Source organism: Primulina eburnea, chromosome 2, assembly GCF_022965805.1.
Source record: "Primulina eburnea isolate SZY01 chromosome 2, ASM2296580v1, whole genome shotgun sequence".
NCBI classification, from domain to species: Eukaryota; Viridiplantae; Streptophyta; class Magnoliopsida; order Lamiales; family Gesneriaceae; genus Primulina; species Primulina eburnea.
The window spans coordinates 17,648,813-17,720,901 of NC_133102.1; positions in this window are offsets into that span (position 1 = coordinate 17,648,813).

Consider the following 72,089-nt stretch of genomic DNA (forward strand, 5'->3'; position numbering starts at 1 on the left):
AATACCTACCTGGTATTCGGCTCTGACTATCAATACCAAAAGCTGTAAACAATTCTGATAACACACGATAACCAAACCCATATAAAATGCAAATTCGTATAGCTGTTAAATTGATCTGATCAACAAAATACAGGTCTGAAAATTCGGATCACTGTTCGGGACTACTGTATTTTCCACAAACAACTCTGATACAATTGGAACTGCATAGTATCACACACTGAATAATACTTACAATAACATCAACTCAAACTCAGAATAGAAATGTCCTATGCTGATCTAGTGAGTTTAAGAAACTCATAACATAAGAATTTCGGGCTGGCTGACCAATCTTCATACTGTCCAGATCCACTGCTATATCTCATCTGCAAATAGAATATACTCCCAAACAATATAAGATGTCTCCAATACTGATTTAGAATCATAACACTACTCAGCAGATGTAAAGCAACACAAGAAAAAAATAATCAGAATCAGATAATCTGTCCAAATCAGGTAAGAAAAATTCTGACATATCTGACATTCTGCTAATTCTGACATTCCTGATACCGCATAGTCTGAATATAAACCTGTATCAATAACTGCATTCAGATCCATACCTGACCCATTGCTGTATACAATAATCACAGTTCTCGGAATATTTAACCCAATCTTCAAATATTCAATATACACAATCAGATACTGTGGATATATCCCGGAATCATAGATATAACAAGCATAATTCTTCAAAATACCCCTGAACACATAATCTGTCAATTTAGAAACCAACTAAAATGTCTTCCAGAGAAATACACAATCAACTGGATTCCTTAGCCCATACTTTAATCTGTCACTTCTTCCTGTTCATTCTGATATAAAACACATCTGACATCCTATCTAGGCCAACACCAGTCAACTATTAGATTACTAGCCCATGTGTTACTGCTAGACTCGATTTCAGTGGATCTACTGAATACATAAGGATACTATCTATTCCTTTCTGTACTAATCGAGTCAAGAACAGTACAATGATCTAAGGAATTCTAGATCTAGAATCCTCATTTATCAACTATTTCCAGAACACATGCTACAATATTTCTGTACTTGTTTAGCAGTACATATCCATACTAAGATCGAAATCATATAACACCAGTACATCATATCTAGCCCAATCCCGGTTTCATTCTACTGTAGTATATAACATGTCACAGAAATCTCTGATATCAACATATTCTTCCAAACAGTAAGGAAATCAATACTACAGCACAAACAGACCCCATAAATATAGCATATCATCATGCTACTCAATCACAGATACTCATGGCGAATGCATTAGTATATATCAATACATCTGCAGTATAATCATAAAGAATAGTACCTGTGGTAGTTTCTGGGTTTGTTTCTCACGCATTGCCACCCGATGGTCCTGCTCCCTGGAATCTTTGTGAACCCTTCCGAGGACATACTCTAGCAAAATGCCCATGTTGTCCGCAGAGATTGCATCTACCAGTCACTCCCTGGCATTGTTCGGTGGGGTGTCTCCCTCCACACCTAGCGCAATAAACTCCAGTATAACTCAGACTGGAACCACTGGAACTGGAGGAACCACTGCCTAACTTCTTGAACTGTTTCTTCCGAGCTTTCAGCAAATCTTGCTTTCCACTCGTACTGCCACGTTCGAATGTCGAAGGGGATTGTGGTGTCTGGGGTTGCTTCACACACAACCTCGTTAATTGTCGAATCAAACTCTCTTCTGCTCTTTTTGCTTTACTCAAGACATCAGCAAAGTGATACGGTCGCTGTAAATTCATGAATGCAACTATCTCCGAATTCAATCCTCTAATGAATTGATTCACCACAGCTTCATCATCCCTAGCCATATGAGGGGCAAAACGTAACAGAGTAGAAAATTTAGCAGCATAATCATCAATATTCAATTGACCTTGACTTAAATTCTCAAATTCTGCTTTCTTGTCTTCTCGGTATGAGGCGGAGAAAAATCTTTGATAGAATTCAGTCTTGAAGACTTCCCACGTGATCACAGTACCACGTAGTGCTAATACTCTTTTGATTGTAATCCACCAACTTCTGGCAGCCTCTTGTAATTGGTGAAATACCAATTTAACTCTTTGGTCATCTGTACAATCCAGTAGATCAAACAATATCTCTATGTCCTCAACCCAGTGCTGACACGTTTCAGCCGTCTCTGTACCATTCAGAATCGGCGGCTCAAATAACTGAAATTCTGCCAACTTAGTTTCCATCGGAGTCGCTGACACATCTATTTGCGGTTCTGGTATGTATGGTGGATCATACGAAGTACTGCCTGTTTCCACAATCCTTCTGGGAGGTACATCTGATTACCACACACATTAGTAACCCAATAATACAAATCTGTGCCAATCTTTTCTGATCATGATCATCTTACTGCTGATCATGAATCCGATCCGATTCATATTCAAGAATACATAATCCCAATTCAAATCATATAATCAGGTAAGCATGTATCTTAAAGCAATGACACATAGTCTAATGCTAGCACACAATGTCAATCAACATGAAAAACAATCTCATGCTAGCACAGACATGCAAGGAAAGAAAATTCATCTACCCCGCTCATTCTCTTCTATCTTAATCTGAGTCAGTCTAAAAGATCTATCAGTTCTTACTATCTCAATCTAAAAGATCTATCTCTAAAGGAACTATCGCTAAAGGAACTATCGCTAAAGGAACTATCGGCTCTGATACCACCTGTTGTGGGGACCCGGACGCTAATCATTTTCTTAATCATCGTTGGGATTTAATTATCAATTAAGATAAACCAGGGTCTAAAAATTCTTTTTTTTTAAATATAAACGCGGAAGGTAATGGCATCTAATAATATACATATCTGTATAAAATACATTTCAGTATTAACATACAATAATCTAATCTAAGGTTCAACTACTAAATTCAAGTAATAAAACCCAATCTACTGTAAGTCCGGAATCACCACGCTAACTCGTCTTCTCTCATCGTCATCTCGACCCTGATCCAGCCCCACCTGTTGTCATGCACACATACAAAACAAGACAACAGCCGGATAACTCTGGTGAGAATAACTCCCAGTATAAAACATGGTAAACATGTATATACATAAAATAATTCATGAAACATGCTGTTACGAATAAAATCGAAACATTAGATTTCATAAGCTATGAAATCTAATCACACAACAAGCATGCACTTCAAATCAACCAACCATGCATATAACCAATCTAAATCATAAAAACATGCTAGCACAATTGGAAGCAATAATGATGGGTCCTATGATCTAGGAACACATCCATATAAGCATGCAGTCCTAATCAAATCACGTCTAGACTTGACTCGACTAGAACTCTAGGGATCCCGGTGTGAATAAGACGTCACTACCTACCCTCCAATCAGGGTAATGAACGTCTCATTCCTAGACTTCGGTCTGAGCTGTATCAACGGCGGCAAAAAGAGTAATACCTACTCCTATGCTGAGATACACCGAAACGTCTAGATATTTGACAATGCCTGTCAAAGACTTTCCTATCTTAACTGCAATGAATAACAATCTGTAAACAAAGCATAATCATATTCATAACTGAATATCACAATTATCTTACCTGCTTGAATACAGATAACAATATAAACAATAATCTAGTATGTGATTTTATTGGGAAACTCAAATTAATCTAATTTGAGTTATGCGTCCCGAATATCACATGAATTATACCTTTGTCTTCCTGATCTGATGAAGACGACGTCTCGAAGTCGAATCTGTTCATCCCTGATCTGAAACGACAATAACAAATACACTGTATCAATATGTAGTTCAAATCACAATCTGTTCTGAACAATACCCAATTCAGTATATAATCTGATCCATATCTGAACAAACCACAATCTGATTCATATCAACAAGATCATAATATAACATAAATCAATACTGAATCTGACCAATCTGCGCCAACTGATGTTTAGACGGCATATCATATCATGTCGATAACCCGAAAATCTCAACATCACAAATAACCTATCAGAACTTGGAGTCAATACCATAATATCATTCTTCTAATTCCAGCGTATGAATGTCTAACAACTGCATCTTCAGAAATGCTGAAATATATAATACAGACATACGGTATTATTTCCTCTATCTGACTTCACATAACTACTGAATAACCTATCCAGACCCATAAGAATAATCCTCTATTCATTCTTAAATCAAGAATACTACCATTTAGTTTGAAGTCTCAGTCAATATCTTCTAAAATTCATAACAATTGTATAACCAACTTATTCTTAAATCTGTCTTCGATTATACAATATCTACGGTAGTATAAACACCATATCTGAATCATATTCAATTCTGACAATATCATAAATTCAAATCTTGTCTAAACGTAACAAAACTTACGTCCAGTTGTAGCCTGCGTTGCTAGGAACACAGTACCGAAGTCGGATTCAAAATCAGACGGGCGGATCGTTCGCAAATTGAATTCTAAACCACGAATTCTCCGAATTCTCTATTCTTCCCTTTTCTCATTTTTGGATTAACGTTTAAGATGATATGCATGTATATATATATATATACACTCGTAACATGCATCGAGCCAAGTGGCTCACCTTTCAAGTTGCACGTCGCTCGCTAGGGCGGTCAAAACCTACCGCTAGGGCGAAGCACTCTCGGCCCTCACAATTCTGCATGCGCGCTCGGGCGGACAAAAAGTGCCGCCCGGGCGAAGGACTCTAGGCTTTCTCCCATTAAACCCTCTCGCTCGGGCGGTCATAAACTCCCGCCCGGGCGAATGACATTCGGCCCAAATCTTGTGTCCCTCATAATTTTTTTCAATTTGATCTCGAACTGGCCCGGCTATAATTACATCAAGTTATAATCAACAAATCATCTCAGATTACGTTAATTAAATTCTCGGGCATTACATTTCTCCCCCTCTTAGATCTGAGTTCGTCCTCGAACTCACCAATCATCAAACCAAATCTGTCAGAAGAAATATATGACAGAGTTTAACATCCAAACTCATTTCACTAGCCGAATCAATCCCATATTACTGGCTATATAACACCTGTATACGCCAATTGCAATTTATAACAAAGCAATACCACCTGTAGTTGCTATTCCATCTTCGGCTCCCAATACCAATCGTCATCATCCGACATTGGTTTCTTACATCTATTCATTCTAATCTAGCTGGATAATTATGGTCATACCGTAAGTCATACCCTGACAACCATTCATAACAGCTAGTACTAACATCTAGTACTAAAGTTCTACCCATATCCGCCAATATCTGGTTACTACACGCTGACTACCTGTCAATCTGTAACAACTCTGCGAGGGAGAACTCATGATATTTCCGTCACAAGTACCGCTCCATCCAAATCACAATCTGATATCATCTAATGCAGCATTCTAGCAAATCTGACAATTCCTTTGACATTGATCTATGTCATCTGGTTCTGTTTGTACGTAATCTGGTACAAACTGATAGATATAGATTGAATATTCTGTCAATCATAATCATATCATATCATAAGCTGTAGAATTGACGGTACTTTTATCCCGAAAGCCATACTCACATTTTCTTATTCAGAAATATACTAAATCGGTAATCATCTTCTGATTCATATCTTTCTGGCTTCTTTTGTTCTCAATTCAAACATATCAGTACCATTTCTACCAATCTTACAACATAATTTGCTGTCCCAACTGATCTCATCTATCTATGCCACATTATCTGTTCGAATATCTTACATTCTGAAATAGCTGAATGAAACCTGAATCCACCCCAGTGCAGTTCTGACACTACCTGTGACTTCAGATTCGAACTAATGCTGTACAAGATCAGTTAATAACATAAAAGAACGAAGAAATACCTACCTGGTATTCGGCTCTGACTATCAATACCAAAAGCTGTAAACAATTCTGATAACACACGATAACCAAACCCATATAAAATGCAAATTCGTATAGCTGTTAAATTGATCTGATCAACAAAATACAGGTCTGAAAATTCGGATCACTGTTCGGGACTACTGTATTTTCCACAAACAACTCTGATACAATTGGAACTGCATAGTATCACACACTGAATAATACTTACAATAACATCAACTCAAACTCAGAATAGAAATGTCCTATGCTGATCTAGTGAGTTTAAGAAACTCATAACATAAGAATTTCGGGCTGGCTGACCAATCTTCATACTGTCCAGATCCACTGCTATATCTCATCTGCAAATAGAATATACTCCCAAACAATATAAGATGTCTCCAATACTGATTTAGAATCATAACACTACTCAGCAGATGTAAAGCAACACAAGAAAAAAATAATCAGAATCAGATAATCTGTCCAAATCAGGTAAGAAAAATTCTGACATATCTGACATTCTGCTAATTCTGACATTCCTGATACCGCATAGTCTGAATATAAACCTGTATCAATAACTGCATTCGGATCCATACCTGACCCATTGCTGTATACAATAATCACAGTTCTCGGAATATTTAACCCAATCTTCAAATATTCAATATACACAATCAGATACTGTGGATATATCCCGGAATCATAGATATAACAAGCATAATTCTTCAAAATACCCCTGAACACATAATCTGTCAATTTAGAAACCAACTAAAATGTCTTCCAGAGAAATACACAATCAACTGGATTCCTTAGCCCATACTTTAATCTGTCACTTCTTCCTGTTCATTCTGATATAAAACACATCTGACATCCTATCTATCGCACCCTCTATTCAATTACGATATTAAGATCCGTGTGTTTTTCCCGATCTTTTGATTCGAGTATGGTGTGATATTCACCTCTAAACTAGCAAGAGTTTAGCAACAAATAAACACGAGAATAACAATCGAAAATTAGAACGAACCTTCGAAGAACGATGCCTACGACAATCCGCACAAGAACGATCGACAAACGCCACAAAATTAAAAACTTTGATAAGTTTGATTTTGATTTTAACAAAGCTTGGCTTTGAAAAGTTGAGAGAAAATTCTCAAAGTTGATAAAACTCAAAATATTATGTGTATTGTGTTCAAAATTCGTCCAAGATATAGTCTAGATATCAAAGATACCAAAAATCTAGTTCCCTAGCAAAGTAAAACTCTAAAGAAGGAAACAAAATCGCGCAGAAAACACTGGACACGGACCCCGTGCAGACCTCCGTGTCCGGGTCCGTGTACATACTGTAAAACTCTTCAGTCGGGATCAAAGGACACGGACCTCGTGATCACCTCCGTGTACGGGTCCGTGTAGGCACTGTATTCGCCAACTTCAAAGGGCACGGACCCCGTGCCTGGGTCCGTCTCCAGGTCCGTGGAGCCACTGTAAAAACTCATCCCAGCTTGTAAAGGACACGGACCCCGTGTGCAGCTCCGTGTACTGGTCCGTCCAGACTCGGTCAGCAACACCAATGTTTGAATGACTTTCCGTTGGCCTCTAAACGTAACTCCCATGCATCACGACCTCTTCAGGCTTACTCATGACTCCTTGTAGCGCCTCCTTGAATCTCTTTAGTCGACCCCTCGTGATTGGTCCCTCCGGCAACTGCAAAGGATCCTATGCTTTCCTTGGGACGTCCACGTTCGCATCATCCTCCCCTTCTTGAAAAGGATTTGTCCTCAAATCTTGCTCGTCACCTACATCAAACAACGACAAGTCACTAACATTAAAAATAGAGCTAACATTATACTCACCCGGCAAGTCGAGTTTGTAGGCATTGTCATTGATCCTCTCAAGAACTTGGAACGGTCCATCGCCCCTAGGTAATAGCTTTGAGCGTCGCTTCTCCGGAAACCTCTCCTTCCTCAAGTGTAGCCACATCCAATCACCCTTCTCGAAACCACCTTCTTTTTCCCCTTGTTAGCTTGCTTGGCATATTGCTCATTCTTCTTCTCAATGTTGGCTTTGGCCTTTTCATGCAACCCCCTAACAAATTCAGCCTTCTTTTTGCCATCCATGTTTAACCTTTCACTCACAGGTAAAGACATCAAATCCAACGGAGTCAAAGGATTAAAACCGTATAAAATTTCGAATGGTGAATAGTTAGTAGTAGAATGCACACCACGATTATAAGCAAACTCAACAAATGGCAAGCAATTCTCCCAATTCTTTAAGTTCTTCTTGAGAATAGCACGTAATAAGGTTCCTAACGTCCTATTAACTACCTCAGTTTGACCATCGGTTTGAGGATGACAGGTCGTAGAAAACAGTAATTTAGTGCCAAGTTTAGCCCACAGTGTTTTCCAAAAGTAACTTAGTAATTTAACATCACGGTCTGACACAATGGTCCTAGGCATGCCATGTTAGAGTAGGTGCACGTCGAGCCAAGTGTTGGCCGAGTGTTCACAATGAAACTCTATGTATAAGCAGTCTTTATTTTAATAATATTTGAAATTATTATTTTGGCAAATCTTTATCTGTATACCCATGCTAGCTGCATAGATAAAGCCCTTGAATATACAAATAGTAGAAAGAATATGGGATGCTCATATGATGAGTATCATGAAACTCATATTTGTAATACTGTATATTCTAAACAGTTCCTAGTCGATTCAGCCGCCACTAAGAAGGATATAGGCCGCTCGAGTTAGAGACTAGTATCTGCGATGTGAGTACCATGTTTCATTGGTAGGGGACATTGTGATGTCCGAACATGCAGATAGGTGCTCCTTGTAGAGTGCACTGAACAACCCTCCATAAAAGGACTTTCCAAGTGGTTCTCACTTATCGAGTGGAAAAGTCCTGGTTTATGGTTGTACAGAATTAGTCCTTATGACCCGGGACAACATTGAGACTCTATGTGCTAGAATTACACTTTGACTTGTTTACCGACTCTCATGGGGTCATCAGGTGGCAAGGTTGGGTGTTCTGTCGAAACACATAGGAGTCGATGCATTGTAGTCGGGTATTCACCGCTTACCTTCGGGTATGGATATCCTATGTGTTATCATGTGTATGTAGATCGAAATCTCTGGCCAGAGTATGGTTGTAATTATGAAATGTGTTTCATAGATTACACCATCGATGCAACTACGACATGACACATAGTATCGATTCTTGGACAACTCTCGATATACCAATGGTTGTCGAATCGATCGGGATATATGAGTTGAAGGGACCGTACTGTACGCTAACCATAATTGAATGGTTCTTGCAGGCACTATCATGTGATACCTAGGGAATCACGTAAGTGATGCTGCTAGGCGTTTAACGTGATTGGTTGGGTACTATCAGACTTGAGTTCTGACGTTCTTGCTATCAAGGAGTTGATAAGTAAGAATGGAGCAATTGGGGTATGCTCGAATAAGGACATGTTTAGTCCGAATCACATAGAGATGTGAACCCACGGCTAGTTGTATCAATGAACCATTGAGGGCCACACAAGTACTAGCTTTGTAAATCCCGATGAGAAGTAAAATAGTTCAATGTGTTGAACGGCTTATAAAGGAGTTTATAAGCGTAAAGGAAAATTAGAAGTATGACTTCTATAAAGGAGAAAATAGTTCAATGTGTTGAACAACTTATAAATGAGTTTATAAGTGTAAAGAAAAATAGAAGTATGACTTCTATGAGAGAAATGTAAATTTTGATTTATGGAAGTGTTCCTAAATTAAAATTTGGCCAAGTGAATAATGTAATTGAAAATTGTGATTTTCATAGACATTATTATGGACTAAATAAATTAATTCAAGTGTTGAATTAATTAAACACTAGTGGGCCTAGTAGAGCCCAAATAATTAAATTAATTCAAGTGTTGGATTAATTAAATAATATTGAGTCTTGTAGAGCTCAATTAAAATAATTATTTAACTAGTGGGACTTGGGTAAATTCAAGTAATGTTTAATTAGTCTCAAATATGTTTGAGATAATTAAATTTAGTCCAAAGTTTTTAATTTGATTAAAAACTATATTATATACATGCATGGGAGGTGAAGAGGTGGAGATTACTTTTGAATAAAAAATTGCATGGCATGCAACTTTTTTACTTTTGCTTTTTGCAACACCAAGACAAGAAAAATTAATTCATTCTCCCTCTTCTCTACATGGAGTTGGCCGAAACCTCACCATATTTTTCTCTCCAATTTTTCCTTCCTTTTTGTGTTCTTGAATTGTTTAAGAACACACACACTTCTCTTTGAAAAATCCTCACATTTTTCTAGTGCAAATTGTGAGGGGATCTACCTAGTTGGTGGTGGGCTTAATTTGAAGGAAAGTTTGAAGGATTTGGAGGAGGAGCTTGTAGATCTTCATGCCTTGAAGAGCTTTGTTGTTTGACAACAAAGTTGGAGCCAAACATCAACTTTAAAAGTTGATAGGTATATATTTCTAACATCCTATGTATGGTGTTTTTGTTTTTGTAAATAGTGCACAAGTCCTAGGGGTGGCCGAATTTTTGTCTTAAAAATTTGATTTTTGTGCTTCCGTTGCGCTTCCGGCCACCGTAACCGGTCCGCTTTCAAGTGGAATCCGAGCTAAGGTTACGGATTTTGTGTAATATTTATGTTATATTATGTTGAGATCGATTTCTAACCGTTTGAGATTTTTTGGTGCAATAAAATGTGAAGGCCGAAATTTTAGCAAAACAAAAAAAAAAAAAATGTTTTCCGGGCAGCCGAGGGGCTGCCCGAAAGGGGCTGCCGGAAAATTTCGGGCAGCCGAGGGGCAGCCCAAGGGGCTGCCCGAAATGTGCAGTTTTTAATAAAAAAAAAAATTTTTTTGGTTGCCGGAATCCGGCGACGGAGCTCCGGCGACGGCGATGACGGCTAGGGTTTCCAAAAGATGTTTTGGTTAATCTTAGTGTCATGGGCCTTGAGATGTTGGGCCATTGGATGGACAACATTATTTGTGAAATTTAAATGGGCCAAAGTAATTTTGGTGAAAATGGTTTTTTTGGGCCCTTAAGTTTAAATTTACAAATGTTGCACATATTTTCTCATAAAATAAATAATTGAAGTGGGACTTTAATTATTTATAGTAAATTGTGATTTACAAGAAATTCGATTATAAATAAATTAATTTGAAAGTAGACAAAGGTGTTTGTATACTTTGTTAATTTAATTTATAATTGTGGCGGTTAGTGATTGGATCAAGATATATAATATTGGATCAATTAATTATAGTGATAATTAATTGATGGTGTATGATATGTGATATTATGCATGAAGGATGATCAAAAGCCCAAGCCCAATTTGCTAGGTGTATGCTAGGATATTTGTGTTGTATGATTGTAATAATTATCAATTTAAAGTGGGCTTGGTTTATGGCCCGTTCCCACCACCCATGAGATGTATCCCTATGTGCCATGGATATTTAATTGTAAATATTAGAATAGGTGAAGATCAAGATTGGAAGATGGTGGCCTTGGTGATTATGAAGATCGAAGACATGTAATATTGGATGCTAATGTAATAATTTAGTTGCATTGCATCCCGTGCATTTACCCTAGGATTGGACCTAGGCCCGTGTTTGGCTCACACGGGCCATTAGTGTTGGGGCAATTGATCATCCTTGTACTGTTTTCTATTTATAATATATGCATGATATGTTATAAATAATGAGTATGTGCGTTATTATTATTATAATAACAAAGTTGCATGAATCCGGCAAACATACGATCAAACATGGCGAGCTTTTAAAATAAAATTAATGATGAGACCTTTCAAAATTAAAAACCCTCATTTTGAATAAGATTCAAAATAAATATCAAGCCCGAAAAGGGGAATTATAAATTTGTTTATAATTTCTTGTCTTCCATCGACAATGGGTGCATGATGAACGCTACCCGTACTCGGGGCTCGGCTCATATTATTGGGGGGGCCCTGAGTGCCGGAAAGCTGTGACATCCATTGACATAGTGATGTGAACTACGTGGAACTCCCATGATTTCGGCTCATATTATTGAGGGAACTCATGGCGACCGTCCATTAAGGTTCAACATCGATGGGTAAGGCTTGACACATAAAGATGAACGACGTCTATAATGGGTCCTAATCAAACGTGAGACAAAAGTTTACGTAGAGGGTTGCATTGTGATGCAATTGGAAACTACCTTTTAGGAATTGTGATTGGCTGTATAATCGGGATCATAATTCGCTAATTGGACCTTACGTACCTACTGAGGAAAGGAGTTTCCCGTTTTCACTAGAGGGTAGTGAAAGATGTCAAAACAGTGGGAGCAAATATTTATGAAGTATAAGTCCAAACTTCATATCTTACTAAATATTTAAAATAGTCATCAACATTTATCTGTTTTTACTTTTCAGTACAAATCGACAATGTCTTCAATGCGCAATTCGATATCCGTAATACTCGACAAACACATATTAACTGGACCTAATTACCTCACTTGGCTAAGAAATTTGAAAATAGTCTTGAATTCGGAAAGGGTAACATATACACTGACTCAGTCGCCCCCTGTTGAGGCTCCGACTGACTGCACTCCTGAGGAATTGCAGGCTTACGAGGAATGGTGTGACCATGACTTGATAGCTAGGTGTTATATGCTGACTTCTATGAACGATGAGCTACAGAGGCGTTTTGAGGGTGCAAAGAGTGCTGCTGACATTCATTTGCATCTCAAAGAGCTCTTTGGTGAGCAAACACGACCTCTAAGGCATGCTACCGTCAAGGAGCTGATCACTTTGCGCATGCGAGATGGGGCCTCGGTCCATGAGCATGGCCTAAAGGTGATCGGGCTCGTGGACAAGCTCGTTGGCATGGATTTGATCTTGCCTTCGGAGTTGACCACGGACGTGTTGCTGTTATCGCTGCCTAGCTCATTTGATCCTTTTGTGGTGAACTTCAACATGAACAAGATGGAACCGACCCTTGAGGAGTTGGTAAACATGCTTGTTACGTTTGAATCCACCATCAAGAAAGAGAAGTTGGTTCTTTATGTGGGTTCTTCATCTGGTACGAAGATTGATCCACATGGGAAGGGAAAGAAGAGTTCTTTCCAAAGTCCCAAGAAGAACGTGCCCTTGTTGAGGCAATCTCCGAATCCCGTTGTGGCAGCCAGACCAGTTAAGGCTGACAAGACTGGTGATGTTTGTCATCACTGCAAGAAGCCTGGACATTGGAAGCGAAATTGCAAGGAATATCTGGCCCAGAAAAGTTCTGGAAATGGTATGTTCTACATTGAAGTAAACATTTTAATTAACTCTACTTCTTGGGTATTGGATACCAAATATTGATCACATCTCTGTAATGTGTTACAGGTGATGGGAAGAAGTAGGAAGCTTAAGGAAGGTGTGACCTTCTTGAGGATGGGCAATGGAGCAAGAGTTGCTACCAAGGCTATTAAGGATGTTTACTTATTATTGAACAATAGTTTAAGTTAATTTTGTGAGATGTTTTGTTTGTACCTAATTTTGTAAAAAACATTGTTTCCATTTCTATGGTGATAAAAATGGATATTCTTGTTTATTTTGCAAAGGTGTTTGCAACATTTACATGAATGAAACTGTTGAACTTGAAAACGATCTCTATAACTTAAAACTAAAAGATATTCCATTAAATGTCCATTCAAAGGCAGACACCATATGAGATATGGATGGATAAGCCTCCCAAATATTCTTATCTTAGAATATGGGGAGCCCTGCTTATGTGAAGCAGGTAGTGGGAGATAAATTGGATTGTTGATCCATTTTATGTGGAATATCCAAGGAATTAAGTTGGATATTATTTCTATCATCCCCAAGAAACAAAGGTGTTTGTTTCTAGGAATGCAACCTTTTTGGAAAGGGATTTTCTATTGGATAGAAAAGGCAGATGATAGAACTCGAAGAGGTTCGAGAGAAATCCACAATTATAGAACCCACACCCGATGAGCCAAGAGAGGAGATACAAGCTCCTAGCAGATACGAGAGAGTCTCGAGACCACCTATGAGGTATGGTCAGCTTCTTGAAGAAAGCCATGATGAGCCTTACCATGGATGTGATCCAAGGACCTTCAAGGAAGCGTTATCTGATGCCGATTCATCCAAGTGGCTTGAAGCAATGGAATCTGAGTTGAATTCCATGCATTCGAACAAAGTGTTGGATCTTGTGGATCCACCTGAGGGAACTGTTCCCACAGGGACTTGGGGCGGATGGGAAGGTATTGACCTTCAAGGCGCGATTGGTGGCAAAAGGATACACTCAAAGACAAGGAGTTGACTTTGAAGAAACCTTTTCCCAGTCGCAATGTTCAAGTCCATAAGGATTTTGCTAGCCATAGCTGCATGGTATGACTATGAGATATGGCAGATGGATGTTAAGACAAGTCTTTCTTAATATGGATTTTAAGAAAGTGTTTTACATGTCTCAACCTGAAGGGTTTACATCTGTCGGAAGTGAGCATATGGTATGCAAACTTCAGAGATCTATTTATGGTCTAAAGAAGGCATCTAGGAGTTGGAACCTCAGATTCGATAGTACGATCAAAGAGTTTGATTTACTAAGAATCATGAGGGACCCTGTGTGTATAAGAAGGTCAGTGGGAGTGTTGTGACATTCCCGATATTTTATGTTGATGACATTCTACTCATTGGGAATGATGTAGGAATGTTGCAATCAACTAAGATATGATTAGCGAGTGAGTTCTCGATGCAGGACTTGGGTGAAGCATCTTTTGTATTGGGATACAGATCTATTGAGATAGATCGAAAAGATGGCTTGGTCTCACCTAGTCCACATACATTGATACCATCGTTAAGCGGTTCTCGATGGATGAGTCCATGAGAGGACGTCTACCAGTGTGTCATGGCGTGTCCCTATCCAAGTCTGTCTCCCAAGACAGATGCAGAGATAGTGGCGATGACACGCATTCCGTATGCTTCGGCAAATGGTAGCATCATGTATGGGATGATATCTACACGTCCTGACGTGGCGTTTTCACTATGTGTAGTGAAGAGATATCAATCGAACCCCGGTCTTCCACACCATAAAGCTGTGAAAGACATCCTCAAGTTGTTGAGAAGGACCAATAAGTTGTTCTTGGTCTATGGGGATAGAGAACTGAAATTGGAAGGCTATACCGACTCTAGCTTCCAAAGCGATATCGATAAATCGAAGTCAACCTCTAGGTTTGTATTCATGCTCAATGGTGCTGCTGTCTCTTGGAAGAGTTCCAAGCATGACAATATTGCGGATTCCAGCACAGAGGCCGAATACATTGCTGCATCAGATGCAGCAAGAGAGGCTGTTTGGATAAGGAATTTCGTCTTAGAGTTGGACGTCATTCCTAATGAAGTTGCTCCTGTCCCGGTGTTGTGTGACAACACGGGAGCTTTAGCTCAAGCAAAGGAGACAAGGTCTCATCAGAAATCCAAACTCGTATTGAGAAAGTACCACATCCTCGGAGAGATTGTGGAAAGAAGAGTAGTGTCTATTGACAAAGTCGGCTCCGCAGATTATGTTGTTGATCCACTAGCTAAGCCTTTACCTGGACTATTGTTCGACAAGCATCGCGAATCAATGGGTTTTATGCATACAGGTAGTTGGCTCTAGTGCAAGTGGGAGATTGTTAGAGTAGGTGCACGTCGAGCCAAGTGTTGGCCGAGTGTTCACAATGAAACTCTATGTATAAGCAGTCTTTATTTTAATAATATTTGAAATTATTATTTTGGCAAATCTTTATCTGTATACCCATGCTAGCTGCATAGATAAAGCCCTTGAATATACAAATAGTAGAAAGAATATGGGATGCTCATATGATGAGTATCATGAAACTCATATTTGTAATACTGTATATTCTAAACAGTTCCTAGTCGATTCAGCCGCCACTAAGAAGGATATAGGCCGCTCGAGTTAGAGACTAGTATCTGCGATGTGAGTACCATGTTTCATTGGTAGGGGACATTGTGATGTCCGAACATGCAGATAGGTGCTCCTTGTAGAGTGCACTGAACAACCCTCCATAAAAGGACTTTCCAAGTGGTTCTCACTTATCGAGTGGAAAAGTCCTGGTTTATGGTTGTACAGAATTAGTCCTTATGACCCGGGACAACATTGAGACTCTATGTGCTAGAATTACACTTTGACTTGTTTACCGACTCTCATGGGGTCATCAGGTGGCAAGGTTGGGTGTTCTGTCGAAACACATAGGAGTCGATGCATTGTAGTCGGGGATTCACCGCTTACCTTCGGGTATGGATATCCTATGTGTTATCATGTGTATGTAGATCGAAATCTCTGGCCAGAGTATGGTTGTAATTATGAAATGTGTTTCATAGATTACACCATCGATGCAACTACGACATGACACATAGTATCGATTCTTGGACAACTCTCGATATACCAATGGTTGTCGAATCGATCGGGATATATGAGTTGAAGGGACCGTACTGTACGCTAACCATAATTGAATGGTTCTTGCAGGCACTATCATGTGATACCTAGGGAATCACGTAAGCGATGCTGCTAGGCGTTTAACGTGATTGGTTGGGTACTATCAGACTTGAGTTCTGACGTTCTTGCTATCAAGGAGTTGATAAGTAAGAATGGAGCAATTGGGGTATGCTCGAATAAGGACATGTTTAGTCCGAATCACATAGAGATGTGAACCCACGGCTAGTTGTATCAATGAACCATTGAGGGCCACACAAGTACTAGCTTTGTAAATCCCGATGAGAAGTAAAATAGTTCAATGTGTTGAACGGCTTATAAAGGAGTTTATAAGCGTAAAGGAAAATTAGAAGTATGACTTCTATAAAGGAGAAAATAGTTCAATGTGTTGAACAACTTATAAATGAGTTTATAAGTGTAAAGAAAAATAGAAGTATGACTTCTATGAGAGAAATGTAAATTTTGATTTATGGAAGTGTTCCTAAATTAAAATTTGGCCAAGTGAATAATGTAATTGAAAATTGTGATTTTCATAGACATTATTATGGACTAAATAAATTAATTCAAGTGTTGAATTAATTAAACACTAGTGGGCCTAGTAGAGCCCAAATAATTAAATTAATTCAAGTGTTGGATTAATTAAATAATATTGAGTCTTGTAGAGCTCAATTAAAATAATTATTTAACTAGTGGGACTTGGGTAAATTCAAGTAATGTTTAATTAGTCTCAAATATGTTTGAGATAATTAAATTTAGTCCAAAGTTTTTAATTTGATTAAAAACTATATTATATACATGCATGGGAGGTGAAGAGGTGGAGATTACTTTTGAATAAAAAATTGCATGGCATGCAACTTTTTTACTTTTGCTTTTTGCAACACCAAGACAAGAAAAATTAATTCATTCTCCCTCTTCTCTACATGGAGTTGGCCGAAACCTCACCATATTTTTCTCTCCAATTTTTCCTTCCTTTTTGTGTTCTTGAATTGTTTAAGAACACACACACTTCTCTTTGAAAAATCCTCACATTTTTCTAGTGCAAATTGTGAGGGGATCTACCTAGTTGGTGGTGGGCTTAATTTGAAGGAAAGTTTGAAGGATTTGGAGGAGGAGCTTGTAGATCTTCATGCCTTGAAGAGCTTTGTTGTTTGACAACAAAGTTGGAGCCAAACATCAACTTTAAAAGTTGATAGGTATATATTTCTAACATCCTATGTATGGTGTTTTTGTTTTTGTAAATAGTGCACAAGTCCTAGGGGTGGCCGAATTTTTGTCTTAAAAATTTGATTTTTGTGCTTCCGTTGCGCTTCCGGCCACCGTAACCGGTCCGCTTTCATGCCATGCAGCCTAACGACTTCTCTAAGGAATAGGTCCGCAATGTTAGATGCATCATCCGTCTTGTGACAAGCAATAAAGTGTGCCATTTTAGAAAACCTATCTACAACCACAAATATAGAGTCCCTCCCCTTCTTTGTCCTAGGTAACCCCAAAACAAAGTCCATAGAGATATCAACCCAAGGTTCACTAGGGACGGGAAGTGGTGTATATAATCCATGTGTTAGTGTCCTAGACTTAGCTTGTCTACAAGTTATGCACTTCTCACAAATATGCTCAACATCACGCTTCATGTGTGGCCAATAAAAATGTTCATGTAATGCACTTAAAGTCTTAGCCACCCCAAAGTGTCCCATTAGGCCACCCCCATGTGCTTCCCTAACAAGTAATTCACGAATTGATGACTTGGGAATGCACAATCTATCCTCTCTAAACAAGAAACCTTTATGCAAGTAAAATTTATCATGTGGACCATGCATACAAGTTTCAAACACTTCCTTAAAATCATCATCTAGCACATACAACTCTCTAACAAGTTCAAACCCCAATATTTTAGATTCTAAAGTAGAGAAAAGTACATACCTCTGGGATAGTGCGTCGGCCACTACATTTTCCTTACCTTGCTTATACTTGATCATGTAGGGGAATGTCTCTATGAAGGCCACCCACTTAGCATGCCTCTTGTTCAGCTTTTGTTGCCCCTTAAGGTGCTTAAAAGACTCAGGATCCGTGTGAATCACAAACTCTTTAGGCCTCAAGCAGTGCTGCCACGTCTCTAGGGTCCTCACAAGTGCGTAGAACTCCTTATCATACGTGGGATAGTTCAATGCCGCTCCATTGAGCTTCTCACTAAAGTATGCCACCGGCCGCCCTCCTTGCATCAACACTCCACCAATACCTACACCTGATGCATCACATTCAATTTCAAAAGTATTAGCAAAATCAGGTAAGACAAGTAAAGGAGCATTAATCAACTTTTGCTTAATGATATTAAAGGACTTCTCTTGCTCCTCGCCCCAATAGAATGGAACGTTCTTCTTGATCACCGCCGTCATCGGTGCCGCCAATGTGCTAAAATCTTTGACAAACCTCCTATAGAAGCTTGCAAGACCATGAAAGCTTCGAACTTGACCAACATTAGTAGGCGTTGGCCAATCTCGAATGGCACTTACCTTGTCTTCATCAACTTGTATACCCTGTGAGCTTACCACAAAACCAAGGAAGACAAGTTTGCTAGTACAAAAATCACATTTCTTCAAGTTAGCATACAAATTTTCAGCCCTTAATGTGATTAGTACAAGTTTCAAGTGTTGAACATGCTCTTCAAGATTCTTGCTATACACTAGGATATCATCAAAGTAAACCACAACAAATTTACCTATATGTGCACGCAAGACATGATTCATTAACCTCATAAAGGTGCTAGGTGCATTAGTTAAACCAAAAGGCATAACCATCCACTCATACAACCCATATTTAGTTTTGAAAGCAGTTTTCCACTCATCACCTTCTCTCATCCTAATTTGGTGATACCCACTCCGTAAGTCAATTTTACTAAAGATGCAAGACCCATGCAATTCATCTAACATATCATCTAGTCTAGGTATGGGATGCCTATACTTAATGGTTATGTCATTGATTGCCCTACAATCCACACACATACGCCATGAGCCATCTTTCTTGGGGACTAGTAAAACGGGCACCGCACAAGGTGACATGGACTCACGCACAAACCCCTTATCTAATAGCTCACTTACCTGCCGTTGTAGCTCCTTAGTCTCCTCCGGATTGCTCCTATAAGCTGGACGGTTTGGCAAGGCACTCCCGGGCACCAAATCAATTTGGTGCTCAATCCCCCTCAATGGAGGTAAGCCTTGAGGTAGCTCCTCCGGAAATACATCGTCAAATTCCTACAATAGTGAAACAATAATGCTCGGAAGGGATCCGGCTATATCACTTGTGTTAAGGAGAATCTCCTTGTAAAGAATCAACACAAGTGGCTCATGTGTGTGCAACAATTGTTTCAACTCACTTTTTTGGGCCATATATAATTTCTTTTTGGCCTCTTTCCTCTCTTTTTCTTTCCCCTCATTTTCTTTCCTCTCTTTTTTTGTTTTTGTGGCTATCTCACTCTTTTGATCACTCTTTTTTTCAGCCACTTCATTTTTGTTTTCAAAGGCCATCTCACTTTTTATTTCACTCTTTTTTTCGGCCTCATCTCTCTTTTTCTTTTTCAGGTGGTCCTCCAATACTTGCTTTGGGGACAAAGGAAGCAATACAATGGATGCTTTCTTTAATACAAATGAATAACGATTTTTGAACCCATCATGAGTAACGTGCCTATCAAATTGCCAAGGCCTACCCAACAAAATATGGCAAGCATGCATTGACACCATATCACACAAAACCTCATCCACATACTTCCCAATAGAAAATGACACTAGGACTTGCCTATTTACTTTCACCTCCGCACAATCATTCAACCATTGAAGCCTATATGGTTGAGGATGTTTTACTGTAGGCAATCCCAATTTCTCCACCAATTCAACACTAGCCACATTAGTGCAACTCCCCCCATCTATGATGACATTGCAATCCCTACCATTCACAAAACATCTAGTGTGGAACAAATTCTCCCTTTGGCTAGCCTCCTCCTCCTTGACTTGGGCACTCATGATCCGCCTAGTCTCTAGCGCTTCTCCTACAACCGCCCCATATCCCTCATCGGGGTCCTCCAATGCAGGCATATCATCATCACTACCCTCGCCATCTCCCTCACTTTGAGACTCATACTCACCATAATCATTCAAGATTATCACCCTCTTATTAGGACAATCACTAGAAATATGACCCATCCCTTGACACCTAAAACATCTAACATCTCTAGTACGATTAGAAGGAGTTTCAGATTTACCTTGGACTCCTTGCTTAGGTGCCTCCGGCTTAGTGTCAAATCTTGGCTTGGGCACCACTTTATTTTCCTCCCGCTTCACTCCGCTTGACCGCCAAGAAGATGATGCACCTCCAGTTTGATTGGTGCGGCCAACTCCTCGCCTCTTGAGTAGTTGCTCCACCTTTATGGCCATTTGCACCATCTCGTCTAGATCTAAGTAGTGCCTAAGCTCCACTTGATCTTGGATCTCCCTGTTCAAACCACAAAGAAAACGAGCCATAGTTGCTTCATTATCCTCCTCAGTATTTGCCCTAATCATGAGTATTTCCATCTCCTTATAGTAGTCCTCAACACTCTTCAACCCTTGCCTCAAAGTTTGTAACCTCTTAAACATCTCCCTATAGTAGTGGTTAGGTACAAACCTCTTCCTCATTACACTCTTCATCTCATCCCAAGACTCAATGGGTCTCTCATTATACTTTCTTTTAGTGGTCACTAATTGATCCCACCAAATGAGAGCATAGTCTAAGAATTCAACCACCGCCAACCTCACCTTCTTTTGTTCGGAGTAGTGGTGACATTCAAATACAAACTCTACTCTCTTTTCCCATTCTAGGTACGCCTCCGGGTCAGATTTCCCATGGAATGAAGGGATTTTCATCTTAATGCTACCCATGTGACCATCTTCCCTAGTCTCCTCATACCTACCCCTCATAGCTTCTCTTCTTCCTCTTCCAAATCCTCTATCTCTCCCATTCCTACCCCAATTCTCATTTTGACTCTCATCGCCTCCTCCTAGATCATACTCCTCATCATCTCTACCCAAATCCTTAGGCTTAGGTTTACCCCCACTAACACTAACCTCAAGTTTACCCAACCTCTCATGCAACGACTCCATTTGGGTCGCCATCGCTCTACTAAAATCCCCAAACAACGCATCTAGATGAGCTTTGGACACCCCCGAATTCGAACTATCTCCTACCTCCCTCTCCATTTAATTTCAAACTTGTACCTGCAAGAAAAGGTTAGTAGAAATAAAATAATCCTCACCCAAATGCTCACGGTCACTCCAAAGAAATTCACTCGTCTCTCCTCTATTATTTTTTTTTGCTCACAACAAATACTCACTAGTCACTCCAAAGAAATATCACTCACACTCAAGTAATGTCACTCAAATTTGAGAGTTTCCTCAAGAGTTACAAGCTTTGTATTTGGGGTATCAAACAATCAAGGTTCAAACTTGTGAACAAATGCGACCGACTCACTTGGACTGTGTAGACAAGAAATTCGAATATGATTTTTTTTTTCTTTTTTTTTTTGACTGTGAGAGACAATTAAATATGACTCTCTAAAGAAAATAGAACAAGATATCAAAATGAAATAATGGTGAATTTTCGGAATTTTTGTATTCTTTTTTTTTGTTTTTTTGTTTTGTTTTTGGCTTGAGTACTACTCGAAAATCCAAAAAAAAAAAATCACCAACAAATTTTCGAGAATCACAGATTCACGAAAAAAATTTACGAATAATGAAAGAACAAAAACAGATCTGAAAATACGTGAAGAAGTAATACAGATCTGCAATTTAAAAACAAGATATGTACTTGAATTCAATAAACCTTGAGCTCCGATACCAAATGACGTGAATCTTGACACGAATAAATAGCAAACACGATTAAAAATAAATCAAACCCTCTATTCAATTACGATATTAAGATCCGTGTGTTTTTCTCGATCTTTTGATTCAAGTATGGTGTGATATTCACCTCTAAACTAGCAAGAGTTTAGCAACAAATAAACACGAGAATAACAATCGAAAATTAGAACGAACCTTCGAAGAACGATGCCTACGACAATCAGCACAAGAACGATCGACAAACGCCACAAAGTTAAAAACTTTGATAAGTTTGATTTTGATTTTAACAAAGCTTGGCTTTGAAAAGTTGAGAGAAAATTCTCAAAGTTGATAAAACTCAAAATATTATGTGTATTGTGTTCAAAATTCGTCCAAGATATAGTCTAGATATCAAAGATGCCAAAAATCTAGTTCCCTAGCAAAGTAAAACTCTAAAGAAGGAAACAAAATCGCGCAGAAAACACTGGACACGGACCCCGTGCAGACCTCCGTGTCCGGGTCCGTGTACATACTGTAAAACTCTTCAGTCGGGATCAAAGGACACGGACCCCGTGCTCACCTCCGTGTACGGGTCCGTGTAGGCACTGTATTCGCCAACTTCAAAGGGCACGGACCCCGTGCCTGGGTCCGTCTCCAGGTCCGTGGAGCCACTGTAAAAACTCATCCCAGCTTGTAAAGGACACGGACCCCGTGTGCAGGTCCGTGTACTGGTCCGTCCAGACTCGGTCAGCAACACCAATGTTTGAACGACTTTCCGTTGGCCTCCAAACGTACTCCCATGCATCACGACCTCTTCAGGCTTACTCATGACTCCTTGTAGCGCCTCCTTGAATCTCTTTAGTCGACCCCTCGTGATTGGTCCCTCCGGCAACTGCAAAGGATCCCATGCTTTCCTTGGGACGTCCACGTTCGCATCAGTTGCTGAGACAACGGAGTGTTCCGTATGTTGCTCCGAGTCCGAGACCGCCACTACCTTCAGTACAACCTCCTCCTCGATTCGAAAGTGGTGGTAGTAGTAGTGGAGGCAAAGATCAGTTAAAATGTAAGGCTCAAGAATTTTCCGTTGTCATCGATGTGAGACTTGAAGAGGAGAATGCGTGACATGAAAAATGAGAGTTTGAGCAAGCATGGCCGAAGCCACACCGCCCCTGCGGTGCTAGGACTACCGCCCCCGCGGTGTAGGTGATAGAAAATTGAGGGAAATGTGCGAAGCAACACCGCTCCCGCGGTGCGTGCAAGACCGCACCCGCGGTGGTGAGACCGCACCCGCGGTGATGCAAGCGCCGCACCCGCGGTGATCGAGATTCAGAAAATAGACGGGCTGCCGAAAGCACAGCGCACCCGCGCTGCTAGTGTACCGCACCCGCGGTCTTGCGTGTCAAGTGAAAAATAAACCACTTGTTTCTTGTCATGCATATATGATTATGTGTCTTCACCTCCTCCATTTCAGAATGCTGAGGCCGAGGGAACTTCAAGGAGAGAGCTTCCATTTCTTTTGATCTTGGAGTGGTGATTGTGCGAGATTTAGCTATTCGATTTGTGTTCCGAGGTAAGATTTGTACTCCTTACATCGACGGCTACAAGGTGACGTAAGTTTTATGTAATTCCAACATGTTTTGAATTATAGATGTTGGAGAAATTGTAATATGTTAGTTATATTGTGTTCTTGAGGTATTGAGCATGGTATATTCGTAACCGCATCAAGAAACGGATGTTATTTGCTACGATTGTTAGTTTCCAGCATGTATTACGTTAAAATGGTACAGATTTCAGCTTATGTATTGAGGTTGATGAGTTTATGAGTTGATTTTGATTGAGAATGTTGAGATTGAGTTATCGGTATCGCGAGACTACGCCGTTACGCCGTTGAATTACATTGAAATCGATTACAGAATTGTACATTGAGATGTATATTGATAGAAAGTATATCTACATTGCCATTTCAGATTTGAAGTGACAGGTTTGACATTTGATTCGAGAGCTCGACAGACAGTGCGACAAGAAAGGTATAATTCATGTGGTCACGGGATTGCACAACTCGATTCAGATTTGATACGAGTTTCCCTAAATCACATACTAGATTGTTATTACATTGATTATGTAATGCCTTGTTTATTGATTTATATTCGAGTCCTGAGATAGGAGAGATTGGCAGACTTGCCAAAACTAGACGTTTCGGTGTATCGACGCATAGGAGCAGATTTGCTATATGTGTAGACCCTCGATACAGAGTTGACCGAAGTCTAGGAATAAGACGTAGCGTTGCCCCGAGTGGTTGGGTAGGTAACAGACCGTCTTATTCACACCGGGATCCCTAGATTAGAAAAGAGTCGAGTCAAGAGAGTTGAGTCAAGATTTGAATGTTGAATACAGATTTGTATTCTACTACATGTTTAGATTTATATTCATGTTACTTGACATATGCTATGCTTTTGTACATGATTATGACATTGCATGCATCCATGTTTTATACTGGGATATGTTCTCACCGGAGTTATCCGGCTGTTGTCGTGTCTGTATGTGTGCATGGCAACAGGTGGGGCAGGATCGGGGTCACGAGCTAGATGAGAGATGATGATAGCGTGGAGATCTCGGGCATTGCAGATCACTAGTGTTTTCTTATGAAACTTGTACTACTTATGTTTAGAGTTGTCATTTGAACACTAGTGAATGTTTGTACGAACAGACATGTATGTACATTATGTTGTTTATTTCAGTTAACGATATGTTATGCTTTATCTATACATTTGAATTAATGTTAAAAGCAAATTTTTGACCCACATTTTCGAACAAAGATCCAATTAAATCCCAAAAGAATTGAGTTAGAGCCCGGGTCCCCACAACAGGTGGTATCAGAGCAGTAGGTTCTGTAGACTGAGATAGAATAGAATGAGCGGGGTAGATCGAGTCATCTTCCTTGCTTTTGAGATGCTAGCATGCTTTATTGCTTTCCCTATTATATGTTGTGTTGTATTATCTGAATTGATTTACAGCATTTCAAGCCTGAATCAGAACCGATTCTTGATCAGAGTCTATGATCAGAGGAAGGCTGAGACAGATGATATTGATTATGTACTAATCAGTTTGATAATCAGATTTATGCCGCCTAGACGAGTGCCACAACCAGAGCAGGGTAGCACATCCGGTGCACAGATGGATGTCACCGCTACGCCGATGGAGACTTTATTGAAGAGATTCCAGTCTTTCCATCCGCCTACTCTGAAAGGCACAGAGAGTGCAGTAGAATGCGAGAGCTGGCTGGATGATATCGAGATGCTGTTTGAGTCTTTGGCTTACACTGACGAACGACGTGTGAAGCTGATAGGGCATCAGATGCAAGAGGTTGCAAAGAGCTGGTGGTTGACTACAAAGAGAGCCTTGGAGCACCGAGGCATTGATATCACGTGGAAAGTTTTCAAAGATGAGTTCTATCAGCGCTTCTTTCCCGTTTCGTACCGGAAAGATAAGGGAGCTGAATTTGCGAATCTGAAGCAGGGACAGTGGAACATCGAGGAGTATGTGGCTAAATTTTCTGCATTGCTACGATTTGCACCGCATGTGGCCGGGAACGATGAGGCAGTGGCCGATCAGTTCATCAACGGGCTGAATCCCGATGTCTTTACTTTGGTGAACACGGGCCGGCCTAGTACTTTTTCAGAGGCACTGAACCGAGCGAAAGGAGCCGAGGCTGGCTTGATCAGGCAGCGAGGGGCTTCCTACGGTGTTCAGGGGCAGAGACCACCACAGCCTACTACCGTACAGTTTCCATCACCTCCTCCTCGTTTTGATAGCGGAGCTAGTGGTAGTGGTAAGAAGGAATTTCTAAAGGCTAAAGGCAAACAATTCAAGAAATCCGGGAGCAGTTCATCGAGTTCGAGTGGATCTCGACAGAGAGGTCAGGGGTCAGATTATAGTGGCGCATACTGTGGTTCGTGCGGAGGGCGACATGCGACGAAGCAGTGTCAAGGAGTTATGGGACGCTGTAACATCTGTAGGCAACAGGGACATTTCGCCAGAGTTTGTCCCCAGAGAGGTGCATCACGATTCCAGAGTACAGGATCATCAGCACCAGCGCCACAGATGGAGAGACAGGCATCTTCGGTACACTCCTTTCAGCTACCCTCTACACAGACACAGCAGAGGCCAGGAGGTAGTCAGACGGTGAGTCAGCCTCCTCGACAGCAGGCACGTGTTTTTGCCCTGACAGAGGAACAGGCGCAGGAGGCGCCAGATGACGTCATTGCAGGTAATTGTTTCCTTTATGGTTATCCTGCATATGTGTTGATAGACACAGGGGCATCTCATACATTTATATCTGAATATTTTGCATTGAGACATTCATTGCCTGTTGAGTCGATGTCGACAGTAGTGTCTATAGCTTCTCCGTTGGGAAGTGGTTTGATATCTGTGACTACTGTTAGACACTGTATGCTTCAGTTTGAGGGGCATGAGATTGATCTTGATTGTGTAGTACTTGGTTTAGCTGATTTTGACTGTATAGTTGGTATAGACATGTTGACCAAGTACAGAGCCACGGTAGATTGTTTCCACAAGATTGTCAGATTCAGACCCGAGATGACAGATGAGTGGAAATTCTACGGCAAGGGTTCCAGATCTCGGATTCCCTTAGTATCTGCTCTGACTATGAGTAGATTGCTTCAGAGAGGAGCAGAGGGCTTTCTTGTATATTCAGTAGATCTACTGAAGACGAGCCCAGCATTGGCAGATCTGCCAGTGGTTTGCGAGTTTGCAGATGTTTTTCCTGATGAGATTCCAGGTTTACCTCCGATTCGAGAGGTTGATTTCAGCATAGATCTTATGCCTGGTTCTGTTCCTATTTCGAGAGCTCCATATAGGATGGCACCGATAGAGCTGAAAGAGTTGAAAGCACAGTTGGAGGATCTTCTATCCAAGGGATATATCAGACCCAGTGTATCACCTTGGGGTGCTCCGGTGCTTTTCGTTAGAAAGAAAGATGGTTCGATGCGACTGTGTATTGATTATAGACAGTTGAACAAGGCGACCGTGAAGAACAAGTATCCGTTGCCTCGCATCGACGATTTGTTTGATCAGTTACAGGGATCTTCGGTATATTCGAAGATTGATTTGAGATCAGGGTATCATCAACTTAGAGTTAGAAATGTTGATATTCCGAAGACTGCATTCCGAACCAGGTATGGACATTACGAGTTTGTTGTTATGCCTTTCGGTTTGACGAATGCACCTGCGGTGTTTATGAGTTTGATGAACCGCATTTTTCAGAGATATTTAGATGAGTTTGTAATTGTGTTTATCGATGATATTTTGGTGTATTCGAAGAGTGTGACTGAGCATGCAGATCATCTGAGAATTGTGCTGAAGACTTTGAGGAATGAGCAGTTGTATGCCAAACTGTCCAAGTGTGAATTCTGGCTGAGACAGGTTGTCTTCTTGGGGCATATTATATCTGGAGAGGGTATTGCGGTAGATCCGAGTAAAGTTGAGGCTGTGATCAGTTGGCCGAGACCGACTTCTGTGCCTGAGATACGCAGTTTCATGGGTCTAGCCGGGTATTATCGACGTTTTATCCGAGATTTCTCCAGTATAGCGAAGCCGATTACCTAGTTGACACAGAAGAACATGCCATTTGTGTGGTCAGAAGAGTGTGAGAGCAGTTTTGTTGAGCTGAAGAAGAGGCTGACTAGTGCGCCTGTCTTGACAATTCCATCAGGTACAGGTGAGTTCGTTGTATATTGTGATGCATCTCACAGAGGGCTTGGATGTGTTCTTATGCAGCGAGGGCACGTGATAGCATACGCCTCTAGACAGCTGAAGCCGCACGAGACCCGTTATCCGATTCATGACCTTGAATTGGCGGCGATTGTGTTTGCACTTAAGATCTGGCGTCATTATCTGTATGGCGAGAAATTTGAGATCTATTCCGATCATAAGAGCTTGAAGTATCTCTTTTCTCAGTCAGAGTTGAACATGAGGCAGCGACGATGGCTTGATCTGCTGAAAGATTTTGATTGCGAGATCAAGTACCATCCAGGGAAGTCGAATGCAGCGGCAGACGCCTTGAGTCGAAAGGTATGTTCTTTGTCCTTGTCGACTGTAGGTGTATCGAGTTTAGTAGAAAATTGTTGCTTGTCTGGATTGACATTTGATACAGAGAGTAGACCGTTGCGACTTGCTGCGATTCAGATTGAGCCAGATCTGATTTTGAGGGTCAAAGAAGCACAGAGAACTGATCCGAATGTACAGAGATCGATTGATATGGTCAGAGCTGGACATATCTCAGAATATCAGGTCAGAGATTCTGTTCTGTATGTGCATAACCGTCTAGTGGTGCCCGATGTTTCAGATTTGAGACAACAGATCATGTCAGAGGCACACTGTAGTCGGTTCAGCATTCATCCTGGTGGCAGGAAGATGTACAATGATTTGAAGACACAATTCTGGTGAAGCAGATGAAGACAGATATTGCAGAATTTGTGTCTAAATGTCTGAATTGCCAACAGGTGAAGGCAGAAAGAAACAAGCCCGGAGGTTTACTTCAGAGTTTGTCTGTTCCTGAATGGAAATGGGACCACATTTCCATGGACTTCGTAACGAAGTTACCTCGATCTTTGCGGGGCTGTGACGCGATTTGGGTTGTGATAGACAGACTGACCAAATCAGCGTGTTTTATTCCGTACAGGATGACTTATCGACATGATCAGATGGCAACGTTGTATGTCAGAGAGGTCGTCAGATTGCATGGTGTGCCGAAGTCGATCGTATCAGATCGAGATCCACGATTCACTTCTCACTTTTGGCACAGCTTGCAGCAGGCTTTGGGTACGACTTTACACCTGAGCACTGCTTATCATCCCCAGACGGACGGACAGTCAGAGCGGACTATCCAGACTTTAGAGGATATGCTGAGAGCTGTAGTACTAGACTTTGGTACTAGTTGGCAAGACTCATTGCCGTTGTGTGATTTTTCATACAACAACAGCTATCAGACGAGCATAGAGATGGCACCGTTCGAAGCTTTATACGGAAAGAAGTGCAGATCTCCGTTGTACTGGGATGATATTTCTGAGGTACCAGAATTGGGGCCTGATATGATTCGTGAGATGACTGAGAAAGTGAAGATCATTCAGAAGAGAATGAAAATGGCACAGGATAGGCAAGCGAAGTACGCCAATATTAGACGTAGACCGTTAGTATTCGAACAGGGAGACAAAGTATTTTTGAAGATTTCACCTTTCAGAGGCGTTGTCAGATTTGGCAAGCGAGGAAAGTTGTCTCCTAGATACGTCGGTCCGTATGAGATCCTTGAGAAGATTGGCGATCGAGCTTACCGACTTGCTCTTCCTCCTTCACTGTCCGGTATACATGATGTTTTTCATGTATCGATGTTGCGCAGATACATGCCGGATGATTCTCATGTCATTCAACCTGAAGAAGCCGAGTTAGATCAGACTTTGAGCTATGTTGAGCGACCGATTCAGATTCTTGATCGGAAAAAGAAACAGCTCAGAACAAAGACTATTCCGCTTGTGAAGATTCAGTGGAGTCGTCATGGCATCGAGGAAGCAACTTGGGAGACAGAGTCTGAGATGAGACAGAGGCATCCCGAGTTATTCTTATGATGTGAGTCTTTCTTCCCATTGTGACTTTACAGTTTTGTATATAAATGCATGATTACTTGCTTATGAGTTCGGGGACGAACTCCTGTCTAAGAGGGGGAGAAATGTAAGGCTCAAGAATTTTCCGTTGTCATCGATGTGAGACTTGAAGAGGAGAATGCGTGACATGAAAAATGAGAGTTTGAGCAAGCATGGCCAAAGCCACACCGCCCCTGCGGTGCTAGGACTACCGCCCCCGCGGTGTAGGTGATAGAAAATTGAGGGAAATGTGCGAAGCAACACCGCTCCCGCGGTGCGTGCAAGACCGCACCCGCGGTGGTGAGACCGCACCCGCGGTGGTGAGACCGCACCCGCGGTGATGCAAGCGCCGCACCCGCGGTGATCGAGATTCAGAAAATAGACGGGCTGCCGAAAGCACAGCGCACCCGCGCTGCTAGTGTACCGCACCCGCGGTCTTGCGTGTCAAGTGAAAAATAAACCACTTGTTTCTTGTCATGCATATATGATTATGTGTCTTCAACTCCTCCATTTCAGAATGCTGAGGCCGAGGGAACTTCAAGGAGAGAGCTTCCATTTCTTTTGATCTTGGAGTGGTGATTGTGCGAGATTTAGCTATTCGATTTGTGTTCCGAGGTAAGATTTGTACTCCTTACATCGACGGCTACAAGGTGACGTAAGTTTTATGTAATTCCAACATGTTTTGAATTATAGATGTTGGAGAAATTGTAATATGTTAGTTATATTGTGTTCTTGAGGTATTGAGCATGGTATATTCGTAACCGCATCAAGAAACGGATGTTATTTGCTACGATTGTTAGTTTCCAGCATGTATTACGTTAAAATGGTACAGATTTCAGCTTATGTATTGAGGTTGATGAGTTTATGAGTTGATTTTGATTGAGAATGTTGAGATTGAGTTATCGGTATCGCGAGACTACGCCGTTACGCCGTTGAATTACATTGAAATCGATTACAGAATTGTACATTGAGATGTATATTGATAGAAAGTATATCTACATTGCCATTTCAGATTTGAAGTGACAGGTTTGACATTTGATTCGAGAGCTCGACAGACAGTGCGACAAGAAAGGTATAATTCATGTGGTCACGGGATTGCACAACTCGATTCAGATTTGATACGAGTTTCCCTAAATCACATACTAGATTGTTATTACATTGATTATGTAATGCCTTGTTTATTGATTTATATTCGAGTCCTGAGATAGGAGAGATTGGCAGACTTGCCAAAACTAGACGTTTCGGTGTATCGACGCATAGGAGCATATTTGCTATATGTGTAGACCCTCGATACAGAGTTGACCGAAGTCTAGGAATAAGACGTACCGTTGCCCCGAGTGGTTGGGTAGGTAACAGACCGTCTTATTCACACCGGGATCCCTAGATTAGAAAAGAGTCGAGTCAAGAGAGTTGAGTCAAGATTTGAATGTTGAATACAGATTTGTATTCTACTACATGTTTAGATTTATATTCATGTTACTTGACATATGCTATGCTTTTGTACATGATTATGACATTGCATGCATCCATGTTTTATACTGGGATATGTTCTCACCGGAGTTATCCGGCTGTTGTCGTGTCTGTATGTGTGCATGGCAACAGGTGGGGCAGGATCGGGGTCACGAGCTAGATGATAGATGATGATAGCGTGGAGATCTCGGGCATTGCAGATCACTAGTGTTTTCTTATGAAACTTGTACTACTTATGTTTAGAGTTGTCATTTGAACACTAGTGAATGTTTGTACGAACAGACATGTATGTACACTATGTTGTTTATTTCAGTTAACGATATGTTATGCTTTATCTATACATTTGAATTAATGTTAAAAGCAAATTTTTGACCCACATTTTCGAACAAAGATCCAATTAAATCCCAAAAGAATTGAGTTAGAGCCCGGGTCCCCACATAAAAGCAAAGGGCAAACAGTTTAAGAGGCCATGGAGCAGTTCGTCGAGCTCCAGCGGGTCAAGACAGAGAGGTTTTGGCCAGAGTTTAGAGGTGGCAAGTGGATATTGCAGTACTTGTGGAGGTAAGCATGCCACAGAACAGTGTCAAGGTGTAGTGGGCAGGTGTAACATATGCAAGCAACCGGGACATTATGCCAAGGTCTGTCCTCAGAGAAGTGGTGTATCGAGATTCCAGGCTGCAGGGTCGTCTGCCTCAGTGACTCAGCCTGAGAGGCAAGGTTCATCTGTTCACTCATTTCAGCCGCCACCTGCACAGACCCAGCCTCGAGCCAGAGGTGGTCAGACCGGGAGCCAGCCGACCCGACAACAGGCTCAAGTGTTTGCGTTGACCGAGGAGAAAGCACAAGATGCCCCAGATGATGTCATAGCAGGTAACTGTTCTCTTTGCGGTTATCCTGCTTATATATTGATAGATACGGGTGCATCGCATACATTCATATCGGAACGATTTGCATTGTTACATTCCTTGCCTGTTGAGTCTTTGTTAGATGTAGTGTCTATTACTTCTCCGTTGGGAAGTGGTTTGATAGCTGTGACCACGGTTAGACATTGCATCTTACGGTTTGAGGGTCATAAAATTGATCTAGATTGCATAGTACTCGGGTTAGCTGATTTTGATTGCATTGTTGGAATTGATATGTTAACAAAGTACAGAGCCACCGTGGATTGTTTCCACAAGATTGTCAGATTCAGACCAGAAATGACAAACGAGTGGAAATTCTACGGAAAGGGTTCCAGATCTCGGATTCCCTTGATTTCGGCTTTGTCTATGAATAAGTTGTTACAGAAAGGAGCAGATGGGTTCCTTGTGTATGCAGTAGATGTACAGAAATCTAGCCCGACATTGGCAGATTTGCCAGTAGTACGGGAATTTGCAGATGTGTTTCCAGAGGAGATTCCAGGGTTACCTCCGGTGCGAGAGGTAGATTTTAGTATTGATTTGATTCCAGGTACCACTCCTATTTCGAGAGCTCCGTATAGGATGGCACCGATAGAGTTGAAAGAATTAAAGGCACAGTTGGAAGATCTTCTAGCCAAGGGATATATCAGACCTAGTGTTTCTCCTTGGGGCGCTCCGGTACTATTCGTGCAAAAGAAAGATGGATCGATGCGGTTGTGTATCGATTATCGGCAACTGAATAAGGCAACGATAAAGAATAAGTATCCTTTGCCTAGAAATGATGATTTATTTGATCAGTTGCAGGGATCCTCTGTTTATTCTAAGATTGATTTGTGATCCGGATATCATCAGCTTCGAGTTCGAGATGTAGACATACCGAAAACAGCATTCCGAACCAGGTATGGGCATTACGAATTTATTGTCATGCCTTTTGGTTTAACAAATGCTCCGGCGGTATTTATGGGATTGATGAATCAAATCTTTCAGAGGTATTTGGATGATTTTGTTATTGTCTTTATCGACGACATTCTGGTGTATTCTAAGAACAGGAATGAGCATGCAGAACATCTCAGAATTGTGTTGCAGACACTGAGAAATGAGAGACTGTATGCCAAATTGTCAAAGTGTGAGTTTTGGTTGAATCGAGTTGTCTTTTTGGGACATATCATATCTGGAGATGGTATTTCGGTAGATCCGAGTAAAGTGGAAGCTGTGATCAATTGGCCGAGACCGACTTCTGTGCCAGAAATACGCAGTTTCATGGGTCTAGCAGGATACTATAGACGATTCATCCAAGATTTCTCCCGTATTGCCAAGCCAATTACGCAATTGACACAGAAGAATGCGCCATTCCTATGGTCTGAGGAGTGTGAGTCTAGCTTTCTAGAATTGAAGAAGAGGCTGACCAGTGCACCTGTCCTGATTATTCCTTCAGGTACGGGTGATTTCTTTGTATATTGTGATGCCTCTCACAGAGGTTTGGGATGTGTTCTCATGCAGCGAGGTCATGTGGTCGCATATGCCTCAAGACAGTTGAAGACTCACGAAACTCGATACCCCATTCATGATCTTGAATTGGCGGCTATCGTATTTGCACTGAAGATCTGGCGTCATTACCTTTATGGCGAGAAATTTGAGATCTATTCAGACCATAAAAGCCTAAAGTACTTGTTCTCTCAGTCGGAGTTGAACATGAGACAGCGTAGATGGCTTGATCTATTAAAAGACTTTGATTGCGAGATCAAATATTATCCAGGGAAGTCAAATGCAGCAGCAGACGCCTTAAGTCGAAAGGTTTGTTCCTTATCCTTATCGACAATAGGTGTTACAAAGCTTGTTGAAAATTGCTGTTTCTCTGGATTAGAATTTGATACAGATAAGAAGCCACTACGACTCGCTACTATTCAAGCTGAGCCAGACCTGATCCGGAGGATCAAAGAAGCTCAACGAACCGATCAGAATGTGCAAAGATCGATCCAGATGGTCAGAGTAGGACATTTATCAGAATAGCAGGTACGCGATCATGTGATGTATGTGAATAACCGCCTTGTAGTGCCAGATGTTTCAGACTTAAGACATCAGATTATGTCCGAAGCGCACTGCAGTCGGTTCAGCATCCATCCTGGTGGCAGGAAGATGTACAATGATCTGAAGACACAGTTCTGGTGGAAACAGATGAAGTCAGACATCGCAGAGTATGTGTCTAAATGCTTGAACTGTCAACAGGTGAAGGCTGAGAGGAAGAAGCCCGGAGGTTTACTTTAGAGTTTATCTATTCCTGAATGGAACTGGGATCACATTTCCATGGATTTCGTAACGAAGTTACCCCGATCTTCCCGAGGCTGTAATGCGATTTGGGTCGTTATCGACAGATTGACCAAATCAGCTTGTTTCATCCCGTACAGAATGACGTATCGACATGATCAGATAGCGGAGATATATGTTCGAGAGGTAGTCAGATTGCATGGTTTGCCGAAGTCTATCGTATCAGATCGTGATCCACGATTCACTTCTCACTTTTGGCACAGTCTACAGCAGGCTTTGGGTACGACATTACACCTGAGTACTGCGTATCATCCTCAGACAGACGGACAGTCAGAGCGGACTATCCAGACTTTAGAGGATATGTTGAGAGCCGTGGTGCTAGATTTTGGCACTAGTTGGCAAGATTCCCTACCTCTTTGCGAATTCTCTTACAATAATAGCTACCAGACGAGCATTGAGATGGCACCGTTTGAAGCTTTATATGGTAAGAAGTGCAGATCTCCGCTATACTGGGATGACATTGTAGAGATACCAGAACTTGGACCAGATATGATTCGTGATATGACAGAGAAAGTGAAAGTCATTCAGAAGAGGATGAAAACGGCGCAAGACAGGCAAGCGAAATACGCCAACATCAGACGTAGACCGTTAGTATTTGAGCAAGGGGACAGGGTGTTTCTAAAGATTTCCCCCTTCAGAGGCGTTGTCAGATTTGGCAAGCGTGGAAAGTTGTCTCCCAGATACGTTGGTCCTTACGAGATTCTAGAGAAGATTGGCGATCGAGCATATCGACTGGCTCTTCCTCCTTCTCTATCTGGGATACATGATGTCTTTCATGTATCGATGTTGCGTAAATACATGCCTGATGTTTCTCATGTCATTCATCCTGACGAAGCTGAGCTTGATCAGACTTTAAGCTACGTTGAACAACCGATACAGATTCTTGGAAGGAAAGAAAAGAAGCTCAGAACGAAGATTATTCCATTAGTGAAAGTTCAATGGAGTCGTCATGGCGTCGAAGAAGCGACTTGGGAAACAGAAGCAGATATGCGCCAGAAACATCCCGAGTTATTTACTTGATGTAAGTATTTATCTAGCTTTGATGTTATTATTTTGTATACTTGCATTAGTAGAATGGCATGCGATTTCGAGGACGAAATCATTTCTTAGAGCGGGAGAAATGTAAGGCTCGAGATTATTAGTCTTCATTGACGTACGACTCGGAAGATATGAGAATGCATGTCATAAGATGAAAGTATAAACTATTGCATGAATTATGGAATTTTGAGCAAACATGGCCGAAGCCATACCGCACCCGCGGTACTTGTAGACACCGCACCCGCGATGCATGGACAGTAAGTTGGCCAAAATTTCCGTAGCTTCACCGCACCCTCGGTGTCAAGACCGCACCCGTGGTGTTGTAAAGACCGCACCCGCGGTCGCTACTTTTGGAAAATGAAAATAGGGCCGAAGCTTGAGCGCACCCGCGGTGCTGGAGTGACCGCACCCGCGGTGCTGCATGCGGAAAATCCACTCTTCTTCTTAACGTGACACATGGCAGGGGTATATATATGAATTAGTGCTGATTCATCTTTTTCGCATTTCCAGCAGCTGAACCGAGAGAATCTTCAGAATTTCCTCAAGTTGTTTAAAGTTTGAGGTAAGATTTTGTAAGATTGAGCTATCCGATTTATATTCCGGGTTGAGATTCTTGTTCCTTGTTTCAAGGGTTACACGATGATGTGAGTTTCGTTCAATTCCTGCATGATTTGAGATATAGGTGTTGGAGAAACTTTAATACGATAATAGATGCATGTTCTTAAGATGATAATGAGTTTTTAATCGAAACCGGAACGAAGAAATGATAACGTATGCATTTGCTATGAATTCTAGCATATATGTGCTGAAAAGATGCAGATTTTAGGGAAATTATGAGTGTTGTTATTGATGGAATGGCTTGCTGATTATGGGTTGAGTTATCGGTATTGAGAATTACGTCGTTATGCCGTCAATTGTTACCAAGATTGAATATGGATTACATATGAGTTGTTTGGAGTTGTATATTGATAGAATGCATCTCTACATTACCATTTCAGATTTATCATACCTCACTTCGACATCGAAACCTCGACATAGATAAAGGTTTAGCAACAAGAAGGGTATAAATCATGTTGTTTGGGAAGCCACAACTCAAATAAGATATTATTTGAGTTTCCCAAATCAAAATCACATACTAGAATTGGTTGTATTTAATTGTAACATGTTTATGACTTGTTTATAGAATTATATTCAAATCTTGTTACATGATGTTGCTTTGATTATAGAATTGTATTCAAGCATGTAAGATTATTATGATATTCAGATATGAATATGAGCATGCTTTGTTACAGGTTGATAATCATTGCATTTAAGATAGGAGAGTCGTTGACAGCCATTGTCAACTATCTAGATGTTCGGTGTATCTCAGCTTAGGAGCAGCCTTGACTCCTATTGCAGTCGTTGATACAGCTCAGACCGAAGTCTAGGAATAAGACGTACAGTCACCCCGAGTGGAGAGTAGGTGACAGCCAGTGACGTCTTATTCACACCGGGATCCCTAGAGTTCTAGTCGATTTTAACAAATAGTAATTAAAAACAGTACATGATAAAAGTAAAACTACTAGTCCTTCTGCTAAGCCCGAGATCACCACGCTATGTCCATCTCTCATCCTCTGCGTGACCCAGATCCTGCCCCACCTGTTGTTATGCACACATACAGACATAACAACAGCCGGAAACTCCGGTGAGAACAAATCCCAATATAAACATGTATACATGCATATAATCAATTAAACATGAAACATGCTATCAAGAATGACTCACACCGGGCTCTAACTTTTTCTTTGGGATTCAATGGATCGTTAATATAAAAGTGGGTCAATTTTTTTTTTTGCTTTTTAACATTAAATCTAATGTATATACACAAGCATAAAGTCTTTATTTATTTAACAAACATAATGTACAAACGTAAGGTACCAACATGTCTTGTTCCATTCTTATTTAACAACTAGTAATTAAAAACAGTACATGATAAAAGTACAACTACTAGTCCTTCTGCTAAGCACGAGATCACCACGCTATGTCCATCTCTCATCCTCTGCGTGACCCAGATCCTGCCCCACCTGTTGTTATGCACACATGCAGACATAACAACAGCCGGAAACTCCGGTGAAAACAAATCCCAATATAAACATGTATACATGCATATAATCAATTAAACATGAAACATGCTATCATGAATGACATCATATGTACATGCAATGCAATGCGAATCAAACCATATCTGGACTCGACTCGACTAGAACTCTAGGGATCCCGGTGTGAATAAGACGTCACTGGCTGTCACCTACTCTCCACTCGGGGTGACTGTACGTCTTATTTCTAGACTTCGGTCTGAGCTGTATCAACGACTGCAATAGGAGTCAAGGCTGCTCCTAAGCTGAGATACACCGAACATCTAGATAGTTGACAATGGCTGTCAACGACTCTCCTATCTTAAATGCAATGATTATCAACCTGTAACAAAGCATGCTCATATTCATATCTGAATATCATAATAATCTTACATGCTTGAATACAATTCTATAATCAAAGCAACATCATGTAACAAGATTTGAATATAATTCTATAAACAAGTCATAAACATGTTACAATTAAATACAACCAATTCTAGTATGTGATTTTGATTTGGGAAACTCAAATAATATCTTATTTGAGTTGTGGCTTCCCAAACAACATGATTTATACCTTTCTTGTTGCTAAACCTTTATCGATGTCGAGGTTTCGATGTCGAAGTGAGGTATGATAAATCTGAAATGGTAATGTAGAGATGCATTCTATCAATATACAACTCCAAACAACTCATATGAGATCCATATTCAATCTTGGTAACAATTGACGGCATAACGATGTAATTCTCAATACCGATAACTCAACCCATAATCAGTATATTCTCTACAAGCCATTACATCAATAACAACACTCATAATTTCCCTAAAATCTGCATCTTTTCAGCACATATATGCTAGAATTCATAGAAAATGCATACGTTATCATTTCTTCGTTCCGGTTTCGATTATAAACTCATTATCATCTTAAGAACATGCATCTATTATCGTATTAAAGTATCTCCAACACCTATATCTCAAATCATGCAGGAATTGAACGAAACTCACATCATCGTGTAACCCTTGAAACAAGGAACAAGAATCTCAACCCGGAATATAAATCGGATAGCTCAATCTTACAAAATCTTACCTCAAACTTTAAACAACTTGAGGAATTTCTGAAGATTCTCTCGGTTCAGCTGCTTGAAATGCGAAAAAGATGAATCAGTACTAATTCATATATATACTGTGGGGACCCGGACGCTAATCATCTTCTTAATCATCGTTGGGATTTAATTATCAATTCTGATAAACAGGGTCTAAAAATTTTTCTTTTTAAAATGTAACTGCGGAAGGTAATGGAATCTAAACAATATACATCTCTGTATAAAACTACAGTTCATTAGAAAAGTACAATACTGTACAACCTAAGTCTAAGGTTCAATTACTAATTTCAAGTAATAAACCAAGTCTGCTACAAGTCCGGAATCACCACGCTAACTCGTCTTCTCTCATCATCATCTCGACCCTGATCCAGCCCCACCTGTTGTCATGCACACATACAAAACAAGACAACAGCCGGATAAGTCCGGTGAGAATAAATCCCAGTATAAAACATGGTAAGCATGTATATAAACAAACTAATTTATAAAACATGCTATCATGTATAAAAACAATCTATTTCATAATCTATGAAATTAATCAAATAAGCATGCAACTCAAATCAGATAAACATGCATATAAACAATCTTAATCATAAAACATGCTAACCCAACTGAAAGCAGTAATGATGGGTCCCATGATCTAGGAGCCACATCCATATAAGTATGCAGTTCTAATCAAATCATGTCTAGACTTGACTCGATCTATAACTCTAGGGATCCCGTTGTGAATAAGACGTCACTGTCTGTCACCTACCCTACCAATCGAGGTGCTGTACATCTTATTCCTAGACTTCGGCCTGATCTGTATCCGCGTCTACAATAGGGACGGTGATCTTCCCCTAAGCTGTGATATCGCCGAACATCTAGAAGTCTGGATGATCTCGCAGACTTTCCTATCTTAATGCATGAATACAAAATCTGTAAACCAAGCATGATCAAATAAAACATAAACAAGAATATAGTATGTGATTTATTGGGCAACTCAAGGATGATCTCGATTGAGTTGTTTCTTCCCGAATATCACATGAATTATACCTTTGTCGTCCCGGTCTGACGAAGACGAAGTCTTGTATCCAAATCTGTCCATATCAATCTGAAATGACAATATTGAATACACTGTATCAATGAATAACTCAATATACAATCTGTTCTGATCAATACTCAATTCAGTATACAATCTGATCAATATCTGAACAAGATACAATCTGAGTCATATCAATAATATCACAATCTAATCGAAATCATATCTGAATTTGATCAATCTAACTCAACTGAGGTTTCGACGGCATAACAATACAATCTGAATAAACCCCGTCAATCTGAACATCACAAATATAATACTGAACTCATAATCTGTGTCAATACAATTCATACTCTTAATACTAACACACTTCTGATATAGAATCTCAGTTAATATCTTTCAAAAATCATAACAATTACAGAAACGCTCTGTTCTTTAATCTGTCTTCAATTCTATAATATCTACGGTAGTATAAACACCATATCTGATTCATATTCGATTCTGACAATATCATAATTTCAAATCTTGTCTAAATGTAACAAAACTTACGTCCAATTGTAGCCTGCGTCGATAGGAACACAGTACTGAAGTCGGATTAAAAATCAGACGGGCGGATCGTTCGCAAATTTCCAAATTCCCACGTCAAAACCTTTTCTTAAATTTCATTTCTTCCTTTCTGAAGAATTTTGCATGATTTGTATATATATGTATATATATATATACACGTTGCACAATAAGACCAAATGGCACGATTTCCTTTTGCATGCCTCGCGCTCGAGCGGTTAAAAATTACCGCTCGGGCGCGGCAATTTCTATCGAGATGCTCGGCGGAACATCTCCTGGCGCTCGGGCGGTAATATTCTACCGCTCGAGCGCCAAACATTCTGTCCAAGAAGTAAAATTGGCGCTCGGGCGGTGCTTTTCTGCCGCTCGGGCGCGAGATGTTCGGCCTAACATCTTGAGATGTTCGGTTCAACATCTTGGCTTAAAATAAACCAACGCCCAGCTTCTTCATTCAAGCCCGTATAACCTCAATCATGTTAATTAATCACGTCTGGTTTCAATAATTAAATCCCAAAGATCTGATTAAAGTAATTAAATCTCGGGCATTACATTTCTCCCCCTCTTAGATCTGAATTCGTCCTCGAACTCACCTCAAGCAATCCAAATCTATTAGAAGAAATGTATAACAGAGTTTAACATCCAAACTCGCTTCATTAGATTTATTCTGAAATATCTTCCTTGTATCCATCTTTGATTCTAATCAGGAATCCAAAGTCAAGAAGTATCCTATCACAATACTTCTCACAATCCTTCTGACTGAATTCATCTCACCATATGGGTTATACAACATCCGTATATACCAACCTGTAAGTTATAACAAAACAATACTACCTGTAGTTGTTATCATATTTGCTTATCCCAATCCAGGACATATTCAGTCTTTATCTTCAAATACCAATCGTCATCCTCCGACGTTGGTGTCTTAAATCTATTCATGCTGAACTATCTAGATAACTAGTGCTAACATCCAGCACTAAAGTTCTACCAATATCTGCCAATATCTGATTACCACACCCTGACTATCTGTCAATCTCTCTGACTACCTGCCAATCTGTAATAAAGAGAGCTTATGATATAGTCTATCACAAGTACAACTCCATTAAAATCACAATCTGATATCATCTAATTCAATACTCTAATCCATCTGATTATTTCATTGACATCGATCAATGTCATCTAGTTCTGTTTGTACGTAATCTGGTACAAACTGATAGATATAGATTGAGAAATCTGTCAATCATAATCATATCATATCAAAATCTAAGGAAAATGGATGTAATGTCATTACGAAACCATAGAAATATACTCCCATTTCTATTCAGAAATATACATATTCTGTAACAAATCTTCTGATTTTTATCTTTCTGTCTTCTTCTGTTAGCAACTCAGACTTATCAGTACAATTTCTGCCAACATGTCTGCACAATTTCTGCCATAACTGATCTAATCTGTTTATATCACAATCTATCTGTTCGAATATAATACATTCACAACCATCTGAATGAAAACTGACTTCACTATTGTGCGGTTCTGACACTATCTGTGATTCTAGATTCGAACAATTCTGTATAAACAAATCAGCAATAATATAAGATGAAGAAAATACCTACCTGATATTCGGCTCTGACCACCGATATCAAAATCTGTAAACAATTCTGAAACATTTTGATATCATAAAATAATCAGTCCCATACAATCACAAAATCAAATATCTGTTAATCTGACTGATGCTCTGTTCTGATTAGCAAAATTCAATTCTGAACCCTCTAATTTCTGAACTGATGTACACTCAACTGATTACAATAAACTGTGTCAACACTGATTCACAATAACAATAATATCACATCAGATTCAGAATAGAAAGAACCTATACAGATCTAGTGAGTTTAAGAAAACTCATAAAACAACGATTTCTGGTAAATATCTTGATATCAATCTGATCAACTGCTATATTTCATCTGCAAATAGAATATGCTCCCAACAATATAAGATATCGCAAATACTGATGTAGAACAATAATAATACTCAGCAGATATATAACAATAAGAGAATAAGATAACCAGAATAAGATAATCTGCAGATAATAAATTTCTGACATTTCTGGCATTCCTGACCTTTCTGTCTTAACTGTCTAAATCAATCAATCTTCAGATACTGTATATTCTGAATAACCACTGTATCAATAACTGCATACCGGATTCCTACCTGATCCATTTCTGTATACAATAATCACAGTTCTCTGAATATTTAACACAGTCTTTAAATATTCAACATAATCAATCAAATGCTGCCAGATATCAATAAATCATAGATATACCAAGAATAATCTTCAGAATACCTCTGAACATAAACGCAATTAATTTAGAAACAGAACTGAAATATCTTCACGAGAATACTCAATCAACTGTAATTCTCAGCCAATATTCTAATCTGTCAATTCTTTCAATTCTGTCTAATCATTCAGTATCATTCTATACATTCAATGTCATTCTTGACTGGATTCTATCATATAAACAATACCTGGTATCGATTCAATTCTGAAATCTACCTTTCTGATATCAAACACATCTGAAATTTTATCTAGGCAACCACCAGTCAACTAATACATTACGGGCAAATCTGTCACCGTTAGACACGATTTCAGCATATCTACCAAACACATAAGGATACCATCTGTTCCTTTCTGTGATAATCGAGTCATAACAGTACAATGATCTAAGGAATTCTAGATCTAGAATCCTCATTTCTCAACTAGATCTGATCTTAATCTTACCATTTCTGGAACACATTCTACGATATTTCTGTACTTGTTTAGCATTACATGTCAATAATGAAATCGAAATCATATAACACAAGTACATCATAATCTAACCCAATCCCGGGTTCATCTCACTGTAGTATATAACACGTCACAGAGATCTCTGATATCAACATATTCCTCAACAACCAAGGAATCAATACTACAGTATACACAGACCTCACAAATATAGCATATCACCATGCTACTCAATCACAGATACTCATGAAGAATGCATTAGTACACATCAATACGTATGCAATATATCATAAAAGAGTAGTACCTGTTGTAAATTCTGGGTCTGTTCTTCTGTCATTACCACCAATGACTTTGCTCTTTAAGATCTTCGAAAATGTTTCTGAGGACAAACTTTAACAAAGTGTCCCGTCTTCTTACAGATATTGCACTTCCCAAGCACTCCCTGACATTGTTCTGTGGAGTGTCTCCCTCCACAAGTCCTGCAATATACTCCGGTATAGTTCGGACCAGGACTGCTAGAACTAGAGGAATCACTTCCTAACTTCTTGAACTGTTTCTTTTGAATTCTCAATGGTTCTTTTTCCTTACCACTACGACTGCCAATCTCTATTCTGGAAGGCAGTTGTTGTGCAGTCTGTTCTGGAAGAACATACGATGCTCCCTGTTGTCCTATCAGAACCGTTTCTGCTCTTTTAGCTCTATTCAAGGTATCCGCAAAATTACTTGATTGCTTCACATTCACCAACGTACGTATTTCTGGATTCAATCCTTGAATGAACTGACTAGAAATAGCATAATCATTTCTAGCCATAAGAGGGGCAAAACCTAACAAGGTGAAGAACTGTGCCAAGTATTCATCAATACTCATCTGACCTTGTCTCAGGTTTGCAAATTCTGCACTTCTGTCTTCTCTAGATGACACGGGGAAAAATCTTTGATAAAACTCAAACTTGAAAATCTTCCACGTAATCACTGGACGACTCTGCTCTAAAGCTCCTTTGGTGAGTAACCACCATCTTCTGGCAGCCTCATGCAATTGGTTCTCAATAAGCCTAATTCTACACTCATCTGTGAAATTTAGGAATTCAAATAACATTTCTATTTCTTCAAGCCACTTCTCACAATCTGCTGGCGTCTCATTTCCCTTCAGAAACGGCGGCTGAAACGACTGAAACCTCTGAAACTGTGTTTCCATCTGAATCTCTGCCACATTTCTCTCAGGTTCTGACCTACCTGTCTGATCATATGAAGTACTGCCCCTTTCTGGAATTCTTCTAAGAGGTATATCTGATTACCAAAAACATTAGTAACCCAATACTGCAATCTGTGCCAATCTTATTCTGATCATGATCATCTTTGATGCGAACGTGGACGTCCCAAGGAAAGCATGGGATCCTTTGCAGTTTCCGGAGGGACCAATCACGAGGGGTCGACTAAAGAGATTCAAGGAGGCGCTACAAGGAGTCATGAGTAAGCCTGAAGAGGTCGTGAGGCATGGGAGTACGTTTGGAGGCCAACGGAAAGTCGTTCAAACATTGGTGTTGCTGACCGAGTCTGGACGGACCAGTACACGGACCTGCACACGGGGTCCGTGTCCTTTACAAGCTGGGATGAGTTTTTACAGTGGCTCCACGGACCTGGAGACGGACCCAGGCACGGGGTCCGTGCCCTTTGAAGTTGGCGAATACAGTGCCTACACGGACCCGTACACGGAGGTGAGCACGGGGTCCGTGCCCCTTGATTCCGGATGAAGATTAGTACAGTATGTACACGGACCCAGACACGGAGGTCTGCACGGGGTCCGTGTCCACTGTTTTCTGCGCGATTTTGTTTCCTTCTTTAGAGTTTTACTTTGCTAGGGAACTAGATTTTTGGTATCTTTGATATCTAGACTATATCTTGGACGAATTTTTGAACAACAAGACACATAATATTTTTGAGTTTTATCAACTTTGAGAATTTTCTCTCAACCTTTCAAAGCCAAGCTTTGTTAAAATCAAAATCAAACTTATCAAAGTTTTTAACTTTGTGGCGTTTGTCGATCGTTCTTGTGCCGATTGTCGTAGGCATCGTTCTTCGAAGGTTCGTTCTAATTTTCGATTGTTATTCTCGTGTTTATTTGTTTCTAAACTCTTGCTAGTTTAGAGGTGAATATCACACCATACTTGAATCAAAAGATCGGGAAAAACACACGGATCTTAATATCGTAATTGAATAGAGGGTGCGATTTATTTTTAATCGTGTTTGCTATTTATTCGTGTCAAGATTCACGTCAATCTTACTGCTGATCATGAATCCGATCTGATTCATGCTCAAGAATACATAATACCAATTTAAATCAAATATTCAGGTAGCCATGTATCTTAAAGCAGTAACACATAGTCTCATGCTAGCACACAATGTCAATCAACATTAAAATCAATCTCATGCTAGCACACACATGCAAGGAAAGAAAATTCATCTACCCCGCTCAATCCTTTCTATCTCAATCTAATTCAATATAAAAGATCTATTAGTTCTGACTATCTCAGTCTAAAGAATCCTCGGCTCTGATAATCTAAGTCTAAAGGAACTATCGGCTCTGATACCACTGTTGTGGGGACCCGGACGCTAATCATCTTCTTAATCATCGTTGGGATTTAATTATCAATTCTGATAAACAGGGTCTAAAAATTTTTCTTTTTAAAATGTAACTGCGGAAGGTAATGGAATCTAAACAATATACATCTCTGTATAAAACTACAGTTCATTAGAAAAGTACAATACTGTACAACCTAAGTCTAAGGTTCAATTACTAATTTCAAGTAATAAACCAAGTCTGCTACAAGTCCGGAATCACCACGCTAACTCGTCTTCTCTCATCGTCATCTCAACCCTGATCCAGCCCCACCTGTTGTCATGCACACATACAAAACAAGACAACAGCCGGATAACTCCGGTGAGAATAAATCCCAGTATAAAACATGGTAAGCATGTATATAAACAAACTAATATATAAAACATGCTATCATGTATAAAAACAATCTATTTCATAATCTATGAAATTAATCAAATAAGCATGCAACTCAAATCAGATAAACATGCATATAAACAATCTTAATCATAAAACATGCTAACCCAACTGAAAGCAGTAATGATGGGTCCCATGATCTAGGAGCCACATCCATATAAGTATGCAGTTCTAATCAAATCATGTCTAGACTTGACTCGATCTATAACTCTAGGGATCCCGTTGTGAATAAGACGTCACTGTCTGTCACCTACCCTACCAATCGAGGTGCTGTACGTCTTATTCCTAGACTTCGGCCTGATCTGTATCCGCGTCTACAATAGGGGCGGTGATCTTCCCCTAAGCTGTGATATCGCCGAACATCTAGAAGTCTGGATGATCTCGCAGACTTTCCTATCTTAATGCATGAATACAAAATCTGTAAACCAAGCATGATCAAATAAAACATAAACAAGAATATAGTATGTGATTTATTGGGCAACTCAAGGATGATCTCGATTGAGTTGTTTCTTCCCGAATATCACATGAATTATACCTTTGTCGTCCCGGTCTGACGAAGACGAAGTCTTGTATCCACATCTGTCCATATCAATCTGAAATGACAATATGAATACACTGTATCAATGAATAACTCAATATACAATCTGTTCTGATCAATACTCAATTCAGTATACAATCTGATCAATATCTGAACAAGATACAATCTGAGTCATATCAATAATATCACAATCTAATCGAAATCATATCTGAATTTGATCAATCTAACTCAACTGAGGTTTCGACGGCATAACAATACAATCTGAATAAACCCCGTCAATCTGAACATCACAAATATAATACTGAACTCATAATCTGTGTCAATACAATTCATACTCCGAATACTAACACACTTCTGATATAGAATCTCAGTTAATATCTTTCAAAAATCATAACAATTACAGAAACGCTCTGTTCTTTAATCTGTCTTCAATTCTATAATGTCTACGGTAGTATAAACACCATATCTGATTCATATTCGATTCTGACAATATCATAATTTCAAATCTTGTCTAAACGTAACAAAACTTACGTCCAATTGTAGCCTGCGTCGATAGGAACACAGTACTGAAGTCGGATTCAAAATCAGACGGGCGGATCGTTCGCAAATTTCCAAATTCCCACGTCAAAACCTTTTCTTAAATTTCATTTCTTCCTTTCTGAAGAATTTTGCATGATTTGTATATATATGTATATATATATACACGTTGCACAATAAGACCAAATGGCACGATTTCCTTTTGCATGCCTAGCGCTCGAGCGGTTAAAAATTACCGCTCGGGCGCGGCAATTTCTATCGAGATGCTCGGCTGAACATCTCCTGGCGCTCGGGCGGTAATATTCCGTCTTTTAGATTTGCAATTGTGGAAGATCCATCCATCAGAATTCAAATCCGACTTCAGTTTTGTGTTCCTCTTGACTTAAGCTACACAAGGACGTAAGTTTTATTACGTTTTGAGATGTTTTGGAAATATGATGTTGTCAGAACTGAATATGATTTAGACATGGTGTTTCTACTACCGTAGACATTGTATAATCGAAGTCAGATTTAAAAACAGACTGTTTATACAATGGTTATGAATTTCAGAAGATAGTGATTGAGATTGAACACTAGAATTGTATTGGTCTTAATTCAAGAATAGAAAGATGATTATTCTTATATGTTCTGGATAGATTATTCAGTAGATATGTGAAGTCAGATCGAAGAAATTATACCATATGTCTGTGTTATGAATTTCAGTGTTTTCTGAGTATGAATTAGATATGATATCTGTGATGTTGAGATTTATGGGGTTACAAGACTGTATTATTATACCGTTAAAACTATCAGTGGATTCAGATTGATCAGATTCAGATATGATTTCGATTTGATTATGATACTGTTGATATGAATCAGATTGTATGTTCTTCAGATATTGATCAGATTTTATATTGATGTGGGTATTGATAAGAACAGATTGTAAATTGAGCTACACATTGATACAGTGTATTGATATTGTTATTTCAGATCGGATATGGACATGTTTGATTTTGAGATGTCCTCCTCGTCAGATCAGGAAGATAAAGGTATAATTCATGTGATATTCGGGAAGAAACAACTCAATCGAGATCATCCTTGAGTTGCCCAATAAATCACATACTATATTCTTGTTTATGTTTTATCTGATCATGCTTGGTTTACTGATTGTATTCATGCATTTAAGATAGGACAGTTTGGAGATCAGCCAGACTGCTAGACGTTCGGCGATATCTCAGCTTAGGGGAAGATCACCGCCCCTTTGTAGATGCGGATACAGATCAGGCCGAAGTCTAGGAATAAGACGTACAGCACCTCGATTGGTAGGGTAGGTGTCAGCCAGTGACGTCTTATTCACACCGGGATCCCTAGAGTTATAGATCAAGTCAAGTCTAGACATGATTTGATTAGAACTGCATGCTTATATGGATGTGGCTCCTAGATCATGGGACCCATCATTACTGCTTTCAGTTGGGTTAGCATGTTTTATGATTAAGATTGTTTATATGCATGTTTATCTGATTTGAGTTGCATGCTTATTTGATTAATTTCATAGATTATGAAATAGATTGTTTATATACATGATAGCATGTTTTATAAATTAGTTTGTTTATATACATGCTTACCATGTTTTATACTGGGATTTATTCTCACCGGAGTTATCCGGCTGTTGTCTTGTTTTGTATGTGTGCATGACAACAGGTGGGGCTGGATCAGGGTCGAGATGACGATGAGAGAAGACGAGTTAGCGTGGTGATTCCGGACTTGTAGCAGACTTGGTTTATTACTTGAATTTAGTAATTGAACCTTAGACTTAGGTTGTACAGTATTGTACTTTTCTACTAAACTGTAGTTTTTATACAGAGATGTATATTGTTTAGATTCCATTACCTTCCGCAGTTACATTTTAAAAAGAAAAATTTTTAGACCCTGTTTTATCTTAATTGATAATTAAATCCCAAAGATGATTAATAAGACAGATCAGCGTCCGGGTCCCCACAGCACGCAAAAGTGTTCTCAAAGTTCTATTTAGTATTTACAACTTCAGTTTGTCCATCCGTTTGAGGATGACAAGTAGTAGATTACAAAAATATTGAGCAAAGTTTAGCCCATAAACTAATCCATAAATAGAATCCCTCCCCTTCTTAGTCCTAGGCAACCCCAAAATAAAGTCCATAGAAATGTCAGTCCAAGTTCTTTTTAAGAATAGCACGCAAAAGTGTTCCCAAAGTTCTATTGACAACTTCAGTTTGTCCATCCGTTTGAGGATGACAAGTAGTAGATTACAACAATATTGAGCAAAGTTTAGCCCATAAAGTAATCCAAAAATAGAATCCCTCCCCTTCTTAGTCCTAGGCAACCCCAAAATAAAGTGCATAGAAATGTCAGTCCAAGTTCTTTTAAGAATAGCACGCAAAAGTGTAATGCCCGAGAATTAATCACTGTTAATCAAGGATTATTGACTTATAATTTAACGTGATTACAAAAGGGCCAACTGAGACACGATTTAAGATAATGTGTGGCCATGTATTTTGAATTTCAGAGTGTGTTGCCGAAGCAACACTGCACCCGCACCCTTGCATGTATCGCACCCGCGATGCATGGACAGAAACTTGGCCAGTTTTACCGAAGGGTGACCGCACCCGCGGTGCAAGCGTTACCGCACCCGCGGTGCAGTACCGCACCCGCGGTCTCGACATGTACCGCACCCACGGTCATGCAATTCCAGAATGGATAAGAATGCCGAAGCATGAGCGCACCCGCGGTCTTGAACTTACCGCACCCGCGGTGCGAGGTGTTATGCGAAAATGAGGACACCTCACGACATGCATGCACTGATATATATAGTGCTGTAATTCCTTTGAAATTGATTCAGAATTCAGAGAAAGGGTCGAAGCTTTGGCACAGAAAATCCTTACGCCTTTTGCGAGAAATCCGTCCGTCTGATTTTAAATCCGACTTCGGTATCGAGTTCCTATCGACGTAGGCTACAACTGGACGTAAGTTTTACTACGTTTTGACGTGCTTTGAAATTATGATATTGTCAGAACTGAATGGAACTCATATATGTTGTTCTTGACATATTAGAAATCATAGAATCGAAGTCAGATTGAGAAACGGACTGATTATGGAATTGTTATGATTTTAGGAGTAGTGTTGGACTAGATTTGATATCAGAATGTAATTATCATCGATTATGAGATATTAGAATTAATATCTGATTGATATTGTGGGGACCCGGACGCTAATCAAGTTCTTAATCATCATTGGGACTAATTAATCAATTATAAAACAGGGTCTAAAATTTTTTTTCCTTTTTAACTTGCGGAACGTAGTGAAATAAAACATATATATACATCTCAGTATATAAAATACAAATCATGTATTACAAAACATTTATTCAAACTAGAGTTTAACAACTAATGTCAAGTGTTCAAACCCTATCTCAGATCAAAGTCCGAAGTCTCCACTCTAACTCGATCTCTCCTCATCTCCTCGACCCTGAACATGTCCCACCTGTTGTCAAGTACACATACAGACAAGACAACAGTCGGATAAACCGGTGAGAATAACTCCCAGTATAAATCAATGAAACATGCATTCATATAACAAATATAAAGCATGTAATCAGGTAACAATCATATGTAACAATTCTGAAACATAATCGATAGCATACTCCCAACAATACTCGTAGCTACATAATTCAGACTAGACTCTATCCTAGTCTAGGGATCCCGGTTCCAGACGTCGGTCTGCATATATCGACTAACAGTAATAGAAAAGACTCCAGTTCTATCCACGCCGATATAGTATCGATTAACAGTAATAGAAAAGACTCCAGTTCTATCCACACCGATACAGTATCGATTAACAGTAATAGACGAAACCCTTATTCTATTCACATTGATATATTATCGATTACCAGTAATAGAGCAAGCCCTGATTCTATTCACATTGATATGATATCGATTACCAGTAATAGAACAAAGTCCGATTCTATCCACATCGATATAACATCGATTAACAGTAATAGAAGGAACGATGAATCTATCCACATCGATATAATATCAATCAACAGTAATAGAATAAGCTATACATCTATCCACATCGATATAATATCAATCATCAGTAATAGAAGAAGTTATCAGTCTACCCACATCGATAATCCATTATCTAATGACAGACTTTGGCACTACCGCCAATACACCATCTTATGACATCGTGCAATGTGCCCGTGGCGATTCCACCACTAACGGCACTTCTGTCATAAGATTACTCTTCCAATACCTGTAATCTATAACTCAAGAAAACAAGTATATCAATCAATCAATGCAAATATCAATGCAATAAAGTAAAGTATGTGATTTAGGGAAACTCAAGTCTCAGCTGACTCAAGTCCATCTCCCAATACCACATTGACTTATACCTTTGTCTTCATGATCTGACGAAGACGAAGACTCCATTTCATGTCTGTCCATGTCAATCTGAATTCACAATATCGAATAGACTGTGTCAATATACAGCTCAGTTCAAAGCCTGTTCTGATTAATATCGAATCAAGACACAATCCAATTCATATCGACAATATCACGATATAATCACAATCAATACTGAGTCTGATCAATATCAATTCATTGATGTTTCGACGGTATAACAATACAATTTCAGTAACCCCGTCAATCCCAATATCACAGATATAATACCAGAGCTCATAATCAATATCGATACTAGTCATAATCTCAATACCAATACATATCTGATATGAATTCTCAGTCACATCGACTCCGAAAATCATAACAATTACATAAACGGTCCGTTTCTCAATCTGACTTCGCTTCTATGATGTCTAGCATGACAAGAACATCATATATGAATCCTATTCAATTTTGACAATAGTCTAATTTCAAAACATGTCTAAACGTAGCAAAACTTACGTCCAGTTGTAGTCTACGTTGATAGGAACTCGGTACTGAAGTCGGATTTAAAATCAGACGGACAAATCATTCGGAAATCACGATAATACGTTTTGAAGAAACTTGAAATCTCCCAAGCTTCATCCCCACGTTTTTAGTTAAGATTTTCTGAAGATTTACATGTATATATATATATATATATATATATATATATATATACATACGTCGCCCCAAGAGACCAAGTGGCAGCTTCATGTTTCGCATGCCTGGCGCATATGCGCGCTTCATCTCGCGCATATGCGCGAGACCTACTGGAGTGCACGCGCATATGCGCGAACACAAGTCGCGCATATGCGTGAGGTCTCCTGCACAATGCGTTGGCTACTGGACATGCCGCGCATGTGCGCGCCTACCCGCCGCGCATGTGCGCGGAAGCTTCTGTCCTATGCGCGCATGCCTCGCGCATCTCGTTGCGCATGTGCGCGACTCGTGTCTCCCTCGCACATATTTCGTGTATTATTCCGTCTATATTTACCGTAATTAATTAATAAATCATTTCAGATTAATTCCAGATTACGGTAATCATACCCAAATCATTTCAGATTACTATAGTCAAATTCTTGGGCATTACATTTCTCCCCCTCTTAGATCTGAGTTCGTCCTCGAACTCTCACTAAATTACTTCCGATCTATCAGAAGAACTGTATAACAAAGTTTAACATCCAAACTCATTCCATTAACATTATTTTAAGGTATCTTTCTTTCCCGGATCTTGACTCCAAACGGAAAACACTCATTCAAGAAGTATAATGTCATAATACTACTTGAAATGATTCATGACGGAACTAATCGTAAAATATTGGCTATACAGCATCCGTATATGCCAATCAATAGTTCTATAACGAACAGTATCATCATTTATCAATCCTAGTCAAGGATATCTTTAATTCCTAGCTCCAATTACCCATCGTCATCATCCGACATTGGCCTATGTCAACGTAGATTTACGAGCTGTTTTCATTTGTCTTCTGAATCATACTCCTGATTCTATCAAATCAACCCTCAAAGATCCTTCATACAACGGAAATTAACAGTTCTCACTGTACCAAAATCTCTAAGAATGCTATTTCAATACTCATTTGATAACTATTGTCGTACAATAGTTCAAAAATGACAATAAATCATGTCAACTAGTGCTATAATCCAGCACTACATTTCCTGGATATCCTCCAGTATCAGGATAGTTCACTCCGACTATCCGTCAATCTATAAATCATAGATGAAAAATCATGTCATACACTCAGCCAAAAGTATAAAATCAAACGAAAATCACAGTCTGATAAAATCAACTCTGGCATTTAATACAATCTGACTCCCGTTTCTGACATACCTCTCAGTCGTCTGGTCATATTTGTACGTCATCCTGTATAATATAACTTATGCAGATTTGAACAATCGTTCAATCATAACCACTATCTTGGAAAGATTGTAATAGTGTCATCACACAATCCATAGAAATGTACTCCCATTTCTATAACAAAAAAAAAAATCGACAATCAGGATAATCAATCTCTTGGTTTCCCTCTTTCTATCTTCAATTGTTGGCAATTCACATAATTCAATACATATTCTGCCACAACTGATCGCATTTGTTTATCTCAAAACTATACTTTCAAATTTCATACCTGTTCTGTTACAGAAAAGAATACTGAATCGATCACTATGCACTTCTGACCCTGTCTGTCATTCCAGATTCAGAATATTCGGCACAAACAAGATATATATATAACAGTAATACCTACCTGATGCTCTGATCGACGCTCAGATTCGGTTGCACTGTATATAATCACAATAATATATCACAATCGGTATCATATACGGATTCCTAATAACATCAATATCGGCTCCGATTCGAGTATAAATCAATATCTGATAATGCTGACTAACTAATCACATCTTCAAATCGTTCAGATCAACTGCCATATCTTCTTCGAATGTAATGTCCCCCAAACAATATAATCTGTCTCAATACTGTTTTAGAACAATAACAATTCGCAACAATTTCAAAACAACAATCGGATATAGAATCTACCAAACTTCAGAAAATATAACTATCCGATATTGCTGTTGTTTCAGTCAGTAATCACTGCCTCCCACTATCATCATATCCAAACCATTCTGTATACAATAATCTGAACTCCCAGAATATTCCATACATGATATTCGATTCAATCAATCTTATATCACGATTATATCAACGCATCATAGATACACGGTATAAAATCATCAGAATACTTCTGAATACAGGATTCATCAACCCATAACAGAACTGAGATATCTCATAGAGAATTACATATTCAGATATAACTCTAACTCTCAAGCCATAAATCATCAAACTGATATCTCAATTCTTTTAATTCATTCAGTATTGTTTTATACAGAATTCTAAAATAACACCAGTACCTGGTATAGAATCAAGGCTGTAATCCATTTCCCTGATACAAAGCAAATCTAAAATCTAAATCTGCGAGACTATAGCAAATCTCCTGCTATCGACAAATCAGCTCCTGATATGCTCAATTTCAGTAATCAACTGAATATATAAGGAATTACTCCATTCCTTTCGATAATCATCAAGTCATATAGTACGGATATCAAGAAATTCAAAATCGAGAATTCTTACCGTACCTTACTTATTCTTTGGCCATTTCATGTCAAAACCTTACCATCTCCTGGCAAGAATCTATACTCACTCTGTACTTGTTATTATATATCAATAATATAGTTAAAATCAAACAACACAAGTACAACATCATCTAATTCCATCTCATTCTCATTTTACTGCAGTATATGATAGTTACAGAATTCACTGATAACAATCTTTTCTTCCAAAAGATTAAAACAAAGCTCAATACTACAGTATACACAGACCCAACAGATCCAACATATATCAATGTTGTTCATACAAAATCATGTATATAATGTATGAATACTTCACAATACATTTCCAACATAATCATAAAAGAACAGTTACCTGTTACAATCTCATCAAGTCTGTCCTGGGTCGGTCTCCTGGTCTTTACAACCAGATGGTTCTACTCCATATGATCTCCGGAAGCTTTTCTGCGGACACATTCTAGCAAAATGTCCTTGCTGTTTACAAATGCGGCAGTTACCAAACACTCCTCGGCACTGTTCTGTGGAATGTCTTCCCCCGCAATTTCTGCAATAAATGCCAGTATAACTCGGACTAGAACCGCTAGAGCTAGATGAACCGCTCCCAAACTTCTTGAATTGCTTCTTTTGAACTTTCAACATCTCTTTCTTTCCCCCACTACCGCTGCCAATCTCGATTCTGGAAGGCAGTTGTTGTGGTACCGGTGTTGGAAGAACATATGAAGCTTCTTTTTGTCTCATTAGAACGGTTTCTGCTCTTCTGGCTCGATTCAGAGTATCAGCAAAATTACTCGGTTGTTTCACAGTTACCAAGGTGCGTATTTCTGGATTCAAGCCCTTGATAAACTGATCAGCTACAGCTGTATCATTTCTAGCCACTTGCGGACCAAACTTTAACAAGGTAAAGAAATGGGCCAAATATTCATCAATCTTCAACGGACCCTGCCTCAAATTTGCAAATTCTGCTCTTTTATCCTCTCGATATGATAAAGGTACAAACCATTGATAAAATTCAACCTTGAAACCACTCTGTACTATGGCTTCCCGGTTTACCAGCCACCAACTCCTAGCGACTTCCCTTAGTTGATTCCCAACCAGTTTAATTCTGCACTCGTCTGTGAATCCCAGAAATTCAAACAGCAGTTCGATCTCCTCCAACCAAGTCTCACAATCAGCTGGTGTCTCAACACCCCTCAAAATAGGTGGTTGGAATGACTGAAATCTTATCATCTGTGTTTCCATCAAAGTTTCAGACACATCCATCTGATCATACGATGTACTACCCCGTTCTGGAATCCTTCTAGGAGGAATATCTGATAATCACAGACGTTAGTAGTAACAAAAGACAAATCCGTCTCAATCCCAATCCTGATCAGCTTACCTCTGATCAAGAATTGGTTCTGATCCCATTTCATATCATACATATTACCAAATCATCTCCGATATCCAGGTAACATGTAGTTTAAGACACAGTAACAACATACTGAAATCTTAGCAGATACAATGTTATTTCAACATTATATGCATTTCTATGCCATATAAATCCAGGCAATAAAACATAATATCATGCTAACATACATATAAATCATCAATATATGAAATCACATGCTAGCAATCAAACGCAGGTAAGAAAACTCAATCTACCCTGCTCACTCTCCTCTATCTCAGTGCTAAGGAACCTACAGTTCAAGGACCTACAGCTCTGATACCACCTGTTGTGGGGACCCGGACGCTAATCAAGTTCTTAATCATCATTGGGACTAATTAATCAATTATAAAACAGGTTCTAAAATTTTTTTTTCCTTTTTAAATTGCGGAACGTAGTGAAATAAAACATATATATACATCTCAGTATATAAAATACAAATCCTGTATTACAAAACATTTATTCAAACTAGAGTTTAACAACTAATGTCAAGTGTTCAAACCCTATCTCAGATCAAAGTCCGAAGTCTCCACTCTAACTCGATCTCTCCTCATCTCCTCGACCCTGAACCTGTCCCACCTGTTGTCAAGTACACAAACAGACAAGACAACAGCCGGATAAACCGGTGAGAATAACTCCCAGTATAAATCAATGAAACATGCATTCATATAACAAATATAAAGCATGTAATCAGGTAACAATCATATGTAACAATTCTGAAACATAATCGATAGCATACTCCCAACAATACTCGTAGCTACATAATTCAGACTAGACTCAATCCTAGTCTAGGGATCCCGGTTCCAGACGTCGGTCTACATATATCGACTAACAGTAATAGAAAAGACTCCAGTTCTATCCACGCCGATATAGTATCGATTAACAGTAATAGAAAAGACTCCAGTTCTATCCACACCGATACAGTATCGATTAACAGTAATAGACGAAACCCTTATTCTATTCACATTGATATATTATCGATTACCAGTAATAGAGCAAGCCCTGATTCTATTCACATTGATATGATATCGATTACCAGTAATAGAACAAAGTCCGATTCTATCCACATCGATATAACATCGATTAACAGTAATAGAAGGAACGATGAATCTATCCACATCGATATAATATCAATCAACAGTAATAGAATAAGCTATACATCTATCCACATCGATATAATATCAATCATCAGTAATAGAAGAAGTTATCAGTCTACCCACATCGATAATCCATTATCTAATGACAGACTTTGGCACTACCGCCAATACACCATCTTATGACATCGTGCAATGTGCCCGTGGCGATCCCACCACTAACGGCACTTCTGTCATAAGATTACTCTTCCAATACCTGTAATCTATAACTCAAGAAAACAAGTATATCAATCAATCAATGCAAATATCAATGCAATAAAGTAAAGTATGTGATTTAGGGAAACTCAAGTCTCAGCTGACTCAAGTCCATCTCCCAATACCACATTGACTTATACCTTTGTCTTCATGATCTGACGAAGACGAAGACTCCATTTCATGTCTGTCCATGTCAATCTGAATTCACAATATCGAATAGACTGTGTCAATATACAGCTCAGTTCAAAGCCTGTTCTGATTAATATCGAATCAAGACACAATCCAATTCATATCGACAATATCACGATATAATCACAATCAATACTGAGTCTGATCAATATCAATTCATTGATGTTTCGACGGTATAACAATACAATTTCAGTAACCCCGTCAATCCCAATATCACAGATATAATACCAGAGCTCATAATCAATATCGATACTAGTCATAATCTCAATACCAATACATATCTGATATGAATTCTCAGTCACATCGACTCCGAAAATCATAACAATTACATAAACGGTCCGTTTCTCAATCTGACTTCGCTTCTATGATGTCTAGCATGACAAGAACATCATATATGAATCCTATTCAATTCTGACAATAGTCTAATTTCAAAACATGTCTAAACGTAGGCAAAACTTACGTCCAGTTGTAGTCTACGTTGTTAGGAACTCGGTACTGAAGTCGGATTTAAAATCAGACGGACAAATCATTCGGAAATCACGATAATACGTTTTGAAGAAACTTGAAATCTCCCAAGCTTCATCCCCACGTTTTTAGTTAAGATTTTCTGAAGATTTACATGTATATATATATATATAAATATATATATATACACGTCGCCCCAAGAGACCAAGTGGCAGCTTCATGTTTCGCATGCCTGGCGCATATGCGCGCTTCATCTCGCGCATATGCGCGAGACCTACTGGAGTGCTCGTGCATATGCGCGAACACAAGTCGCGCATATGCGTGAGGTCTCCTGCACAATGCGTTGGCTACTGGACATGCCGCGCATGTGCGCGCCTACCCGCCGCGCATGTGCGCGGAAGCTTCTGTCCTATGCGCGCATGCCTCGCGCATCTCGTTGCGCATGTGCGCGACTCGTGTCTCCCTCGCACATATTTCGTGTATTATTCCGTCTATATTTACCGTAATTAATTAATAAATCATTTCAGATTAATTCCAGATTACGGTAATCATACCCAAATCATTTCAGATTACTATAGTCAAATTCTTGGGCATTACAGATATGGTATTGTTCGGTATATTGATATTATACCGTTATGCCATCGATATTGAATTAGATTGAGTATTGAGCAGGACAGATTTAATTCGAGTGGTGTATTGATATTATACTCCTCGATATTGTTCTAGTCAGATTGAGTATTGACAGGCTTTGAGTTCGAGACTTCGACAGAGCCAGAGTATCAGAAAGAAAGGTATAAATTAATGTTGAGTTGGGATTGCACAACTCGAGTGAGGTTTGACTCGAGTTTCCCTAAATCACATACTTTCATTTATTGCATTGATATCTGCAATTGATGAGACTTATGATTGTAGTCTATTGATTTATAGCTAACGTATGATAAGATTGATATTTGTAGTCTATTGATTCATAGCTACTGCATGTAATGACTGCTGATTCGCTAGTCATTGACTGATTTGCTTAGATACTGAATGCATGTATTGATTACTGAGTCGTTGAGTCATAGGCTGATTCGCCTAGTCACCGGCTGATTCGTCGGGTTATAGACTGATTCGTCTATTTATTGGCTGATTCGCCTAATTATAGCTGATTCGCTATATCTTGACTGATTCGTCTACACTTAAGCTGATTCGCTTAATTACAGGCTGATTCGTCTGGTTATTGGCTGATTCGCCTAATTCTTGACTGATTCGTCAATTCTGCGGCTGATTCTCCCAGACACTGGATATATGAATTATATCGATGCCGTTTAGGGATTGAGTCATTCCTATCGACTGAGATTCGATATATTATCATTATTCAGACATCGGGATCCCTAGGATAGAATGGAGTCGAGTCTGAGACGACGCGTTGTTTGAGTCGAGTCTGAGTCTGAGTATGATTCAGTGTTTGATATTGATTTATGTTTCTGATTTGAGACATGTTGTGAATATTTGTTATTATGCTTTTATATATGTTTTATATATGATCGCATGTATACATTGTTTATACTGGGATTTATTCTCACCGGAGTTATCCGGCTGTTGTCTTGTTTTGTATGTGTGCATGACAACAGGTGGGGCTGGATCAGGGTCAAGAAGAGTATGAGAGAAGACAATTAGCGTGGAGGCTCCGGACTTGGTTTAGAGATAGGGTTAGACACTTGATATTAGTTGCTAAACCCTAGTTGAATAAATGTATCTTGTACAGGACTTGTACTTTTATATACTGAGATGTATGTTCATGTTTAATATGTAATTTAAGTCAATTACATTACGTTTCCGCTTTGTATTTTTTAAAAAAAATTTAGACCCTGTTTTTATAATTGATTAATTAGTCCCAATGATGATTAAGAACATGATTAGCGTCCGGATCCCCACAACAAGTGGTATTAGAGCGATAGATCCTTTAGATTGAGATAGAAGAGGCTAGTGAGCGGGGTAGATTGAGTTTTCTTTCCTTGCTTGTGATTGCTAGCATGATTTACTGCTTTGACATACATGTTACTTGATTTATCTGATTTGATTATGTAATATATATTATTGAGAATGAATCAGCATTGATTCTCGATCAGCAGTAAGATGATCGGAGGAGAGACTGAATTTAAACAGGTTTGTTGGACTGGGTTACTAATCCTTGTGATATTCAGATATGCCTCCCAGAAGAATACCAGAACAGGTTATGTGGGGACCCGGGCTCTAATTCTTTTTCTTGGGATTAAATGGATTGTTATTAAAAACGTGGGTCAAATTTTTGCTTTTTACATTAAATCAAATGTAACTAAACAAACACAATTCTTAGTTTAACTTACAATATAAATATAAAGTACAAGTCTTGTTCTTACAAACTAGTGTTCAATACCATCTATAAAAAAACGGTAGTACAAGTCTAACAAAAGAACCACTAGTCCTCTGCTGCGCCCGAGATCACCACGCTATCACGATCATCTCTGTCTCGACCCAGATCCTGCCCCACCTGTTGTTATGCACACATACAGACATAACAACAGCCGGAAAACCGGTGAGAACAAATCCCAGTATAAACATGTATACATGCAATAACAAGCTAAAACATGAAACATGCTAATATGAATGTTATTCATATATAATCATGCAATGCGAGTCTAATCATGTCTAGATGCGACTCGACTAAAACTCTAGGGATCCCGTTGTGAATAAGACGTCACTGTCTGTCACCTACCCTACCAATCGTGGTGCTGTACGTCTTATTCCTAGATTTCGGCCTGATCTGTATCCACGTCTACAATAGGGGCGGTGATCTTCCCCTAAGCTGTGATATCGCCGAACATCTAGTAGTCTGCCTGATCTCCAGACTGCTCTATCTTAATGCATGAATACAAAATCTGTAAACAAGCATAATACAATGCTACCTGATCTGTAAACAAAGTATAGCAAGATCTGCATACAAGTTCTATAAACAAATCTATAACAATCATAATCATATCAAGGTATAAACAATAAAACAAGTATGTGATTTTGGTTGGGAAACTCAAATGTGATCTCATTTGAGTCATGATTCCCCCAAACAAAACATGTACTATACCTTTCGTCGCACAGTTGCTGTCACGGTTGACAATACGAATCTGAAATGGAAATGTATAGTAAATACACGATCAATTACTAACTCTAGTCAAAACCTACACTATCAATAATCAATCTCGGTATAGACTTTAACGGCATAACGACGTATATTCTTAATACCGGTCAATCCAAATCTCAACCGATATCAACAGTATCTTATTCTCAATCATATACACAAAACCATACTCACAATCGGTACAGCTTACATCTAAACATGCTGAAATTCATAGGAAATGCATACGATATCATTTCCTTGTTCCGTTTTCGATTACAAATTCATAATCTTCACCAGAACAACTATCTACAATTATAATAGCATTTCCCTTACATGAAATTCTTAAAACATGTTAGAACTGAATACAAAGTATACCCTTTTGAAGCTTTCGATGCAAGGAACAATAATCTCCACTCGGAATACAATTTGGATGGCTAAATCTTGAGAAATCTAACTTGAAAGCGTGATAACCTTGAAGCTTATGGGAGGAAATCTCGTTTCTGAAAGCTGGAAATGAAGAATAAGTCGACTCAGCATCTTTATGTATATATACTATGCCACATGTCACGTATAGAAGGAGAGTGGATTTCTCGGAAGTATGACCGCGGGTGCGGTAACCCTAGTAGCGCGGGTGCCTATGGCTTCGGTAGAACTATCAAAACATTCAGAACATGGACCGCAGGTGCGGTCATGTAACTACCGTGGGTGCGGTCTCAGCACCGCGGGTGCGGTCTAAGTCTACCGCGGGTGCGGTGTTGCTACGGAAATTTTAGCCAACTTACTGTCCATGCACCGCGGGTGCGGTGTCTACAAGCACTGCGGGTGCACTGTGACTTCGAATTACAATGGCATAATTCTACATTTCAAGCCAAACTTCTTCATCTCTTATTTCTTATCTCTATGCACATTGCTCATAGCATATCTATCAATTCAGAATGATCACTCAGTGTTCTGGGCATTACATTTCTCCCCCTCTAAGACATAAGTTCGTCCTCGAACTAAATAATTCAATCAGAGTATTTAAGACAGTATTAAAATCAAAAAGTGACTAAATACTTACATTATATAAATAATGAAAGCGGACCGGTTACGGAGGCCGGAAACGCAACGGAAGCGAAAAAACAAAAATTTTGAGCATAAATTTCGGCCCCCATATATTCTTGTGCAACATTTACAAAAACTAAAAACATGCATAGGATGTTTTAAGAAATATACCTATCAACTCCTTAGAGTTGATGAAATGGCTCCAACTTTGTTTTAAATAACAAAGCTCTTGTTTGGTGGACAAATCTACAAGCTCACCTTCTTCTCCCAAAGAATTAGGCCCACCACTCAACAAGGTAAATCCCCTCAAGTTTTGCACTAGAAAAACTTGAGGATTTTTCAAAGAGAATGATTTTCTTCCAAGAAAATGAAGAACAAAAGAGAAAGAGAAATGGAGAGAATTTTTTCCAAGAAATTTCGGCCAAGTGATGATATTGGGAGTTTGGGAGAATAGCCTAGGTATTGTGAAAAGTTGTCTCTCAAAAGTTGCATGCCTTTTGAATATTTTATTAAAAAGTAATCAAGGCTCTTCACCTCCCAAGCATGCAATCCCTACATGTCTCACTTGTATATTATATGGTTTTTAACACATTAAAAACCATAGACTAAATTTTATTATCTCAAACACATTTGAGATAAATTAAATATTACTTGATTTTACTCAAGTCCCACTAGTTAAATAATTATTTAAATTGAGCTCTACAAGACTCAATATTATTTAATTAATTCAACACTTGAATTAATTTAATTATTTAGACTCTACTAGGTCTACTAGTGTTTAATTAATTCAACACTTGAATTAATTTAATTTAGTCCACAACAATGTTTATGAAAATCACAATTTTCAACTACATTATTTACTTGGCCAAATTTTAATCTTAGGAACACTTCCATAAATTAAAATTTATATTTCTCTCATAGAAGTCATACTTCTAATTTTCTTTACGCTTATAAACACATTTATAAGCCGTTCAACACATTGAACTATTTTACTTCTCTTCGGGATTTACTAAGCAAGTACTTGTGTGGCCCTCAATGGTTCATTGATACAACTAGCCGTGGGTTCACATCTCAATGTGATTCGGACTAAACATGTCCTTATACGAGCATACCCCAATTGCTCCATTCTTACTTATCAACTCCTTGATAGTAAGAACGTCAGAACTCAAGTCTGATAGTACCCAACCAATCACGTTAAACGCCTAGCAGCATCGCTTACGTGATTCCCTAGGTATCACATGATAGTGCCTGCAAGAACCATTCAATTATGGTTAGCGTACAGTACGGTCCCTTCAGCTCATATATCCCGACCGATTCGACAACTATTGGTATATCGAGAGTTGTCAATGAATCGATACTATGTGTCATGTCGTGGTTGCATCGATGGTGTAATCTATGAAACCCCTTTCATAATTACCACCATACTCTGATCAGAGATTTCAACCCACACATACATGAAAAACACATAGGATATCCATACCCGTAGGTAAGCGGTGAATCCCCGACTACAATGCATCGACTCCTATATGTTTCGCCGTAACACCCAATCTTGCCACCTAATGACCCCAAAAGAGTCGGTAAACAAGTCAAAGTGGAACGCTAGCACATAGAGTCTCAATGTTGTCCCGGGTCATAAGGACTAATGGTGTACAACCATAAACTAGGACGTTTCCACTCGATAAGTGAGAACCACTTGGAAAGTCCTTTATAGAGGGTTGTTCAGTGCACTCTACCAGGAGCACCTATCTGCATGCTCGGACATCACAATGTCCCCTACCAATGAAACATGGTACTCACATCGCAGATACTAGTCTCTAACTCGAGCGGCCTTTATCCTTCTTAGTGGCGGCTGAATCGACTAGGAACGGTTTAGAATATACAGTATTCCAAATATGAGTTTCATGATACTCATCATATGAGCATCTCATATTCTTTCTACTATTTGTATATTCAAGGACTTTATCTATGCAACAAGCATGGGTATAAAGATAAAGATGCGCCAAATTAATAAATTGAAATATTATTAAAATAAAGATCGTTTATACAAAGAGTTTCATCGTGAACAGTCGGCCAACACTTGGCTCGACGTGCACCTACTCTAACCAATAACTCGGGGTGTTTCTGCCTCATGCCTGCCTCTGTCTCCCAAGTCGCTTCCTCAATGCCATGACGACTCCACTGAACTTTCACAAGTGGAATATTCTTCGTTCTGAGTTTCTTTTCTTTCCGATCAAGGATCTGTATCGGTTGTTCCACGTAGCTCAAGGTCTGATCAAGTTCAGCTTCGTCAGGTTGAATGACATGAGAAATATCTGGCATTTATCTTCGTAACATTGATACATGAAACACTTCATGTATTCCGGATAGAGAAGGAGGAAGTGCAAGTCGATAAGCTCGATCGCCAATCTTCTCAAGAATCTCGTAAGGACCAATGTATCGAGGAGATAGTTTCCCGCGTTTGCCAAATCGAACAACGCCTCTGAATGGAGAAATTTTTAAGAATACTCTATCTCCCGCCTCAAATACTAACGGTCTACGTCTGATATTGGCATACTTTGCTTGTCGATCTTGTGCTGTCTTCATCCTCTTCTGAATGAGTTTCACCTTCTCTGTCATGTCACGAATCATATCTGGCCCAAGTTCTGGTACTTCTGAAACGTCATCCCAGTATAGCGGAGATCTGCACTTCTTGCCATACAAAGCTTCAAACGGTGCCATTTCAATGCTCGTCTGATAGCTATTATTGTAAGAAAATTCGCACAGAGGTAGAGAATCTTGCCAACTAGTGCCAAAATCTAGCACTACGGCTCTCAACATATCCTCTAGTGTCTGGATAGTCCGCTCTGACTGTCCGTCTGTCTGAGGATGGTAAGCAGTACTCAGGTGTAATGTCGTACCTAAGGCCTGCTGTAAACTGTGCCAGAAGTGTGAGGTGAATCGTGGATCACAGTCTGATACAATAGACTTCGGCACTCCATGCAATCTGACTACCTCTCGAATATAAATCTCCGCCATCTGATCCTGTCTATACGTCATTCTGTATGGAATGAAACAAGCAGATTTGGTCAATCTGTCAATAATAACCCAAATCGCATTGCAGCCTCTGGATGATCGAGGTAACTTCGTCACGAAATCCATGGAAATGTGATCCCATTTCCATTCTGGAATGGATAAACTCTGAAGTAAACCTCCGGGTTTCTTTCTTTCAGCTTTTACCTGTTGGCAGTTCAAACATTTAGACACATATTCTGCGATGTCTGACTTCATCTGTTTCCACCAGAACTGTGTCTTCAAGTCATTGTACATCTTCCTGCCACCAGGATGGATGCTGAACCGACTGCAGTGGGCTTCGGACATAATCTGATGTTTCAAATCTGGAACATCCGGCACTACAAGACGGTTGTTGACGTATAACACATGATCTCGTACCTGATATTCTGATACATGCCCTGATCTGACTATTTGGATTGATTTCTGCACATTTTGATCGGTTCTTTGTGCTTCCTTGATTCTCATAATCAAATTGGGCTCAACTTGGATCGTAAAAAGTCGTAGTGGCTTACTATCTGTATCAAATTCTAATCCAGATGTACAACAGTTTTCAACTAACTTGTTAACACCTATCGTCGATAAGGACAAAGAACATACCTTACGACTCAAGGCATCTGCTGCTGCATTTGACATCCCTGGATAATATTTGATTTCACAGTCAAAGTCCTTCAGAAGATCTAGCCATCTACGCTGTCTCATATTCAGTTCTGATTGAGAAAATATGTACTTTAAGCTCTTGTGATCGGAAAAGATTTCAAATTTCTCGCCATAGAGATAGTGACGCCAAATCTTTAAGGCAAATACGATAGCCGCCAATTCAAGATCATGAATGGGGTATCGTACCTCATGTGGCTTCAATTGTCTCGAGGCGTATGCGATCACATGGCCTCGCTGCATATGAACACATCCCAAACCTCTGTGAGAGGCATCACAATATACAACGAAATCACCCGTACCTGAAGGTATCGTCAGTACTGGAGCACTGGTCAGCCTTTTCTTCAGTTCTAGGAAGCTAGACTCGCACTCCTCTGACCAAACAAATGGTGCATTCTTTTGCGTCAATTGAGTTATTGGCTTTGCAATACTGGAGAAATCTTTAATAAATCTTCTGTAGTATCCGGCTAAGCCCATGAAACTGCGTATTTCTGGTACAGAAGTCGGTCTCGACCAACTGATCACAGCTTCCACTTTACTTGGATCTACAGAAATACCATCTCCAGAAATAATATGTCCGAGGAAGACAACTCGATTCAACCAAAACTCACACTTTGACAATTTAGCATACAATCGCTCGTTTCTCAACGTCTGCAAAACAATTCTGAGATGCTCTGCATGCTCATTTCTGTTCTTCGAATACACCAAAATATCATCAATGAAGACAATCACAAACTCATCTAAATATTTCTGAAACACTTGGTTCATCAAGCCCATAAATACCGCAGGAGCATTTGTTAAACCAAAAGGCATGACAATAAATTCGTAATGTCCATACCTGGTTCGAAATGCTGTCTTCGGTATATCTACATCTCGAACTCTGAGCTGATGATACCCAGAACGCAAATCAATCTTCGAATACACAGAGGATCCCTGCAACTGATCAAATAAGTCATCAATCCTAGGCAAAGGATATTTATTCTTGATCGTTGCCTTGTTCAGTTGCCGGTAGTCTATACACAATCGCATCGAACCGTCTTTCTTTCGCACAAACAGTACCGGAGCGCCCCAAGGAGATACACTAGGTCTGATATATCCCTTGGCCAGAAGATCTTCTAATTGTGCTTTCAGCTCTTTGAGTTCAATGGGTGCCATCCTATACGGAGTTCTTGAAATAGGAACGGTACCTGGTACAAGTTCAATGCTAAAATCTACCTCTCGAACCGGAGGTAATCCTGGGATTTCATCTGGAAAAATATCTGGAAATTCCCGCACTATTGGTATATCTGCCAATGTTGGGCTCGTCTTCTGCATGTCTACAGCATCAATAAAGAAACCATCTGCTCCTTTTTGCAACAATCTGTTCATAGTAAGAGCCGAAATCAAGGGAATACGAGATCTGGAACCCTTCCCGTAGAATTTCCACTCATCTGTCATCTCGGTTTGAATCTGACAATCTTGTGGAAACAATCCACGGTAGCTCTGTACTTTGTTAGCATGTCAATACCGACTATACAATCAAAATCAGCTAGACCCAACACTATACAATCTAGGTCAATCTCATGCCCTTCAAACTGTAGAATGCAATGTCTAACCGTAGTTACAGATATCAATCCACTTCCCAACGGAGAATTAATAGACACAACATCTAACAAAGACTCAACAGGCAAAGAATGCAACAATGCAAATCGTTCCGAAATGAATGTATGCGATGCACCTGTATCTATCAAGATATAAGCAGGATAACCATAAATAGAGCAGTTACCTGCTATAACATCATCTGGTGCATCTTGTGCTTGCTCTTCTGTCAACGCGAACACTTGGGCCTGTTGCCTCGAAGGTCGAGTCACAGTCTGACTACCCCGGCCTCTGGGTTGAGTCTGTGCCGGTGGAGGCTGAAAAGAGTGAACGGATGATGCCTGCCGCTCAAACTGAGGTACTGACCCGGATGCTCTTCCACTCTGGCCTTGCTGTACACTCCTCTGGGGACAGACTTTGGCAAAATGCCCCGGTTGCCTACAAATGTTGCATCGTCCTGTAACTCCCTGGCACTGTTCAGTCGCATGCTTTCCTCCACAGGAACTACAGTAAACACCTGAATATCTGGGACTCTGATCAAAACTAGTCTGTCTTGATCCGCTGGAGCTCGACGAACTGCTCCCAGGTCGCTTAAACTGCTTCCCCTTCGCCTTCAGATGTTCCTTGCGTCCACTGCTACTACCACCGCTTTCGAATCGAGGAGGAGGAACTTGGGATGGAGGTAGTGGCGGTCTCGGACTCGGTGCAACATACGGAGCACTCCGTTGCCTAAGCAATCCTGCTTCAGCTCCTTTGGCACGATTCAATGCATCCGAGAAATTATCGGGTTTCCCAGTATTGACCAACGTAAAAATATCTGGATTCAGGCCATTTATAAACTGATCTGCCATGGCCTCATCATTTCCTGAAACGTGGTGCAAAACGAAGCAAAGAGGAAAATTTAGCAACATACTCTTCAATGTTCAATGGCCCTTGCCTCATGTTTGCAAATTCAGCGCCTTTATCTTTACGGTAGGATATAGGAAAGAAACGCTGATAGAATTCCGTCTTGAATACCTTCCACGTAATCTCGGTACCCCGCTGCTCTAAAGCTCTCCTAATGTTCAACCACCAATTCTTGGCTATATCTTGCAATTGATGGCCAATTAGCTTTATTCTCTTCTCGTCACTGTACTCCAAAGAGTCGAATAACATTTCAATGTCCTCAAGCCAACTTTCGCACTCGATGGCATTCTCGGTACCTTTTAATGTGGGAGGTCGAAAGGATTGGAATCGCTTCAGCAACGTCTCCATAGGGGTCGCCGTAACATCCATAGGATCTCCGGATGTACTCCCCTGTTCTGGCGCTGCTGGTCGTAGAGGCACAACTGCTTTTCTAGGAGGCATATCTAATAAACCAACGGATTAGTATACAAAATATACAACTGTCTCAGCCATCCTCTAGTCAGTTACCTCTGATCTAGAATCAGTTCTGATTCAGTCAATCACATGCTGAACGAAATCAAATCACAACAACATGTAATAAGGAAAGCAATAATCATGCTAGCACATCATAAGCAAGGAAGAAGACTCGATCTACCCCGCTCATTCTATCCTATCTTAGTCTAAAGGAACTATCGGCTCTGATACCACCTGTTGTGGGGACCCGGGCTCTCATTCTTTTTCTTGGGATTAAATGGATTGTTATTAAAAACGTGGGTCAAATTTTTGCTTTTTACATTAAATCAAATGTAACTAAACAAACACAATTCTTAGTTTAACTTACAATATAAATATAAAGTACAAGTCTTGTTCTTACAAACTAGTGTTCAATACCATCTATAAACAAACGGTAGTACAAGTCTAACAAAAGAACCACTAGTCCTCTGCTGCGCCCGAGATCACCACGCTATCACGATCATCTCTGTCTCGACCCAGATCCTGCCCCACCTGTTGTTATGCACACATACAGACATAACAACAGCCGGAAAACCGGTGAGAACAAATCCCAGTATAAACATGTATACATGCAATAACAAGCTAAAACATGAAACATGTTAATATGAATGTTATTCATATATAATCATGCAATGCGAGTCTAATCATGTCTAGATGCGACTCGACTAAAACTCTAGGGATCCCGTTGTGAATAAGACGTCACTGTCTGTCACCTACCCTACCAATCGTGGTGCTGTACGTCTTATTCCTAGATTTCGGCCTGATCTGTATCCACGTCTACAATAGGGGCGGTGATCTTCCCCTAAGCTGTGATATCGCCGAACATCTAGTAGTCTGCCTGATCTCCAGACTGCTCTATCTTAATGCATGAATACAAAATCTGTAAACAAGCATAATACAATGCTACCTGATCTGTAAACAAAGTATAGCAAGATCTGCATACAAGTTCTATAAAAATCTATAACAATCATAATCATATCAAGGTATAAACAATAAAACATGTATGTGATTTTGGTTGGGAAACTCAAATGTGATCTCATTTGAGTCATGATTCCCCCAAACAAAACATGTACTATACCTTTCGTCGCACAGTTGCTGTCACGGTTGACAATACGAATCTGAAATGGAAATGTATAGTAAATACACGATCAATTACTAACTCTAGTCAAAACCTACACTATCAATAATCAATCTCGGTATAGACTTTAACGGCATAACGACGTATATTCTTAATACCGGTCAATCCAAATCTCAACTGATATCAACACTATCTTATTCTCAATCATATACACAAAATCATACTCACAATCGGTACAGCTTACATCTAAACATGCTGAAATTCATAGGAAATGCATACGATATCATTTCTTTGTTCCGTTTTCGATTACAAATTCATAATCTTCACCAGAACAACTATCTACAATTATAATAGCATTTCCCTTACATGAAATTCTTAAAACATGTTAGAACTGAATACAAGTATACCCTTTTGAAGCTTTCGATGCAAGGAACAATAATCTCCACTCGGAATACAATTTGGATGGCTAAATCTTGAGAAATCTAACTTGAAAGCGTGAAAACCTTGAAGCTTATGGGAGGAAATCTCGTTTCTGAATGCTGGAAATGAAGAATAAGTCGACTCAGCATCTTTATGTATATATACTATGCCACATGTCACGTTTAGAAGGAGAGTGGATTTCTCGGAAGTATGACCGCGGGTGCGGTAACCCTAGTAGCGCGGGTGCGCTATGGCTTCGGTAGAACTATCAAAACATTCAGAACATGGACCGCAGGTGCGGTCATGTAACTACCGCGGGTGCGGTCTCAGCACCGCGGGTGCGGTCTAAGTCTACCGCGGGTGCGGTGTTGCTACGGAAATTTTAGCCAACTTACTGTCCATGCACCGCGGGTGCGGTGTCTACAAGCACTGCAGGTGCACTGTGACTTCGAATTACAATGGCATAATTCTACATTTCAAGCCAAACTTCTTCATCTCTTATTTCTTATCTCTATGCACATTGCTCATAGCATATCTATCAATTCAGAATGATCACTCAGTGTTCTGGGCATTACAGGTTAGTACATCAATCCTCCAATGGATGTAACACCGACTCCAATGGAAACCTTGCTGAAGAGGTTTCAGTCATTCAAACCACCCACTCTAAAAGGTACTGAGACATCAGTCGAGTGTGAGAGTTGGTTAGGAAGCATTGAGTTGCTGTTTGATTCACTGGAGTACAGTGATGAGCGCCGGATTAAATTGATTTGGCACCAGTTGCTTGATGTTGCACAAAGCTGGTGGGTTACAATGAAGAGGGCCTTGGAGCAGCGAGGTTCTATTATTACTTGGGATGTATTTAAAACTGAGTTTTATCAGAGATTCTTCCCAATATCGTACAGAAAGGACAAGGGGGCGGAGTTTGCCAATTTGAGACAGGGTCAGCTGAACATTGAAGAATATGTGACCAAGTTCTCTACCTTGTTGAAGTTTGCTCCTCATGTGTCTGAAAATGACGAAGTCGTTGCTGATCAGTTCATCAATGGCCTGAATCCCAAATTCAGTCTTAAACACATTCCAGGTAATGGCCGTACCTCGTAATTCCAAAGCCCGTTTTGTCGTGTTCCACCAGTGTTTAGCAACGTCATGCATCTGGTGTCCGATCAGTTTCACCCTCTTTTCCTCAGTATATTCCAAAGATTCGAACAACGATTCAATATCGTCCAACCAACTCTCACATTCTACGGAATTCTCCGTTCCTTTCAAAGTCGGTGGATGGAATGACTGAAATCTTTTCAACAATTGCTCCATTGGAGTAGGGGTCACATCCATAGGAGGATTCGATATACTTCCCTGTTCTGGTATCCTTCTCGGAGGCATATCTGATAATCGAAGAGGTTAGTAATTCCAAATACCACTTACCAGTTTCAATCCTCCTCGGATCATCTTACAGCTGATCCATTCCAATAATATACAATACCATATCAATATCAG